General features: G+C 46.2%; 1 protein-coding gene across 3 annotated transcripts; it reads left to right on the top strand.

The window, feature by feature from the left end:
- The first annotated feature begins 11,221 nt into the window (after positions 1 to 11,221).
- LOC119401796 (uncharacterized) lies at positions 11,222 to 58,015 on the top strand. 3 transcript variants are annotated; one of them, XM_037668772.2, is made up of 8 exons: positions 11,222 to 11,306; positions 30,238 to 30,395; positions 32,642 to 32,704; positions 40,940 to 41,067; positions 43,857 to 43,912; positions 48,525 to 48,639; positions 49,058 to 49,126; positions 57,897 to 58,015. In XM_037668772.2, exons 1-8 carry the CDS (start codon positions 11,237 to 11,239, stop codon positions 57,943 to 57,945), a joined length of 708 nt encoding a protein of 235 aa, XP_037524700.1. In that variant the 5' UTR covers positions 11,222 to 11,236; the 3' UTR covers positions 57,946 to 58,015. The 3 variants fall into 3 exon arrangements, with proteins under 3 accessions (XP_037524700.1, XP_037524699.1, XP_037524702.1); XM_037668771.2 differs by lacking the exon at positions 11,222 to 11,306 and adding an exon at positions 28,103 to 28,225; XM_037668774.2 differs by lacking the exons at positions 11,222 to 11,306; positions 30,238 to 30,395 and adding an exon at positions 28,108 to 28,225.
- The last annotated feature ends 14,074 nt before the right edge of the window (positions 58,016 to 72,089 follow it).

Genomic DNA, 72,089 nt, shown 5'->3' on the forward strand with positions numbered 1-72,089 from the left:
TCCATGTTACCTCTGTGTCGTATGGTAATAGCTTTGCTGGTCATGCACGTTCACAGAGTGAGATGGCTCACAGTTTTTTTAAAAGTCGAGCTCTTTAAGCTTTTTGTTGCGCCAGGAGGTGCGAACAGAAACTATCATCATCATGACTCGGCGCGCGCTCTCTTCGTCCTCTTCTTCCTCTGAGTCCTCTTCATCTGCTTTGCTCCCAAAACAAGTGCGCCGATTCCTCCGGCGCGGGATGGAATAACTCTGGTGGGTGAGAGAACGACTACACAGAGAGAGAAAGATAAAGAAAAAAGAGAGAGAGAGAGAGCGAAAGAAAGACAGAAATTTTTGTCGCCAAAAATTTCTTGGCGAGGCCGGATTCGAACTCGCGTATCCCCGATCCGAAGACGAACGTCCTAACAACTCGGCTACGCAGGCACGCCAGCAAGGCACAGGAGAGCCTTGTATAGTATAGTATGGTATAGTAGTATAGTATAGTATAGTATAGTATAGTATAGTATAGTATAGTATAGTATAGTATAGTATAGAAAGGTGGCAAGAATAGAAAGTGAGGGTGAGAAGGAGGAAAAGGCAAAGGGGAGAAAATAAGTTATAGCATATAAAGAGAGAGCAATATATAGAAAGAAACGGAAGAAAGAAAGCGAAAGTAAAAGAGAGAAAGAAGGGCTAGAAAGAGAAACGTTTAAAGAGCGAGAAAGACGAAGAAATAGATAGAGAAAAAAATAGAAATAAATGGAGACAAAAGAGGCATAGGGAAAAAAGATCAGAGAAAAAGAAGAAGAAAATGAAGAGATACATAAAAGGCTGCCCAGTTGCGCACTTCCTTCAGGCTTGGCACCCCTACTGCTAAGCTGCCTTTTTTATTAAATGTATACACGGAGAGGCTGGTGCCAATGCGTGGCGCCGGCTACTCCTCTTCTCTTGCGCAATGGTTGGCGCGAAGTAGAAAATTAACAGATGGCTATAGAAAGACACATAGTACAGCCCTCACACTGTACTATGTGTCTTCAATAGAAGTTCTTCAATAGAATGTTATGTCCACTCAACACAAAAGTTGAAAAAACAGAAGTATTCACGCGAGTGAAATGTGCACGCAAAACATAACAGTTCACTAAAATGTTGCCATAGCCGATCATTTCATTTGTGAATTGCCTCTGAAATGCCGCAGTGTAACTGCCACAATGAGGTTTTCACAAAGAATTCTCTACTAAAACAAAAAATACAAGAATATTGTGTCCAAGGATACCGATTAACAATACTGCGAACATAATTTTATCATATTTAGTACTCTTGTGATATTTCCGATTCTTCCAAAAATTGAACTACTGCGCGCGCAATAATGTTTTGAGAATTTCCTGTTAGCCATGGGCTCAAATTTTTTGTTATTGATACGGGCCGTTTATCCAAACAATTTAGTTTTGTAAAGGTTTCCTTCGGGGAGCATCATGATTTTTACAGGGTAGAAGAAGGTGCTCAATGTCTTCTTCAGCTTCTCCACATGAGAATGTAGCACTGTCAGATTTTCTTATTCTATACAGGAAGGTATTTGTACAGGCCGTGCCAAGCCGGAGCCTGTGAATGACTGTTTCTACTGATCGGCTAACCTTTATCGGATTATTACATTCTACGCCTGGATCAATGCTACACAACTTAGAGTTATGTGCACCATTCGTGAACCAAGTTTCTTTAGACAATCGACAGCACAGCTTATTCAGTATACATCGCACATCACTCATCTGTATAGGTAGTAGTGATAAATTATTCTCCTGATGTTCCACATGTGCCATGTGATCAGCTGTGTCGTTTCCTGTTATTTCACAGTGACTTCGAGCCCAGTGGGAAATTATGCTGTGGTTTGAATCTCTCGCTATGGCGTATGTCTTCTGTATTTCGTACGTCAGCATGCTCTCTTTGTTTCCTAAGCTGATTCCTTTTAGACAGACTAATGAGGCTTACGAGTCACTGAGAACTACCCAGCGAAGAGGACCTGGCTGTGGACATATGAAACGCAAAGAGCAGAGTATTGCATAAAGTTGTGCTGTTGTGGATGTTGTAAAGCAGCCCAGCTAAAAAGCTTTTTCTCTCTTTGTTGCAGGTATAAAGAATGCTGACGTTGCACTTTGATTCCAACATTATCCATCGGTGTAGACGTTAATGGGGTCTACATATTTAGTATAAGTATATGTGATAAGGGTAATTGTTTTATTGAAATTATGGGCCCCTCACTCTTACTAGCTGATCCAGCCATTGAAGTTACAATTCCCGGAATTCAAAGCCGCCAAGGGGGATTGAGATGCACATGAAGACCAGTAGTCGCGCGTAGGCAGTAATTTTTACATCGTGCTATATATTCATGTATCCCTGCGGCGGTTCTCTCCTGAATAGCTTGCTATAGAGTAAGGTTTGCGTGTTGAACTGCCAAACGAAAATGATGTCGACAAGTTTCTGTGCATCTCAGGGCATGGAAAGTTGGCTGACGAGACTCGGCAATTACCAAAGCACTAGCGCACGCTCTTGGTACCTCAAGCCTTCTCCAAGACGAAAGCTTCTGGCTAACAATATTTGGATCCTTTCCTATAAGTGACGGGATCCGATGTATAGAGTAAGCTTTTTTTTCCCGACTGATTGTCGAGTGTATGCGCAATAAAGAACATGAACTACCCCATCTAAGAATATAATTGGAGAGTTCACTTTCTCCTCTGATGATTTTACCTGCGGAACCCAAGACAGCCGTTTATCTAAGATGACCCCTGAAAATTTGTGCTGTCGCACAAGTTGTAAACGTTGAGAGTCTATCTCGAGCTTGAATCTTTTGAGGCATTTTCTTGTGAAAGGGAGTATGGTTGTTTTCTCGTGGGAAAGAATCATGCCTCTGCTCTTCAAAAACTAAATAATTATTGTTAGGCCAGCTTGGAGCTTCTGCTGAAGTGCCTGGGGACTCGAGTCCGATGCCCATATGCACAGGTCATCTGCATATAGTGAATAATTCAAAGTGGCAGGTATGATATGAGATAATTTAGCCATGACGCAATTAAATAAAACTGCACTGAATACACTACCCTGCGCAACTCCTTGACTAACTTCATGCTCTTTGGTTTTGCCGTGAGCAGTCTCAATGAAGATTTTCCGATCTCTTAAGAATTTTGCAATCCATCTCAGTGTTCGTACAACTATGCCCAACTGAATCAAGCCATGTAGTACAAGAATGTGGCTGGTTGTGTCAAATGCACGCTTTAATCTAGAAATACTACAATAACGATTCTTCCACAGCTCCTCTCATGACCCACATAGTGACAAGATCTAAAATGGCATCCATCGTGCACCGAAGCCTGCGGAAGCCTGCCATATTTTCTGGGAGTACATTCGTGCATTCCGTCCGCCACTGAAGCCTAGCGTCAATGATCTTTTCTATAAGTTTACACAGACAGCTAGTCAGGCTGACTGGATGGAAAGAATCTATGGATAAAAGTGTTTTACCGGGTTTTAGAATTGGGACCACTCGCGCAATTTTCCAGGAGGGAGGAAGGCATTCTGATGTCCATGCATCATTCAGTAACTTTAATGAAGTATTTGTGGCCATTGGACCCAGGTTTTTCAGCGCTGCATATGTTATCCCATCCGGACCAGCTGCTGTACTCTGGCGGCACGATGGAAGTGCGTTATTTATTTCTTCTAATGAAAACGTATAATCTAGATCATCACGATGGCGATTGATAGAAAAGTTAATCAATGTTTTCTAGAGAAGAATTGGAACGTTGTATTGGGCCGTCCTCTCCAGCGCCTTCTAGTGGGTCGCCCTCTTCTCGGAGAGCACGCCCCTCGTGCTCGTGCTCGTGAGAGGCTGATGACGCTCGACCGAAGACCGCCTTTGTCACGCCCGACGGCTTGTACGAATTCAACGTCATGCCGTTTGGGCTGTGTAATGCGCCCGCCACCTTTGAGCGCATGATGGATACCGTTCTGCGCAACCTGAAATGGCACACATGCTTGTGCTACCTCGACGACGTCGTTGTTTTCGCTCCGGACTTCTCCACACATCTTCAACGCCTGCGGCATGTTTTGACGCGTTTGAGCGACGCCGGTCTACAACTGAATCTAAAGAAGTGCCGATTTGCAGCACGGCAGCTGACAATACTCGGTTACGTCGTGTCCAAGGACGGTATTCTTCTCGATCCAGCCAAGCTTCGGGCCGTGACCGAGTTCCCCAAACCTACGTCCGTCAAAGAACTGCGCAGTTTCGTAGGACTGTGTTCCTACTTTCGGCGCTTCATTCGAAACTTCGCGACCGTCATATCGCCGCTGACGAAGCTCCTCGGAAGTAACGGGTCCCTCAATTCATGGTCGTCAGAGTGCGACGACGCTTTCGCGAAGCTCCGTCGTCTGTTGACGTCGCCTCCCATACTACGCCACTACGACCCTACGGCCCCTACAGAGGTACACACAGACGCCAGCGGTGTTGGCCTTGGCGCTGTCCTTGCGCAGCGCAAACCAGGGTTCCCTGAATATGTCGTGGCGTATGCAAGTCGTACGCTCACCAAAGCCGAGACCAATTACACCGTCACCGAAAAGGAATGCCTAGCGATCATCTGGGCTCTTACGAAGTTCCGACCTTATTTGTATGGTCGCCCATTTGATGTCATCACCGACCACCATGCCCTCTGCTGGTTGTCATCATTGAAGGATCCATCAGGCCGCCTCGCCCGCTGGGCACTTCGCCTACAGGACTACGATATCCGCGTGCTGTACCGCAACGGACGCCAGCATGCTGACGCCGACGCACTCTCGCGCTCCCCCTTGCCTGACGACAACACCCACAGCTCAATGTCTCACAATGCCGTTTCTTCCATCGACGTTCACACTATCGCTACCGAACAGCGCAAGGATCAACGGATCGCTTCACTGCTAGACTTGCTCACTGATCCTTCGGCAACACCATCCACTCGCGCGTTGCGTCGTCAAGCCCACCATTTCGCCATTCGCGACGACCTCCTGCACCGACGCAATTACAACGCCGACGGCCGCATGTGGCTACTAGTAATACCCCGCAGTCTGCGTTCTGAAATATGCGAATCGTTCCACGCTGATCCGCAGTGTGCGCACTCTGGGGTATCGAAAACATACCACCGCATTCGCCAACGGTACTTTTGGCGAGGCATGTACCGCTACGTGCAGAAGTTCGTTCGCTCCTGCATCGATTGTGAGCGCCGCAAGACTTCAACGCACCAGTCACCAGCAGGTCTGCAACCTTTACCTTGCCCTGATCGGCCATTTGGGCGCGTTGGCATCGATTTGTATGGGCCACTCCATCTACTTCGGCTGCTAACCGCTGGGCCATCGTCGCTGTAGACCACCTTACGCGATACGCCGAAACTGCCGCCCTCCCAGCGGCTACAGCGCGCGATGTAGCCTCCTTTCTGCTCCGCCGGTTCATGCTGCGCCACGGTCCACCCCAGGAGCTGCTCAGCGATCGAGGCCGTGTCTTCCTGTCGGAAGTCGTCGAAGCCATCCTCAAAGAGTGCAACGTTGTTCACCGCAAAACTACTGCTTACCACCCGCAGACGAATGGGCTCACGGAACGCTTTAACCGCACGCTCGGCGACATGCTCTCGATGTATGTCGCCGCCGATCACACAAATTGGGATTCCATTCTACCTTTCGTCACCTACGCCTACAATACCGCCCCTCAAAGCACCACTGGTTTCTCACCATTTTTCCTATTGTACGGCAGGCACCCGTCGCACACAATCGACACACTCCTTCCATACAAGCCGGATCGATCTGAGTGTGCGCCTATTTCTGCCACAGCCAGACTTGCTGAGGAGTGTCGCGAGCTTGCGAAGACCTTTACTACGCAGGACCAAGAGCGGCAGAAAAGCATCCGCGGTGAGACCAACACTTCTGCACCCACGTTCCTACCCGGAGCACTCGTATGGCTCTCGATCCCTACCACTGCAATTGGCCTCTCTTCCAAACTGCTGCCCAAATACGAAGGCCCCTACCGTGTCGTCGAACGCACATCCCCGGTCAACTACCTGATTGAACCCATCGACCCATCTTCCGACATGCGCCGTCGAGGGCGCGACATTGTCAACGTGGAGCGCCTCAAGCCCTACCATGACCCGCTCGTAGTGACCAGCTGCTAGGTCGCCAGACCGCTCCCTTTTCGTACCCGGGGTAATTGTAGAGAAGAATTGGAACGTTGTAATGGGCCGTCCTCTCCAGCGCCTTCTAGTGGGTCGCCCTCTTCTCGGAGAGCACGCCCCTCGTGCTCGTGCTCGTGAGAGTCTGCGAGTCTGCGCTCTGTCGTTGTGCATCGTCGCCGTCAATCCCGCCGTCAATAAACGCCTTAACAGTTTTAACTTCCTCAACAGACTTAATGTATTCAGGCGTGTTCCCTGCTGCCTTAATTTTTTTACCTACGTCTTCATTTTCAATTCCATTTCTGTTTGTGTGAGCTCTGAGCTTCCTAATTACATCACTCTAGATTATATTCGTATCGTGTGCTTGTTAAATTATCGTTTCGTTAGCACTAACCTTTTCTGAGGCGCCGCTATTTCGTTCTGTTTTATTACATTTACTTTCCCTGCAGAATACTCCCTCAACCTATCCAGAACCTTCATACGTATTACCATTCCGGTCTTCTCGTGTTTACAGGCAGCTGTTAACAAACCAACAGACTGAAAATGAAAACGAAATAAATTTATCTTCTCTGCCATAAAGCACCAAACCGCGTGTTTATATCGCACTTGATGAGGTCCCTTCGTAGTGAGGTGACCAAATGCAGGTTGACCACAATAAATAACTGCCTAGCTAGGCAATTCCATGAGCAGCCCATGCTCTCGTTGGGTTTTGTATGCTTATACAAGAAATAATAAGTTTTCATAGGAAATTTATTGCAATCTTTCTTTTTCGTGTCGATTGCACGAATATTTTTTGTCAATTTTTTTGTGCACAATTATTTTTGCACGAATACTTTTGGCAGTAGTTTGAAATATTTTATACTTTTGGCAAATAAGCCAAACGAAATCTTTTCAAAGCAAATGCGGAAAACTGATGCCTATCTAGAAGATTACCGCTTGAAAAACGTTATATTTTGCACATTATAGATATGATTGACTCCTAGGACACACACGCACCGACTGCCACCAATTCATAAAATTAAACAATAATTATTCTTTTTACTTTACCTCTCAAGATATGCCACAGAGTTCAAATTTATTGAGGCATTCCATCGGCCTCACTAATTACCGGTGTATAACTGCCATAAGCAAATAGACTTGCTGTGTCTTCACTAACAACGTGGAAAATGAATGTTATGCATTTAATGTTCCACAAGATTCTTGTGCAAAGTTGCAGGACAAAAAATCGCTCACTGGGTACTGTTTTCAGAGGCATCTGCAAGCAGCTGCAGTGAATTTGCATGAATTTTTCTTTTAAGGGGAGATGCCGGGCTAAATGTGAACTTCTGAACTGCGGCACAATTTTGATGAAATTTCTTCTCGATATTAGCACATATTCCAATTTTCAGCACCCTAGCTTGAATGCAAAAAAACTACAGCTGTTATAACGATCAATCATGTATGCTAACTTAGGAAAACTTTCATCTGAAAAACAGTGAATACGTGCTAGTTAATTAGTATTTTAAGTCATCTAGAAGGTTTCTAGTAGAAGATAAAGTGAGTGACGTATTTTGCAGGTGTAATGAATGGACAGTTTGCAGGTGTAATGAACGTCTGTCGAAACGCCCTCTCGGTTGAACATCTCATTTAATGACGTACAGTTTCACGATATATTCCAGCATAACTGCGCAAAGCAAGTTCCACACAAAAAAAAGACAATAACAGCGCACTGCCTGCTTCTATGCGCTTCTTCAAGCATGGACACATTCCAAACATCCATCACCAAAATGCATGAAAGAAACGTCATATTTTGATGCCGCCGTGGCTGTAGGTATGTCACTCAAACTTGTGCCCCATGTAATCGATCTACAGCTAATAATTTGTTGTGCTAGGCATCCATTATTATAAAACTCGCACTTTAGTCCTCCCATGTTATGGTTAAGTACATGAACTGGGTGCTATGCATGATTGCCCGAGCTTCTCGGGAACACGAGTTTGCTCCGAGCTTGCATTACGGCGGTCATGATAGGAAGACAGTGCGGAGCACGCGATAGCAGCGTTGATGAAAACGGCTACAAGAACGATCATCGGGTCACAAGCACATGCGCGGTATTTGCGGTGGTTTTGAAAGGAGCACCGCGTGCGAACGCGCCAGCGCCGCCGCTCAGTCAACATTTCAACAGTGCTGCGACGTCAGCGTGATTGTCGCACTGCCTTTTTTGCCAACTGGACATCGCCCCTCCCACAGCCATGTTCGTGGGCATTCGTCTTATTTCGGGAAAATTCTTTCGTTCCACCTGAAGCACGGAAAGTTCCACTCTCGAAGGCAACAAAGGCGCACACGCAGCACTCTCGTGCAGCTCGCTTCGCTTCTCTCGAATATTACAGATAAATAAATGGACATGTTACTGCTGCTTACATTAGGTCTGAAGATTTTTGTGCAGTAACGAATCAGTAGCAACAATGTCTCCGCAAACAAGTAAATATTAACATTTCTCGCCGCAGATGCTACCAGGGGTGCTTGCTTCATGGCTGTGAGTGGTGCGTCCTGAGCGCGGTGAAATTGAATGCGAGACATCGTAGCCACGTGCGGATATAACCTTTCGGTCTTCGTGCGTGTGTTCGTAGGCTGTGCACTTGGCTCATAGATGAATTGTGCCACTCGCTGGCGTTGCGGCAAGCGCAACTGCTCATCGGCAAGAGCAAACACGGTGGGCGGACCCGATCTTCACCGTGGGCGTCTGTCAATCAAACTGACTGACGCGCGAAGTCGGATACAAAATTGTTGATTCTAAAACGGCCCCAGTTCAACTCAGGACTGTCATAGTACCGGTGTGCCTCTCAAGCGTTTCATGCGGTGGATGCTAGGCAGCAGACTCTTTGCTTATCAAAAAAATTGGTCAGCTTGCACTACTCATGCTAGGCTGGACCCATCGGAGGAGCTTGTGATCACCTAGCTTCTCCCAGCTTTTGACGTGACTCGTCAGACGTCAGAATATTGCAGAAGGTGCTTTGCAGTAGTACCGCTGATTTCATTACCTGAGCAGTTACAAATTAAAAAAAGCAATTCTGTTCGCTGGCGTCATAAATTTATCAACTTTTCTTCTGGATTTGCTTTAAAATGACGTGGCATTCATAGGATATCTACCTATACGCGTTCTGCTCCTCCAGTTAAGCTTCGATTTGGCTTATATTTCGACACGTGTACACGAACGCGCGCGTATCTGCAGTATCAAAAGTAATTTCAAAATGTAAGCCTCGAGGACATTACAAGGTCTTCATAACGGTGTTTCATGCTCTTTGAAATGCCCCAAAAGTGCGTTGGTGCGTTTAACGTCAAGAATGGGGCATCATGTTTCCAAGAAACCTCTCTAGCCAGGGAATGCAACGAGTACTATTCCTAAATGTTCTGAACCTTCAGTATTATATTTCCTTGGCCGAGCAAGAATGTTAATCTCAGCTCTGAACTTTCACATATATTATAGACAACACTTTTCCGCCGTTTGCAGAACAATATCGATAAAAATTTGTGTATGTGCTCTCCAAGCCTTTTTTATTGTGAAATTGAGTATCCTTCTGCACCTACTTTTCCTGGGTGTTTCTTCTAAAAATAGAACCATTACGAATAAAATGCAATGTCTAAAACTCAACTATCAGGAATAGTTGACGCCAGAAAAGGGTGTATTAGTTCCTAATTACATAGCTAAACACGCTGATTCACAGATTTAATCACCGTAGCTGCGAGGCATGTGACAACGGAAAGTTGGTAAGTAGTGCAGTGGTTGTACTAGATCAGTTTTTCCTGTGCACCTCCTTTTCTCTGTGCACCTTGCAGCACGAAAAATTCTTTCAATTTACCGCTGTAATACTAAAGCCCAGCCCTTGAGAAGTGTAGGAGCAGCGCCTACAAGGAACGTCAGTTGCTGGCGTGTACTCGCTTCTGTCAGTTTGTTCACGTATGTAAACCATGTTCCTTTGACCAAGTAGTTAAGTTCACTTTTCATTGATAACAGCGCTAAAGGAACGACGACGAAGTACGAAGAAGGTGACGACACAAACGACACGAAAGGGACAACTTCTTACTTCGTGCTTTTCCCTTTAGTGCTGTGAACTATGGGAAATGAACCATCAACAACTAGCCCAGATTGCTTTTCTTGTGAAGTGGTCAATACCTACGACGTGTTTTGCGACACTTTCATCAGCACGCCAAAAGAAGCTTTTCGTCGTTTCTCACAGGCTTGACGAAAGATGTGCTTGGTGGGGCATGGCATCATGACGTTTTTGTCAGGTAAAACATCAAGAGTCACTTGGTATCGAGTGTGGTCTAGCTTGGTGGTTTTCTTCCGCACTTGTCCCCCGCTCCTGACTAACTTACCATCGTGCCATTTGTGACCGTTTATTTTCACACGTAGCTTTCACGTCATCCGCTGGAGTGTCTGTCGTAGCATCTACGAAAAATGTCTGACGTTGCCGATTTGACATTTGCAAACAAGATAGGAGTTCAAGAGAAGTCACAGGTTTGAAGTTCTGGGAAACTGCTGAAGTAAATGGGCTGGAGTAAATGTTTCGACAAGACGTTCATCAGAGCAGCGAATGCATTCCAAAGCAGCATTCTTATGCTGGCCTTGCTTTGCCTCGCCCCAAAACAAATGAAGATCCGAAGAGCATGTAGTTACGCACTCGTGCGAAAATTACATAAAAACATGCTTTTTCCTCCTCAGCCTTTGTGGTCGATGTAGAGTGAGCGAGGCAAATATATAGACGACGCTAATTAAAGCAGTTGATTCCATGACAAAGACTAGTCCTGCTGTAGAAATGTCCGTTCCAAGGGCATTACCCGCTGAGCAATCTTCGCTCTTGAAACCTTTCTATATCTATTGTCCTAGTCATTCACGCTCCGATGCATGTTCAGCACTTGGTCAAAACAATTCCGACGCTTAAAAATATGTTCATTGCTAGCTTTTCTTTGGCAGGATTGGACGACGGCAATGCTGCCGTCATCATTTAGGATGACTTGTCCTAGATAAATGCATATATACGCCCCCCCCCCTCCTAGAAGCGGTTCTCGTGTTAAATGCTAATGCCATTTCAACTACCACACGCAGAGTACTATGCCTCGAGAGTACCTTTTTTTTCTGGCCATATTCCATATGGAGTATAATATTGGTAGCGCAAATGAACGTAAGTTTTACGTGTTCATTCGCTTCATAGCAGCGTTTTTCTTCGTCAAAATAAAAATCATTCTGTCTTTTTTTTTTGAGGCGCTCAGGCTTACATAATACAGGTATTGATGAGGCAAAGTTTCTGACCGGGCTACTCGGAATTCTATAGCTACGTGAACAGCGCGGGAGTCGCAAAGCCAAGGGGCCGTCGAGGATACAGCGCCACTCCTCCTCGCTCCCTTGTCATTGCGTCTCTCTCTCTCTCTGTTTATGTAACTATCGGTGAGGCTCCTTGCCCGACTATCTCGGCTAGGAATGTTATGTACTCATATCATACACATATAACCAACTGGTTCTAACGTAACTGCAGAGAACTGCCAAAAAAGACTAATGTATTACCTCCTCCGTAGCGGCTCACCCGAGCTGAGCATATTGCACTGTGAGAGTTACAAACTGAAATCTACGTCCTACTTCCTTTCAACATGGGCTGAATGTCTGTCACTCGAAAATCGGCCTGCAGTTTGAAGAACTGTTGCACGTGTAAATCCATTACTCCATAAAGCTCTACTTATAGTTCTCTTAGAACTCGTACAACTGGAAGCACAGCAGAAGTTCAATAAGGGATTAGTGCGTGCGAATGCCCTAAGGTAAGCTAGACGATCATCGTGATAGGTCCTTCAAAGCTTTTTTTTTATTAATAAAACCCCGATGTCGGAAGCGTACATCAACTTTTCTGTGTCTTGTACTATGTATATGTAATGAAAAAACTTGGCGGAGACATTTTTTCTAACCCTGAACTAGTTTTCTCGCTATCCATTACCTTGTTGTAATTATTTGTTTATCGACATTCCTAGCACCAGTGGGCACTGACAACAATATATGCGTTGTAAAAAATTTCAGCACTTCAATACCGTCTCCTCTGGTTTCCTTCTCATCGTTATCTGTTCCGTACACAATGTTACGATGAATGAAAAAAACAAAGTCGACGACTTAGAAGACACCAAAACTAGAGCCTAGCCTCGCTCCCGGCTGTCTCCGTCAACCATCTCTACATTTAACTGCGGAGCTGTTTAAGCCAAGCGTAATCTGCTTATCGAAGACAAAAATTCCGTGGAGCGATGACGTCACCCACGTTGCCTAGCAACCACCGGCGCGAGCGTTTCGCCCGACACTGACACGGCTCCACCGCGCTACTGGCAGCTGTGCACTGCCGAGTGTGCGCCGTGACATTATCCGGGGCGCCTGCGCTCCACGCTCTTACACTGTGCATAGCTTTCGCCCTGTAATGAAGGCACTGGACACGGGGCTCGAGCAGTGGACTCGGGGTAGTGGACACGTGGCTTGAGCAAGAGACAAGAGGAAGACGACGTACTGTGATCGGTGGCCTGATCGGCGGCCTGCTTTCTATTAAACAACATTAATTTAACCTACTTAAGAATCACGTATTATGATTAATTTTAAATAACTTGAAAAATCCTATCATTTTTTCTTCACTTTTTTTCTTTTGAAATTTTACTGCGTATAAAAAATTCCATATTTCATTTTTTTATCACTTTTCCTTTTACCCTGTATAGGCCTTATTTTTTCATTTACAATAACCGCCGGCTGCTTGGCCAGTCCCCCATAGTGGTTAAGAGCCAGTACAGAGATGCAAGCAAGCAAGCAAGCAAGGCCTGCATCGTGTTAGCCCTTGGGCAGAGTAAACCGCTGCTTCGTCTGGTCAACTCGTATATTCCTAATTCTCCCAATTTTCCTGCGACTCCTTCACCAGCTGCGCCTTCACCAGCTGCGACTCCTTCACCAGCTGCGACTCCTTCACCGGCTCCTTCACCAGACAGTATGTGCAGCTGGTGTAAGGTCAGCATAGTCGTCGCTTAGCAACCGTGTCTACTACATAGTTCGGAATCCAGAATCCACTTTATTTCCAACACACTTGCTGGGGGTCCCCCAGGCAAAAAGCTGTGCAATACAGCTCGACAGGACCTGGGGGCTTACAGGGCAGCGCATGCAGTGGATTTCACACAGATGTACACTTGTGAGCAAAACAAGCAGCATAATACAAATAAAATATAAAAATCACTATATATACAATGAACATCAGCACACTCTTTCTGTACGACGCACAGAACATGAAATGTTATTTAGTTTTGAACAAAGAAAAATATTTATGGCTTCATCAAATGATCACGCAAATTATTGGAACTCATGGAATGGGGCACTAAAATTAATATGGGTTTTTATGGAGTTGTAAAGTGCTGGTATGCAATATTCAAGTCTTGCTCTATAGTAGTTTGTGCGAGTATGTGGTACTGGTATTTGCCCGTGACGTATGCTGTAGTCATGACGGGTATGTTCTTCGTCTTTTGGAAACTTGTTTTTATACATATAAAGAGCCAGTTTATAGTCGTGTAGCTTGGAAGCTTTTAGAACATTATGTTTAATGAATAGGGGGCTCGGCCGTGTCTAAATGCTTAGCGCGCTCGGCCGTGTCTAAGCATTTGGAAGCCGTGAGTCGGCCGAGGAAGAGGCCACTTACCTCAAAGCTCGGCGTGCCGTGGACCGAGAACGTAACTGTAAACGGCGCTTGAACCCCGACTACGCTCGATTTGAGCGTGAACTAACAACTTTGACAATTGTTAAGTCTATGTGCTTGAGCAACGCGCTGCAAGTTTCGGCAATGTAGAATCAGACGCTCTTAGATATTTCTTTTTCATTTAAACTGTGGCGCGTGGAGTGACCATGCGTCTCCAGCCACACGGGGGTGTCTGATTCAAGGTGCGCCTCGTGTTCTTTGTTTTTTTTCCTTCCACATCACCAGTGGATACAGAAAAAGGCCACTTTGTCGTGCGCGTCTCAAGGGCAGTTTTCAAATTGAAAGGGAATTAGGAGCGATAGAAAATACGCTCACGCTCCTCCGCGATTTGCGTACCACAGCATTATATGGTGTATATAAATAGCTCGCCGTTATTTCGTCGGCGTATACATGGCGTGTGCTTGAGTTGTCTAACGCAGCGCGCTGGGGAGCGAGGGGTTTCTCGTTCAAATCCGCTGTCCAGTACTGCAGAATATTTTGAAATGCGAAGCATTTCTTAGCGAACTTCTGCGACTTTGAGAGTATCTATCTATCTATCTATCTATCTATCTATCTATCTATCTATCTATCTATCTATCTATCTATCTATCTATCTATCTATCTATCTATCTATCTAGCCGCCTACGACTTTGTGCTCTCCTGGTCGCTTGGTTAATCAAATGTACACCAAAATTGGTATGGCGTAACATGACTGTATGACGAACATAAATGACAAGTCATAACATAAAAATCATGACACGCATGTCATGTACAGCATGATTTACATGCCACGTTCATGGTGCGCTGGCGGCCGTTTCGCTAGCTTGATATACACCAAAATTGGTATCTTGCGACGTGACTGTATGACGAACATAAATAACACGAGTTAACATGAAAATAATGACACGCATGTCATTTACAGCATGACTTACGTGCCACGCTCATGGTGCGCTGGCGGCCGTTTCGCTAGCTTGATCTAGCCCGAAATTGGCATCTTGCGACGTGACTGTGTGACGAACATAAATAACACGAGTTGACATGAAAATCATGACACGCATGTCATGTACAGCATGACTTACGTGCAACGCTCATGGGGCGATGGCGGCCGTTCGCTAGCTTGATCTACCCCGAAATTGGTATCTTGCGACGTGACTGTGTGACGAACATAAATACCGCGAGTTAACATGAAAATCGTGTCACCGATGTCATGTACAGCATGACTTACGTGCCACGCTCATGGTGCGCTGGCGGCCGTTTCGCTAGCTTGATCTACCCCGAAATTGGTATTGAGCGACGTGACTGTGTGACGAACATAAATAATAGGAGTTAACATGAAAACCAGTGACACACATTTATGACATACTAGAAGATGTATGCAGCTCTTTGCTGGCTGCTTCGCATTACATCGATTCCCACAATGCGTGAGATCTGCCGGCTTTTCTTCGTGCCTTTTTATATATATGTACATACATATACATATCCAGGGCATGACCATGACGGCGACGGCGACGGCAACAATCAGCCGAGTGTGTCCTTATAATTGCTATTGCAATAAAATTGTCCTACTTACTCCAGCGTCTCATCATCATTGTCCTTCACACGTTTGCATAGGTCGGCAAACTCACTCATGAGTCGACTCACTCAGACTCACTCAGACTCATATCGAGACGTGAGTCTGAGTCTGAGTGAGTCCGGGTGAGTAAAGATTTTGTGAGTCTGAGTCCGAGTGTGTTCGGTTGGGAAATATTTTGGTGAGTCTGAGTCCGAGTGAGTCCGGTTGAGGAAAGTTTTGGTGAGTCTGAGTCGGAGTGAGCCCTAAGGGCAAAATATATTGCATGAGTGAGTCTGAGTGAGCTCCACAATTTTTGCCGACCTATGGTCCTATCTACTGAATTTTAGCATTACTATCAGCCCTATGTCAGCTGACGTGTATACTCCCGCATACTTCTACGCGCTACCGTTCATACGTCAGCTCAATATTTATTGATCAGAGGCGTGATTTGAGGAGTGAGAGGGGAGGAGCTGCCTTGACCTCCCCTCACAAACTTTTTCACGGGAAGTTACTGATAAAACTATCTCGTGTGAGTCATGACTTCCAATAAAAAGGTCCTTACTGAACTGCAAACTCAGATAACTCGTATTTGAAGATACGAGATCAAAAGGTACTAAGTAGCGCACCGATTATGCGAGATATTGGCGTTAAAGAGCATTGACATTGCGGTAGAAAAAGGAGAATTTAATGCTAACGGACTCACGAGTTGACTCACTCAGACTCAGATTGAGCCGTGAGTCTGAGTCCGAGTGAGTCCGGTTGAGAAAAATTATAGTGAGTCTGAGTCCGAGTGAGTCCGGATGAGGAAAAGTTTGGTGAGTCTGAGTCCGAGTGAGCCCTAAGGGCAAAATATATTGCATGAATGAGTCTGAGTGAGCTCCACAATTTTTGCCGACCTATGCACGTTTGTATAAAAAAATTGGCCGCGTATCTGCGTGCTCCGCTGCAAATGCTGTCTGAAGACGATAGAGGAGGCGCTGCGTGAGATATGGACGCCATCTGGCAATACGTCGGGAAACATGAGCTTCTACAGAGGGTTTCCTTCCTCCGTGGCAGAGGGCGTTCGTCAGCGCGCATAGCATGGCATTTTCAGCGCAGCCGCATTTTCAGCGCAGCTTAAGAAACTAGGGTCTTTAGAATTACGTATCTATGTATTTTCTATTAAAGGAACACACCACCTAATACATACCTAGTGATGTTGCGCCTCAGATATGCGTAATATTTACTTTTTGATCGACAACGTTCACAAGTATGAAGAGCCGTACTAGTTCAAGATGGGTGGGCGGTGAGCAAGTGGTTCAACTTTGGCCGGGTGGCTGAATCGGGTGACAGTCAGATAAATAGAAAGACAGGCAGATAGACAGACAGACAGACCAAAATTTCTGTGTTTAAGTTCCCCAAGAAAGACTATCGTCTTTAAAAAGATACAATGCAAATCCACACGTATTTCGGAAAAAAGCTGGATGCTCCGAATGCTTATATGAGAGGATTTTTTTTTCTTCTTTATGAAACAATACTCCACCTTGCAAAAGTGAAGCTTTATATGCCTTTTTGTGCGACTTTCAGGGCGCTGCTGCTGTGCTCTAGCCGCACGCGCCACTGGGTTTTACGCGGTACCTCCATAGAGCAATCACCTTCGCGCATTCGCGCCGGTGGCGACGGTGCCGGCCGGGCAGGAGAAATAAAAATGGCTGTCTCGTCCCCGGCAGCCTTGCCACTGCCTTCTTTTTCTACTCCTCTCACGAAGAGGTTCGGCCACTCTCCCTAAACAAACGTCACTCCTCTCCTCATAGATCTGTTAAAGGGACACTAAAGGCAAAATACAACTCGGTGTGGACTTCTGAAGTACCATTCCAGAAACCTCGTAGTGCTCGTTTCGTGCCTAGGAAATCACGCTTTAATGGTCCGCATACTGTTAGCTGAATTCAACCTGCGCTCCTCTCAAGGCCTCGTGACAAAGCCCTCCCCAAAGAGGACGCTTTAGCAAACGCTACGCCAGCACCCTCTGATATCTGTCAACAGCGCGCCTCCACCTGGAGCGGACACTAGAATACTTATTGTTTTGCATGCCACTGCTACTTTATTTTTTATTTATTTTTTGTCATAAACTAATGGTTGTATTTTGGTGAAAATCGCTTCACATTATATCTAATCACGTCGTTTCTGTATTCCGCAGGCATATTATATCATGTGAACAATTTAGATGAATCCGCAAAGGGTTATAGTAATGGATGATGAACAAATTTTCAATAGGGTAAGCAAAAATGCGTTAGAGCTGTAGGAAAATATCACCGTGGCTTAGGCTGCATATCCTTCACTTCTGTTTACGTTGATCACGCGTAGTTAAGAATGCCGCAGTGTTTTGTTCACGTTCAGTGTTCTCGAACGCACACTGTTTTCGTGCTACACGATCACCGTTTAACCTTTCCGCAAGAGCAACCGCATTCGTGTACTCGTGCACACGTAGTACCCGGTCGCTCCATCGCCCGTACACTACGGGCAGCCTAGAGTTCTGCCTCTCCACAAACTCATATACTCTCCGATTTTAACAAAACTTAATAAATCGTCGCATGTCTGAACTCTATTGTGCCAACGTAATTAGCTCTGCGCTCAGTGAGCGACGGCGCCAATGAACTATAAGATGCGCTTTTTTATTCTATCTCTGTTTACTACAGAGCAGAGTATGAGCACTTTCGCGCGTCAACGACGATTTCGTCCCATTATTGCCCTTTGTTCTTTTTATGCCTCCTCCTTTCCGCTGACCTTTCGAGATCTCTAGAGCTAAAGAAAGTCTTGCGGCGTGCGACACTCTCTGCAACACCTGAAGGCGAAAGTGTGTTTAACACCTGGCAACGCCTGAAGCTATAAAATCGGGCACCAGACTTCTTCCAAGACATAACAAGCCGCAGTGCGAGAGACAAGTATTAAATTATCCGGATGTTCTCAGTCGATTGCATTGACGCTCCCTCCTCCCTCTCTTTCAATCTTTCAGCACCTCCTTACCGTTGCACTGAAGGCTCATTGGCACATGAGACTAGATCGCGCGACCAAGAGTCGCGAAGCAACTGGTCGCAAATGGCCCCTTTGATAGCAAAGCAACTGACTTGACTCAGCCACTTGATGCTCGATTTTTCAGTCGCGCGACTGTGGTCCTAAACATCTGAACCAATCCCATGCGCAGGAAAAGGGTCAGTTTACTTTACGGGGCAATGGCAATGCAAGCCATATGCTAGCATACGTGAATTCTGTGTGGCAGTGGGTATAAGTCGCTCGCAGGTGTGAACATCGGTCGTCTTGAGTGGCTTTTCGCTCACCAGTCGCAAATGGTCGCGCGACGGGCTCTAGTCGCAAGTGTGATTAGAGCGATAACTCCGGGATCGGCTGACATTTCACCAAGTGACGGCATGTACTGATGACGGCATGTGTTGATGGCATCATATGACGTCGTATGATGACGCCATGATGGCGCGTTAAATTAGGAAATCGCTTCGCGCGTTGGCGTGATTCATCACGTAGCTACCTAGGTTTCATTCGATGCCGTGGTTCGCTCCAGAGGCCGCGCAACGAGACATTTAGAGCTTTTGCCTTAATAGATATTCAAGCTCATGTTCGTTTTCTCGAGCCGTTTATTGTGCATCATGCCGCTGGTTGGAACATGGTAGCCGTTCAATGCTGCGTACTATTCAGATAGAGCAAGCGTGTTCTCGCTGTGAGGGAAATGTGCAGTTGTTCGACGGAGTGGATCCATACGCTCTGCGATCCGGAACGGGCATATTCATTTAGTTGACGGAATTCAGCAGCAAATTATTTTCTCTCGCCCTATCTCTCGAATTACTCGTCTTCCTTCCCGCTTTGACATCGCTGAGGTCGACAAGCTAATGGAGCGTCCTTAAACTCTACTGCGCCCGCTGGACTTCTACTGCTCGGGCACTGAACATTGCCACCCCTACTTTCTTCATGTCATCCCTTCAATGTCGACTACTGACCAGAAGGTCGCGGGATCGAATCCCGACTGCGGCGGCTGCATTTTCGATGGAGGGGAAAACGTTTGAGGCCCTTGTACTAAGGTTTAGGTCACGTTAATGAACCCCAGGTGGTCGAAATTTTCGGAGCCCTCCACTACGGCGTCTCTCATAATCATATCGTGGTTTTGGGGCGTTAAATCCCAGATGTTATTATTATTATCTCTTCTATTCTAATTTAAAGCGGTTAAGGTGTATTCAACCAGCAAAAGGTTACCGCGTGAACTTTACCGTTCTTTCTGTCTCACTTTACCAAGGGTAAATCGCATGTTATTCTGTCCTGTCTCCAACTCCCGTCCTTTTACTTGCTATTTCTATGCACGTAGAGTAAACCTTTTGCCAAATGCCAACTTTCAGATTGCTAATTGGATTATCTTGGCGGCGTACGGCTTAGTGTTAAAATGCCGTTTTGAACACGGATAGTGAACACGCAGCTTTTTCATAGCGCTAAAACCAACAAAGCAGAATTAACGCTCGCCAGTGGTTTCTCGGTGGAATGTCGACTGAGTCGATTGAAAACTGTGCAGAAAGCTAGCACACTTATCTCAGGGCAAGCTGTGTGTACAAAACGTGCAGCACACGGTAACATGTATTATTCCTCCACCCCCCCCCCCCCCCGTTTCGTCCCCCATATTGCTGAAGCTGCCTCTGACTGCATTCCATGAACAAACGGAGCAACACACGCGTTCTTTGGTGGAACTATGCGTGCAGAAAAGTTTACAAGAAGTAGAGCAAATAATGTGACTCGCTACAACGAGTTAGTAGTCGTTCAGTGTGGTTTTTCTTGCAGTGTACATATTCTTGATTTTTCGTGAAGGAGGCAAAGCGGGAATAAACAGTAACCAGTCGGAAGTCAGCGCTCCTTCCTATCGTCTGTACTTGAACCTTCCAAAAGATGCGCGACCAACAACACAACCATGGAACAAAGCAGAACATACAGCCTGCTTCCCGACATTCCAACTGTGTAAACGTAATCAATTTCAAGCAAGCGAGTGTGCAGGCAAAAGAAGACTCGTCGCCAGTATAGAAGAGAAAGTTGGCGCTATTACACTTGCGAAATGTACAGCTGACAGGAATCTGTGGAACAGGTGTGACATCGGGGTAGTATTTTGGCCCCAAGCAAATTAAACAAGTTATGTTGCCCAATTGACAGAGAACTGTCTAAAAACACAAAAGTTCCAAAACGACGAGGATTCGGCGTGAACCACAGGCCAATCCTATGCAGAGTGTGCAACAGGTGTTGTGTACCTAATACCGTTGTCTTGTGGCCATATTTACATAGGTCAGACAGGAAGATGTACCAATACCTGGTTGCAAGAGCAGAAGATCATTAGCCCTTTCAGACGCCACCTGTGAAAAACTGTCTGTAAATGCGTAATATCAGTGCAATGTTATTTCAAGGCACTCGATATTATATTGCAACAAAAATAACATCGTAATATGTTCATTTATGTGTGTTATAGTAATCATTCCTGATTACATTGTAATTAAATATCTATTTATTCTGAAGTCATTCATGCTCTGTTTTTGCATAAGTAGAATGAAATTTCAGGCTAGAAATATAATGCAAATTCGTTTTCGGTTATCTCCATGTTGAACGAAGGAAAATTATACTTTCGACGTCGGTCGCGGGAAGCGCCACGTCAAACGACTCGTCAAATATGGTAGTGCCTTCAGCAAGGTGGTCATATGCAACAGTACACTGCAAAATGAAGTTAATTAAAGACAGACCTATTATTCCACCAACATGCAGCACCAGGTCTAAAAACCTTAAGCAACCGTCACTGCGGAGTTCCATGGTTAACGTGAATGCGTTGAGAATGGCCGCGAACACGCCAAATAGTTGCTTAAGGTTTTTAGACCTAGTGCTGCATGTTGGTGGACGGCACACTTGCTGGGAATACGCGCCGAGGTCACAGAAGGGCCTTCTTCCGTTCAGCTCGGCGCATACTAAGCTTGTGAAGCGCGGAGTTGCCTTGGGTGTTCTCAGAGGTGCTCTGAAGAGGTCCTGCCCTCACCAAGTGCAAAGCACCTTTAGCGCCCAGGTCGAGCGACTGAAACGCGCCGGCTACCCGACTGAATTACTCAGTGCCTTGGCGGCAATTATACTGAGCGAGCTTTCGAAACGTGGCTCGAGGACACGCCCAACACAGGAGACACAGAAAATTTCTGTCATCCCTTACGTACACGGTGTGAGCCATGCGCTCAAGAAGATTGTTGGCAAGGCAGGCGTGAGACTCGTTTTCTCGGCTCCTCGTAAACTCGGCCGCCTTTGCACTCAAAGTGAACGATGACAATACCAAGGAGCATGCGTGCGTCAAGAAACACAGGACGCAGTACGTCGAGTGTGTAAGCAACGTAGTGTACGACATTCCATTGTCCTGTGGTCTGTCCTATACTGGACAAACCGGTCGCTGTTTGAACGACCGCCTGAGAGAGCACGCAAATAATCTCAGGACTTCAACGAGCAGCACATTGGCAGCCCATTGCTCCTTGTGCGGCTGCGCCCCGCTCTTTCATGAATGCAAGATACTCTCGAGATATCGTACCAAGACAGAGCGCGAAATTAACGAGGCTTTTCATATCAAGACGAAAGGGGACATGAGCGTTAGTGAGCCTTCACTCGCCCTCCTGGAAAAAGAGACAATGTTTTTGAGCAGTTAACTTATACATTTTGACTCGTGACAGATTCGTTTTTGCCTTTCACTCTGATGTGCACGTGATGGTTGTTGTTTTCTGTTTTCAGCTATATATTTCCAGGTGTAATAAATTTACACACAGTTGTTCGTCAGCGCTTGTGTCGTGTATTCAATCTTTCTCCGTCCCGTTTTTTGCGCTGTCCCCCTCAGCATCATGTACCAACTGGCCCTTCAAGAAACCCTTCTGTGTACATAGCGTCTCAAAGGGTTAGAACCGAAGGACTGTTCACACACGTGACTTTGTAGCTCATGCGGCTGCACTCCCATTTCTTGTGATGCCACTATTTCATCAAAACACTCTGATCAGACTACCAGAGAACTGATAGAGGCCTTTCACATTTGTAGATGTGGAGATAAATGTGTAAGCGTCCCCTCCATCACATTAACAGAACTATAATTTCCTTCTCTCATCAGCACTCTGAGGGTGTGAACTTAGGCACTTGTTCTCTAGCCCCTTGCCTATCTTTTTATGTTCCCTTTTTCACTCTGCCCAGGGCGAAAGCAGCCAGATCATGTGACACTTGTCAGGTTTATATGTAAGCTTTCCTTTGGAATAAATTGTAGATGCCAGTCAGCGCCTGTGTTGTTTGCGTCTTTCTTCTAGTGTCCGTGTTCGCGTGCGCCCCTTATCCTACCAAAATGAACACGCTTAAAAGCTCAGCAGCCCAACTATCTGCCATTGCACAGAGAAATCGCCTGAACGATAGCCAATACCGCCAGCGTGCATTTTGTGCATACTGCCACGTGCGCTTATTTCTTTCTTGTAGGACCGGCCTTTATCCACAAGAACTATTACCACCCCTCGGCAGAAGCCGCGCCTATTCCTTGGGCAACTTCTCGATTGTTTTAACCTATTCTAATAAGGTTGCGTGTACGACACGAGTAGTCGATTTTAATCGCGAGCGAACGCTAGTCCCAGAGATAGCGCTGGAATTTTACATCCTTCAGTACAAAGACGACGCCTTCCGCCGACGATCACTTGATCTATGACCGATGTTTGTGATCGCCGTTATCGTAGCAGTTTGAGTGTTACATCTCCCTCTCGCTCTCTTTACGTCTTTCATTCTTTTGCGCACGAGTGAGCCCAAAAAAAGTTTCATCTTTAATGGCGTGAATTTTGCGTCCTTCATCGTCACAACCACGTGACATTATTTCCAGTTCACCTAGGAGTTAATATTCATTCCTCACCATCAAACGACGAGAAGAGCAGCTAATGGAATGAAAACGTAGACCAAGTAAGAGAAAAAATCTTCTCTTTACCCGAGCGGATCTCCGTCTCTCCCTCAACCGTTATAACAAATATAATGCGCGATCCCACAGATTGAGTATAAATAACAGTGGACTTCCGTTGTAAAAAAAGACACTTCCAGGTTTCCAGCGAAGCTGTCTTAGTCGACCCTGCCCCGTTGACGTCTTTGGCATGTCGCTCATCGCGTGACCTGAGGGGCGAGTGTGAGGCTCGGCGGAAAGGGGGAACAACTGTGCCTAACCGGGAGGGGTAGGTAAGGGAGTATAAAGTATCGGTAGAACTGGCAGTACTTCTTACTTTAATTTCTCATTTACGTAATTGGTGCGAGGGACGCACAAATAGAATACCGCCAGTTCCACGCTGTGAAGAGTATTTTTTTTATTCCGAAAGATATCGTCTACCGAGCACATATATCAAATAAGCCTAGAAGCCCGCTATTATCACCCCGATATATAAGGAATGTAGGGATCGCTCTTTCACCAATAGTTACAAGCCTATAGCTTTCATGAGCAAGGCTCGTACACTGTTCGAGAGAACAAACTGGCGCCTGCTGCATTATCTAGAGGCCACAATAATTCTCCACAAACAACAATGTGTCTTTAGGCACGACAGGCGAACAATCCAACAATGTGTTTCTAGGCACGACAGGTGAACAATCTTCTTTGTCCGCTTTGAAACACCCACCATTGAAGCCGCCAAGCTAAGGCGCAAAACACACGAAAGACTTTTTGTAACCCGTGCGGCTCCCGAAACGTCACTCGTGTGTTCTCAGCTTGACTTGGTCACAGACCCCAACTTCAAAAATAATTCCTTTGTTCTATCTCTTTTAAGATTTAATCTCATTGATCCAGCTCTTAATTTTGATTTGGCACCTACGCGGTAGCTGTCTTGTTAGTTCAATGCTCACTTTTTATTGTTGCTGCGTATGAGAAACGTAGATTCTTGGAACCGTAGTCTTAATCATCATTTTCGTTGCTCTACGCGTCATCGCCGTCGAAGTTTTTGCTTTATTTTTGCGTTGCAATGCGAACAAACCATCATACATTTACGTGTACGGTGAACTTCATTGGTTTGTCCAAATGAGTTACAATGAATAAAAGACGGCCACACAAGTAGTTAGGCTGCCCTTAATTTGCAGAAATGCCAGTATCCAAAGGTCGATAGATCGGATCCAGAGAAGCGAAAACTTGCGAATAATCATAATGCCTAGATATACCCACTCGCGTGCAATGTTGGTCAGCTGTTTCACCAGTCAGTGTGTGTAGAACCATTGTGCTATCGTATGAACCTACAGGCTTTAGTTAACGTCAAATAAAGTATAATCTCGTGTTCACGAGGCAATATGCGCGCGGACGATGTTCGTGTAGTGATCCATAAAGCTGATGGCAGCGTCAGTTATAATTTTTCTACAATATTTATTACAAATTTGGTCCCTAGGTCTGCAAAACCTCCACATGTGAAAGACACTTGCAATGTAGTGCTTGATGAATACAGGCACCAAACTTTCGTACAGAGCCGAGGTGATCTATTTTAAGCGGCAACTACTAACGTAGGTATTCTTTCGCAGAACGGAGTAATTTTCACGGAATTTACACCTAAGCATTATCATAATGTATTACGCAAGTAGATGTTTACGTCAAGGTATTTTGACCACAGCAGGTCACGCTAGGACAATTGAACAATACGGTCTTGTTACGAGTGTGACGGATGTGCTTACATTGCGAAAGGCGCATACAGTCGAGAAAATATCTGACATGGTCTGAACGTGCTAATCATCAATACCACGAGTCCGTGCTACTTCGTCTTCTCCCGCCGTCCTCCTGCCTCTTTTCACACTCTCCTGGGGAACTGACGAAGCTAACCGAGCAATACAGTGTGCTCATGGGTTGTACTTCTTTGATTGTGCAAGATCTGCAACTTGATTGCGAGAATTCATTCTAATAACTGTTGCGGTTTGACGTCAAGAAACCAGGATATGATTATGAAAATGGCGTAGCGGAGGGCTCTGGAAATTTCGACCATATGGGGTTCTTTAACGTGCACCTAAATCTAACCTCACGCCCGGGTGTGCCCGGGATGAGCCGATATGATCAGGAAAACTCGCAGGGATGCCGGAATTGCGGTCACGAATGTTGCAGTTTAGAATACATGCTCTGGCAGTACCTAGCGTTAGAGGCATCTTCGCTTCAAACCAAGGACTCCTGGGAATCCGCCCTCAAGAGTCTGGGACATGTACAGGAACCCCAGGCTGCTCATATATCTCATTATGTTGCGGTGGGTCTAGGACTATCGATTCTCGCACCATCTGCGCCTTTTGCTACCTCGCGCAGATTTCACGCCTCTGCTGCGTTTAAAAAGCTCCCACTGAGCTAACTCTCGGAACTCGTTGGTGTCATGCTGGAGTCGTGTTAGGTAAGGTAAGGCTGCTCGAATTGCTGGAATCTCCTCTCGTCTTCGTCCTTGTTCTAATAATAATGATAATATCTGGGGTTTAACGTCCCAAAACCACGATATGATTATGAGAGACGCCGTAGTGGAGGGCTCCGGAAATTTCGACCATCTGGTGTTCTTTAACGTGCACCTAAATCTAGGTACACGGGCCTCTACCATTTCGCCTCCATCGAAATGCGACCGCCGCGGCCGGGATCGAACCCGCGACCTTCGGGTCAGCAGCCGAGCACCGTAACCGCTATACCACCGCGGCGGACGTCCTTGTTCTAGCACTGTTTCTTCGTTCAAAATGCTGGAATTGAACTTCTCATAGCGACTCAAGCTATGAGAAACACCGTTGTGTAGGGCCCCAGATAATTTTGAGTGGCTTGCGTTCGTTAACGAGAACTGACATCGCACAGCCCGCGGGTCTATACCATTTCGCCTTCATCGCTATTTTACTGATTTCATCGGAATTGAACCACCGTCTTTCTTGTCAGCAGCCGAGTATCATAATCTCTGAGCCAACACGGTTGCTTCATGATGCAGTCAGTCGCTTCATCGCTCATGCATGGCAGCATCATCCCTCTAAGCAGCGAATGAAAAGGACAGTTTCAGGAGGCACCTATAAAAGAAATCCATTTTTGTCGCAAGGGTGAAGCAATAAACGCAAAAGCAACAAATTGGAATGCTATAAGAAATAATGTTTGCACCTAATTCCTTGAGCATCGTACCTGGCGTAACTCACCGAAACACTGGCATAAGAAAATGTGGCAGCTGAAGCGAGTGAAGCAACCTTGGCGATGTCTACCACTTTAACGCAAACAAAGTATGATAGATGTGCTGACGCCTGTCAAGACTGGATGGTCACTCAAAGTACGCAGTTCTTGTGAGAGCCACACAGCGCCCCCCTCCCCACTTTCTTGCGAGACTCCACATGGCGAGGTAGGTTCCAGCCTACTACTTGGACGACGAAAGAGCGACATACGGCGCACCGCTAGACTAGCAACTGAACGTTTATTGAGCGTTTTCATCCCATTTAGAGCAGTTGTTAGCGGATAGATTGCTCACTGATTATCAGATTTTTTTTAATTCTGACCATGAATCTTTTTTTCTCTCTTTTCTTTAGTAGTATGGATGGTATACTGATGCATGATTGCCCACTTTCGTCGATGGCCATCGCTTCTAAAATTTCGTGCGTCAGCTTCTGTTTATATCTTAAAGCAAATAGGCGCACTATGGGAACAAGGACAAAAGGAAGGAACCGACGACACAAAGCGCACACTCGCAACTGAAGGTTTATTGAAAGAGTACACATAAATACGTTACAAAAAAAGGGGCACGTGGTGCAATTTTCCTCGCCTGTTTCTTCTGTTTACTTTTTGCTAAACTGCTGATGTCGTGCAGTTTGACAGTGCATCGATGGTGGCGATTGTGGAAGGCGAGATTACCAGCGGGGGTTCTTTCTGACGATGCCGCATACTCTCTTGTCCGGTCATTTGGCAAATGATTGTGTCGACATGGGTATTTCACGCCACATGGGTCTTACACGCGATGGAAGACGGACAGCGCGTTTCCTCTCCGCTTTAGCAGGGAATGTCGGCTACCCTCGCACGCTCTTCCTCGCAATAGGACTTCATACTGCACCTCACGGCGGCACCAACGGTGGCAGGGACGGCAAATATGCGCATAGAGTGTGCACGCAATTGCTATCGCAATAAAAACCCACATTTAATGCTTGCGCTGAGAAGAACAGGTGTCGGTACTGCAGGTATTCGAGTCCCGGATCGGGTTCCTTGACTGAAGTCTTCTTTCTATGTTTCATTGTGACCTATTCTGGTGCCATTTTAGCGACATTAGTCCCTTGACGTAATTGGTGTGAATTCTTGGTGAAGGCTGGTATAAGGAACTTTACTGTTGAATATTCAAACAAGAGAACAGTTTACAAGAAAATGGAGGTTTCAAGTGATAAGAAATTGATTAATTTAAATGCCGCTAGAACCAACGTTTCAAAACCTTTTAGCGAAATGTTGCCTCCGGCGTCACTACATGCTTAGCCATCTTTTTTTTTTTTTTAAACGGCCCTTTCACTAGAAAGGCAGAGATAGAAATGTCCAATCAGCGACGACGCGTATTGGCTTTTACTGAAAACAATTCCGAAGCTAAAAAAAAGATTTTCATATTTTAACTCTCATTCATTCCCGTACTTGAAGCATGTCAATATCACTGCTGCCGTCATCATTCGAGTTCACTGGCCCTGGACATATGCATTTATACGGTGCCCCCGAGATGCAGCGCTCGTGTTAGATGTCAGTGCTATTTGAACCGTCGCAAGCCTTCTACGATGCTTCGAAAGTGCCTCCTTTTTCTGGCCATTTTCCTGATGGATTATTCTATTTGTAGCTCAAATACACGTAAGTTTTCCTGTACGTTTTTTTTTTCTTTCGTAGCAACGTAACTTGTCACTTAATCATTTATTCATTCGCTTTCTTTTTTATCTAGAGGAACAGATTAGAGTTGTTGTTGAGACTCCTTCCGTGTCTGTCTTGGTTGAGCGTGTTATTTAAGGACATTCGATATTCCCAACGCGTTCTAACGTGTCTTCACAAGACTGCCGAAATCGAAAGAAAAAAAATTAGGCAGCTTCGCAGTATTGGTGCCAAGCCTGAAGGAAGAGCGGAGCTGGATTGACTGCTTTATTTCTCTTTAGTTTTCGGTTTCTTTATTCCACTCTTTCTTTCTCTGTCTCTCTTCTCTCTGTTTTTTCTTTGTCTTTTTTGTCTCTGTTTATTTCTATTTCTTTCCTTCTCCCTCTCTCTCTCTGTCCATTTCTTTCTGTTTCTTTCTTTTCTTCCTCTCTCCCTCTCTCTTCATTTCTCGCTTATTCCTTTCTCTATCTTCTTTCTCTCTCTTACTCTCCTTCTTTCTCGATTTATTTCTGTCTTTCCTTCTCTCTATTCATATAATTCTTATTATCTATATGGTATGCTTCACTCTCCCTCACTTCCGTTTCTCACCCCCTTTCTATACCATATTATGCACGACCATGCTATGCCAGCGGCTACTTGGCATATACTCGCTTTCTGTGACACATACCGGCTTTCTGCTAGTCACGCGAACCGGCGCAATTAAAAGCCTAAACAGCTCCCCTTTGAAAACGTGCATCCAAAATATCAAGAAGCGTAAACTACATTGATCAAGATCATGAAATGGAAAAACTGCCAACAATCCTTTCGTTGAAGACATTGCTACCGGGGAACTAACACGGGTTTTTCAGAAACAAGGATTGTCCGTTGAAAAAGAAACTCTCCTGTTTCAGCATTCCAACCCAGCTGAATGACACATTTTTCTTTTTGAGAATCATTCTTCACAGTGTGGGATCACGCTGTCATTGATCAGGTTAAGTAGGGTATCAATATACAACCACTTCTGTTGCGCATCTCGCTCCGATATCTAGACAAGTAAATGGGTAAAAGTGTGTGTGATATTACAGGGACGGTAAATGCTGAATGGCGGCAAAAGGTTGCGAGAAAATTTTCTTCACTTACAGAGTGAGCATTACCGCGACATCTGCATTCGTAATTTGCTGATTTCATTATGTCATACTTACATACAGGTTTTATTATAAATATGCTGCTGCTTGGGACGCTACGAAGCTACTTCTGAACTAAAAATCAGAACTAAATATTAGAGCACTTGAATAAAAGCCACGAATGATGTCCAACGCTTTGCTCGTCTTCATTATCCGATGCCTTCTTATCGCATTACACCCGGATCCGGGTCCCGCGATCAGTTCCTCGTATTGATAAGCTCCCTCTTGCTGTTACAGATATATTTCGAACTAGGATTGACAGTTGGGATAGCTAGTAATAGCTGGGTTAGTTGGTGATTTGTTCTCTTTCAAAATGTTCAATATCTTTTGAAGTGTCTAATTAGGAGCCTCGTAGTCCCCCGTGGCGCTCCGTTGAATGGATTCTTTTTGAAGTCGAATAAGGTACGAGTGCAGTCAAATCACTGCAACTTCGATGATCATCAGGAATAGTCTTTCTCAGTTTTATTTTGATTAAGAGCATTAAGCCGAAAGGGTATGCAAACTTTTCTGCGACATGTGCTAGGTTAAAGAAAAATTTTGCAGACACTTTTCTGTATCGCTGAACTTGTTCAATGATTGAATCGGTCGGTTGGCCGATCTGTCCGGCCAACCATCGGGTTGCGGACGATCAATTGCCGACCATCGGGTCCGCACTTGAGCACCACAACCACCAACCACTAGACCATCGCGGCGGGTGACATAACTTAAAGAGAGTAATTGTGACTAAAGAGTTCTATGGCACTTTACCCTTAACTTTAACAGTATGGGAGCTACGAGAATAGGAGAATTTAGAGTATAAGCGATGTGAAATAACTGTTTAAAGAAATCTTTCAGGTCCTCCAGAAGAGAAGATTGGCGAAAATGTTACTGCCAGTATATATGTCTACTATAATTCAACATACCTACCGCAAAGGATTGTAAACTCCAGATCCGAGGACGGTCCTCCCCGTACAGGAGAAATACCGGCTACATTTCTAAATCTGTTTAAGAAGGTAAACTTATACGCCTGCAAGTACACAGTTACTATATATGCAAATTTGCTGCACTGCATTATGATGCATCGGCATTTTCTGCAGCTCGTTTCGAGATAATATTGGCAGTCAAATGTTAGCATAGAGAGGCCTAATAAGACAAAGCTTTTTGTTTACATATTCCTGATGAATACATTTCTCAATGTTTCCTTTTTGTTCCACGCACTGTGACAGGAAATGTGTGACAAATATGATATTTCTCGGCAGAGCAGGGTACTCTTGAGGAGCTCAAGCCGAACACGCTGCCGCAATTTCCACTATGAGGTATTTTAGACAAGAATCAAGCTCAGTGCAAACAACAATTTGACGCACTCAGTTCCGTTTACCTATCAATCAGTGTTTTCCAAGAAACGTGCGACGTAGTTAGCAGTGAAATGAAACTTATTCCCAAGTCAAAGTGCTACCATAGACAGCAACTAAAACAACTGGAATGGTGCTGGAAGACGGGGCATACAGGGTGTTCAAAATTAAGCTTTATGGTTTTCTTAAAATTCTGGGAGGTACGTGAACACCACCTTTGCAGATAAGTTGTTTATCCAAGGGGACACAAAGTGAGATACTAATTATCGCCGTCAGCCACCCAATTAACAAAGATTGAATAATTAACGTTTTAATGAGCGAAGCAAGCGGGCACGTTTGCACTGAAATGTTGGAGACTGTCGCGTTTCCACACAGTTCCACTTGGAAGAATTATTCTAGCAGGTACGTGCCCCGAGATATTGTGCTGCAAAAATTATTTGCGGTTTGAATTATTACGCATGCAAGACGGCGAGCACTGGCGCAAAGCTCCTCCCCGATGTGTACCGGCAGTTGCGTGCGGCGTTTAATCTGACAACAGGTCGAAGACATAGGCAAAGATGATAACCGTTACCCTTTTGCAACCGGCTGGCTAAAGCAAGCAATGACTGTTCGTCACCTCAGAGAGGACCATTACGCCGATCCTCACCGTCTTGCATGCGTAATCATGCATACCGCAATTAAACTTTGCAGCGGGATATTTCGGGGCACAGACATGCTAGAAGAATTCTTCCAAGTGGAACTGTATAGAAATGTGACGGCCTCCAACTTTTCAATACAAACATGCCCGCTTGCTGCAATCATTAAGAAGTTATTTATTCAATCTTAGTTGATTGGGCGGCTGACAGCGATAATTACTGTTTCACTTTGTGTCTCCCTGGAAACATAACGTAACTGCAAAGGTGGTTTTCACGTTCTTCCCAGTGCTGAATTTTAACAAATCCAGTGAATAAGTTAGTGAGAACTTTATTGTGGTCCAAAAGTAGCAAAAGCTGAACACGACTGGTGGTCCCGCTAGCTCAGCCAGGTGGCTCTACCCACGAAGGTGCCGGAAGCTGGAGCCTCTCGGCGCTGTCCCGGGCCCTCTGGACTGGCAGGAGTTGGTTGTTGAGTTCCATGCTGCGCATAGCAGGATCTTCCCCCCTCCACACCCTATATTGAATAAAGTGCAAGCGGTCACACTACGACAACTACAGACAAAAACGTACATCACTCCAGCCGTGCTAAACAGAATCGATCCAGACTTTTCACCTCACTGTCAGAACTGTAATCACGTGCACTGCAATTTCGAACATATGCTCTGGCTGTGCCCCTTTAATTCGAGGCCAGGATTATCAGACAAATCCATAAAGCTTAACTTTGAACACCCGGTATATGTGAATATAGAAGGGGGTTAGGTAGAGCCTGAGGATTCGAAATAAAGTGGTGATTCAAAGAGCCATGAGGTGAACACACAGATAACTGTAGGTTATTTTGCTTGTTTTCTCTGAACTGCACTAACGTAGATCCAGCGTAACCGTAGTGATACCTGATAGTAACATCGATACTATTTTAAAAATTGCTATGAGCATTTATGTCGAACGTGGCTGCAAGATTACAAGCTAGATATATTTTGCAATATACAGTGAAAAATTTAGGATATTGACACAAAATAAGAGAACACTACGCAGCTCCCTGAATTCAACAGCAATCCACTAATGAAACATAGTGTAATGCATGGCGATGTTTCAGTATGTACATCTGTGCTGCAAGTAGGCACAGAAAGACTTAATATTTCGTTAGTTCGACACACACAAGAAATGTGTCAACTCAGTTCTGATGAAATCGATCCACTTATTTACAGTATTCTTCTTTTACTAGCGTTCGCATTGCAAGACCGACCTATTTGCATATTTATTTCATTTTTTCAGGTGGGAGAATACTTTCATAATAGGTCAGTAATGATAAATTTCACTGTGATAGACGCGGAAACGGTAAGTTGCCTCAACAGTTAGGTAATTGTCACCGTACAGTAGCAGTAGTAAGAGGACAACAACTATATGAGACGCTCACTGGTGCACGGACCTCGTACTCACTTAACTTAACGTCAATTTAACTTTTCAATGCGACACCCGTAACATATATTATAACCGAATTTCGAAATTTATTTTAAATCAGATGCTACATCCGTCTGCCTGTTACTTTTCTGCTCTTTATTTTTCTGCATTGTTTCATTTATTATTTTCATTTTCCCAACTCAACGGAGGGTACCCAACAGAGTCGATGCATGGCTCCCTCTCTGCATTTAACGTTCATGCATTTAACGCTCATTTATTGTTTAATGCATGGCTCCATCTGCATTTTTGCAAGCAAATGTTCTTACAACCTACATTTTTAATCAACACTTCAACATAAAAGCGAGTGAGAAGGTTGTGTCGTACACCCCTTGAGGACTAATGAGGCCAAAATAACCATTCCTTCATCTTAAGGCTAACAGCATCTCGTAAAGAAGTTAGTCCCCTGTTAGTTGCTCCTCAACAAACTAACTTTTAGTACACAAAGTTGCACCTTACTAGTGATCATCGTCACCATTCAGATTTGCATCTTACCCGGATTGTATTAGCCCCACAATTGCACTTAACCACATAAATCTGAGGATTATCGGTTTATCACTAGCGCAGATGACCTTTTAAGCCCTAGGAATGATCTTCGGTCACCCTTCGCAAGACTAAATATTTGTTCGCGTTTCTTTCTTTTTTTTTCTTCCTGAGGCGTTGAACAGTACGAGCGAAAAAACAAGGAAAACAATTCCGTACGTTTTACTGCTTTCGCAGGCACTGCAACAAGTGGCGTAGAATGGCAATAAAGACGCTAACAAAGCCACCATTATTCTACATACATGTGAAATTCCTGCATGTTTCTATGTCCGAATTTGACTATTTACCACCATGTTTAGTAAGTCCAGTTGACGGCTCCTGACTGTTCATCATAATCTAGAATTTCTCGGCTGCAGTCTTCTGCCCGAGAAGCTTTTCTTCGAATTAGGAAAGACCATCTGGTGAAAGAAAGCGACACACGTTCCGTCCATGTCATCGACAAGGAGCTACCAATTAGTAGAGTTTCAATGACGAGGAATGTAAACTTTGTGAAAGCAGGGAAAACCACCGTTTAAGAGTAAACATTTACTGTCGAACAACTTCTCAACGAAGTAGTATCAGGACCATAATTTAGTTCGCTATACCCGATATTCGTTGTTACACTATAAATAAAAAGAGGCTCTAAAAATTGGCAGCCTGGCTCGCGCAAAGATCCCAGATACAAAAACGTATTATTCTATGCTTAAAACCCGCTAAAACGAGGTAATCATCACTTGTCTCCTTGTGAATGAAGGAAGGGAATTTTTCGAAGGCTCCTTTCTTTGTTTGTCATAACCTTAATGAAAACGAGCAGATAATGAAGCCAAGGAAGGTTGTCTCCTTGGTATTTCAAACACAATAGACCAGAAAAAATGGGATTGTTAACTGTCTTTGAACATATAACTTATTTTCTACGCTCCTTCGCGAGTTTTGAGCCTCGTGCGAACCAAATATTTCTTCTTTATAGCCGATGTCTTGGCGGCTCTCGCATTTTCGGTTTCTTTATATAAAGGAATAAATTTCACGTAAATAAACCGTGACGAGACAAAGTATGTATTTAGTTCACTATAACCGATAATTCGCTATATCATTGTTCGTTATAGCCTGGCTCAGCTGTATCTAATATTCTTAATGTAGTCGTAGTTGATGCAGATGTGCCCGACATGGGATCATTTGTGTATGCTAAACAAAAATTGGGGGACGCTTAAGCTTCTCCTTTAAGAGTTGAACGCGATAGCGAAATCCGGCCCCAGTGCGCACTTCAACCACTAAGTGCATACTTATTAATGTGTATTGTTACACACACACACGCACGCACGCACGCGAATTGTACAGGCTTTCGATCTAAAGCAAGAGTCGCATGGCCTCCAAGATATACGCCGTGCGCCCGCCCTCTCGTATTCCATGAAAAGTCGAGACATATTTCTCACAATGCCTCACAGATGGCAGCACATTATCTAGCGTTTGCTGCGTTGGCTTGATATGTTTTCCGCTAGGTGGACATAGTTGTTCATTTTTAGAGCTGTTTGAAAGTTCGCGTGTGTATTTAGCGGCGATGGCTGCACTATCCCGGCGTTTTTCGACGTAGTTTCATGGCCTCGCGATTGCGCCTACAAATCGCCGTATGGGCTCGTTTTCGTCGTGACACCTGCCGAACGAAATGCGTTGAGACTCCTTTCACTACATGACATTTATGTAGTGTTTTTTTCTGAAGCAGCTGCAAGTAACATCGTGGCTTTGTGGTAAGGCACCTGCTTGCCACGCGAACGGCCTGGGTTCGATCCTCATTGGGACCGAAGATTTTATCGTTTATTTTATTTGCTACTTTCTCGATTTTTCGCTCACGGATGATTTTTCGCTCACAACCAACGGTGCCGACGCCGACACCGGAATTTCTGCGACACGAGCTCTCTAACGCTATCGCGTTGATACACTCTTTACTTAGGAGTGTCACTCCAGTTACTCACAGAATTAGAACAGTTCTCCACATTCACCAATAGGGTGCCGAATGTATCAGATAGTCATTAATTCAGCTGACGGGAAAAAGTTACAATACCTTCCCAGTTGCTTGTGGGTAATTTCCCCTGATGCATATTTAGTGCCTTTTTTGTGCGTATGACCGTGCGGTACGTCGTAACGTACCGCCTGTATACTGGTTTTTGGCATGCGACCGCATTCTTCTGACTTTAGATGCATTTTCTCATTTTGGCGTCATCTAAATAATGTGTCTCTTGTATATGCTTCCCAATTCGCATTTGTGCTGAAGGTCTACATTTAGTGCAGAGTCTGTAGCTAGCTCCCAGCTTTGAGATTACTGCCGGCAGTTTAATGCGAAAGCTGTAATAGCAATCGCATGTAGCCTAAAGACAACAGAGTATATAAAAAAGCATATCTGGCATTCTTCGAAAAGGTTAGTGCCAGTCACTCAGTAAAAGAGTCAGTAGCACTTTCAATGAAAGGGTCAGTATCCAGCCATTCAATAAAAATGTTAAGAAGTTACAATTTCAGTATGTGAAAAATGGTCCCGAGCGTTCGTGTGGCCGTGTTCAGCACCACGACATTGAGTGGCATACTGTACTACGGGACGGGACCCGACCAATCCATCCCAATATGCGGAAGACATGGCGGTAACACGAAAGGTAATAATAATAATATCTGGGGTTTAACATCCCAAAACCACCATATGATTATGAGAGACGCCGTAGTGGAGGGCTCCGGAAATTTCGACCACCTGGGGTTCTTTAACGTGCACCTAAATCTAAGTACACGGGCCTCGAACATTTTCGCCTCCACCGAAAATGCCGCCGCCGCGGCCGGGACTCGATCCCGCGACCTTCGGGTCAGCAGTTGAGCGCCATAACCACTAGACCACCGCGGCGGGGCGGTAACACCAAAGTTGTAGCGCCTTTTAGTGCCGATGAGGCCTACACTAAGGAACATAAGCTGTGTGGTACACAAGTAGCGACGTCAGCAGTAACTTAGAAAGCAGGCAACCAGATTTTAGCGATCGTGTGCAGACGTCCTAAGAACTAAAATATTATTAGGATCTAAAAACAAAACCGTGCACTTATATATGATGGTTACATGTCACTGTTAGTATTAAAAATTAGCCTGAGGCGCCGCCTGAAGTTTCTCGGGGGGTTGATTCCAACCGCCCATCCTCCACCCGCCCCCGTTTATGTAGGTTCGCACGCTGTTTGTAGGTGTGTGCTTATACTGAACTTATAATGAACTGTTTTACATGGCCTCAAATCTAAAACCTGTTTATGTTATCTAGACGGCATCGTTATTTTCACTTACATTTTCCCTCACCACCTTGAGCGTTTGGATGAAGTTTTAACATGCATTTCGAACGCTGGACTTCCCCTCAATACAAATTTGTGCCACTTCGCCAGCAAAAGCATCAAAGTGTTAGGCCACCTTGTCAGCAAAGACGGCGTTCCACCAGACTTGGACAAGATTCCTCCCGTGACTCGTTTCCTTCACCCAGAAATTAAAAAAAAACATTTGCCAAGTTTCCTTGGCCTGGCGTCTTACTTCCGCCGCTTCATGACTAACTTTGCTGCCACTGCGGGGCCATAACACACGCTTCTATCGCCGGGAATGGCCTTCACTTGCACTGATGACTGCGAGTGTGCATTCCAAGCTCTTAAACGTGCATTACATCAAACCCCATCCCCCAACACTTGGTTGAGAACGCAGCCACTTTTCTGCACACAGATGCAAGCGGCCATGGTACCGGTGCTGCCCTCCTTCAGCGATGCGACACTTGACGAGAGAGAGAGAGAGAGTCGTTGAGTATTCTAGTCGTTGCGTGTCCTAGTAATACTTGCGGAGCAGAACTACTCAATAACAGGGAAGGAATGTCTCGTTGTAGATTGGGGCATAAAAAAAAGTGTCAGGCATATCTTTATGGACGCCACTTCACTGTGATTACCGACCACCACGCTTTCTGCTGGTTGCCCACACTAAAAAGCTTGTCTGGAAGCCTCGGTCGCTGGGTACTTCGTTTGCAAGAGTACATTTTTGACATTGTGTACAAGTCTGACAAAAAGCATCAAGATGCCGACGCTCTCTCTCTCTCGCTACCCTCTGCCACTTTCATCTCCGACCAAGCAACCTCCTTGCTGTCCGTATGATCATATGGCTTCATCGCCACTCACGTTATCACCACTGGCAGTTGCTGAGTCGCATCTTCCAACCACCGCACTCAGTTCGCCTCCTGTCAACATGATGATCCCTACTATGGGAGACCCTGCTGCGCTCGACGGACCCGGCCAAGCAGAAGATCGCCACTGACCGGGCCGCCCACGTCATGGAACTGCATGAACTCATGAACGCATAGCGCAGTGGGGTCGTGCGGGGACCCTGGGACGTACGTGCCCAAATCCCTTGGTCAAATAAAGTTTTACCTCTTCCCTACTGTAAGCACATCATAGGATACCTAAGTGGAACGTCTTCTCCGCCTAGTGCCAGACTACGTCATCAGCTAAGGGAGTTCAAGCTGGAAGACAGTATGCCGCATCGCTATACTTACAATACCGATGGGCATCGGTGGGTGCCGCATTAGGAGCCGTTTCTTCTGGCCTGGCCTTTCTATCTTTGTGGCCAAGTATGTCGCTTCTTGCACACTTTGTCAACGCCGGAATAGACCAACTTCAGCTCCTGCTGGCTTCTTACAACCCCTCCTATGTCCCGAGAGACCATTTGTCATTGTCGGAATAGACCTAGTCGGACCACTTCCCTTAACGCCAGCAGGTCCTCCGTGGATCGTGACAGCTGTCGATGATCGCACATGGTACGCAGAGACCACTCCTTTACGCACTAATCCTGCATCAGATGTTGCCGCCTTCTTCTTGGAAGCCATTGTGTTTCGGCGTGGTGCACATCACGTCTTGTTGAGTGATTGCGGCAAGACCTTTTTGTTCATAATTCTTAAAGGAGGGCTAAAAACTTGTGGCACAGTGCATAAGACGTCAGCCTACCACTCTCAAACAAACGTCTTAACAGAGCGATTCCATCGGACACTAACCTACATGATATCGGTGCACTTCAGACCGAAGCAGGATAACTGGGACACATTCTTGGCATTCTTGACGTGTGCGCACAACACAGCTCTCCAACAAACTACCGGATATTCACCTTTCTACCTCGTCTATGGTCGCGCGGCGACATTTACCATCGAAGCCTTTTTTTTATGTATAAACAAAAACCTCTACAACTATACCAGAACATTTCATCTCTGGGCTTGAAGAACGTCGATAACGTACTCGCCTCAAGACAGATGTCAGTCAACAAGAACGCAAGCAGCGTTATGAAAGCTGTCATCGCGACGTCACCTTTCATCCTGGAAATGAAGCACTTCTTTGGACGCCTGTTCGTAGTCTCGGACTCTGTGAGAAGTTTCAATCTCCCTTCCTTGGAACTTATGTTTTTCACGAACAAACATCACCAGTGAACTATCCCGTCAACCCTGTGGAGGTTTCTTCAGATCGTTGTTACCGTGCTTCAGAGATATTTCACATTCCGCGTCTCGAGACGTTCATTCAGGGCATCTTTCCCGCCGGAGTTGCGGCCGGGCCGGCCACTCGCGCGCACGGATAAAATTAGTGTGAGCATCATTTATGCGCTTAATCTTCTCATATGTACATACTCATCATCACCGCTTGAGTTTAGGCTGTGGGGATTATACTGGAGGCAATAAACAAGTCTTGAGGGTTCTAAACGTTGCTTCACAATATATACATATACAAAATGTAAAGATTGCGCTTTGCGCAATGTCTGCCGGCCAGCTGGTTTGCAGAAAATGACACCGCCTCAGTAATGACATCTCCTTGATACAAATGATTTCTTAAATCACTAAATATATTTTAAAAGCAGGGCTTGACTATAACTGATCACCGATAGCTCAGCATTTGTGCTATGAGGTAACGACAGATACCAGTACAAAAAAATTCAGGCAGCTTCGCACTAGTTGTGCCAAGCCTAAGGAAGCGAGCAGTTGGGCGGCCTCTTTTGTTTCTCTTGATTCCTCTCTTTCTTTCTCTTTCTCTCATGCCTCTGTTTTCACCAGTGCAGCTGTTTAAGCTAGCCGCAATTTGTGCGGCCCATCACAAAACTATCATCATCATGAACGGGTATGTGCCACGGAAAGTGGGCGATTCGTACTGCTCGCCACTGGGTAACTAAGAGAAGGCGACAGCTATAGAAAGAGAGAAAAAGTGAGAGAAATAGTGGATAAAAACATAAAAAGACAGAAATACAGAGAAAGATATAGAAAGGGAAAGAAAGTAAAGCACATAAACAGAGAAAGAAGCAGAGAGAGAAACAGATGTGAAGCAGTAGAAAGTTCGAAAGATAAATAAAGAGAGAGAGGCAAAAACAGCAATAAATAAAGGGTCGTTCAATGAGAGATCTGAACGCTCGGTTCTGGAGTTTGTACATCCGTGTCGAGACTAACCTAGCTCAGACCTAGCAACAACCTAGGAGCAACCAGACTAGTACTTAGAATCGTCCTTTTTTCGCTCTTTCAAGCCTTGCGCGACGTAATGCAAGCTTCGCCAATTTTTTATGTGTTTTGTGTCTGTTTATTTCTATTTCTGTATTTCTCTCTTTGTGTAATTCTTTCTATTTCTAGCACTTTCTATCTTTCTTTCCCTTTCTTATATTTCTTTTTCTCTTTCTCTATTTCTTGCTTCTCTTTCTTTCTATCTCTATCTATATTTCTTTTTCTATTTCTTTGATTCTTTCTGTTTCTGACTTTCTTCCCTCTCTTTCTCTCTGTTTCTCTGTATATCTTTCTTTCTGTGTTATGATTTACGTTCCTCCTCCTTTCCCTCCTGCTCACCTTGACATCTCTCCTCCTCACTTACTTTTCCCACCCTCTTGCTAGCCTATACTATACAAAGGCATCCTATCCTAGTGCCTGGAAAGCCGAGTGGTTACGACGCTCACCTTTCGAACCCAATACGTGGGTTCGAATCCCGCCTCGACAAGAATTGCTATCTTTCTCGTTCTTTCGAACTCTGTCTTTCTCTCTCGCTTTCTTTACCCGTTCCCTCGCCCATAACTGTTATTGCATCGCACACAGGACAAATCGGCACACGTGTTCTGGGAGTAAAGCAGAAGATCAATAAGGGGACGTATTCATTCTAAAAAGACAGGGCGTGCAAACACGGACACAAGAAAGAAGGACACCACAAACGCCAGCGTTTTTAGTGTCCTGACTTCTTTCTTGTGTCCGTGTGTGCACGCCCTGTCTTTTTAGAATGAATACGTACCAACTAGCTCAGCTCTCTGTTATTCTAAGAGGACGAAGAGAGCGCGTGGCGATTTATATTGATAATACTTTTCTATTCGCTCTGCGCGGACTAACGGCATCTTAAGCGGCTCCATGTTAATAATGGAAAATGTCACGGCTACTCACAACAACGAAGGTAACAGCGAAGCCACTTTGGCCCACCGATCTCACATACGGTTGTGAGGTGAAACTGATGTTCTCGCTACAGTCGCGACCTTATCATTTGGGAGTAAAACTTGCATCATAGAATGTGCGACGAAACGTGAATCCTCTAAAGAATATTTTTTCCACAGGACGACTCCATTGAAGTTTTCTACAAAGAGTTCAAAGAGCTTAATGCCTCTGGCACACTGGCAAAGTTGATCATGGAAAAACCTAATCAAACTCTGCCACCTACAAATATTGCATTTTACTATACCAAGTGAGTACAAATATTCTCATTGCTGAAAAAGGAGTACATGTAAATAAAAAAAACAATTCTGTAGTTTGTTGTTATGTTCATGTTTCACGTACAAACACTATTGGTATAGGTGTGGTTATAATAATCAATAAACAAACAAATGACCGTAATTGGAGACAAGCGCCATCATTGTAGAGTAAAATGTGACAAATTTTTGTATGCGTAAGCCAAATCACTGAGCTTTAGCAACCTTGCAAAGAAATGGTACACTCTTCCTTGCGTGACATTAAAATTGAAAAGTGCTGCCATCCTTTATTCCAAATTAAAACTTTGCTCAACATCGAGCGAATTAAATCCTCAAGTAGAACAGAAAACATTCGTCTTTGTGGCCAGTATCCGAATGTTTCTAGAAAGACATTTGCACTTATGAAGGAATTATCAGGTATACGTTGTATAAATGCATCTGTGAGGACACTTCAGTGGAGAGCGCGCCTTTAGTAAGTCATATTAACGGGGCTAAAATGCTGCTCAGGAGAGCAGAGGCGTATGGTTCTCAATTGCCCGGAGGGGAGGACGGAGAGACACAACCGGCGTTAACAGGGCCGGATAGTAAAAGCGTGCTAACTGCGCTTTCAGTGGGAAGAACGCAACATAAGTCTGGAATTGTACTGATGTGAATTTGGAAGCATATGAGCGAGCTTCATTGCACTGTTATTCTGCATGTATGCACGAAAATGCAGCCACCAAGTTCTGCTGCTAAGGTATGTGAACCGGAAAGCGAAGCGGGGTTCCTGCGGACTAGCCTGGGGGGTGGTGCCCCCTTTCCCCGTCGTAACTTATGACTCTGAAGTAGAACAGTAGACGTTCGAAGCTAGAAAGAGATGCTGCGGCGCAGCCCTCCCTACTTTTGTTTCAGGGGCTATCACATAAAAAACAGTTCGTGTGTACGACTTCCTCTTTCTCAAGCTGTCAATTTTCAATCCGTGTGGCCAGGTAAGGAAATACGCTACCATCCTTAACTTTGTTGACGTGATATGAACGTATGGTTGCAAGCGAGAGTCAAACTGCCCCTTTACACTTTGAAGGAATAAATTTATTTACGTTTCCGAATGCTACGCCCAGGACTCGTCTCTTTGCGAGAACCAGGATCGCCTCGAAAATATTTTCCAACGTTAATTCTTTAGTTGGCGTTAGTAACATTAAGTGCGAGATCCACTAGCCACAGTCCATAAAAAACTTCCTTAAAGCACACGAAAAACAACACATCCTCTTTGAGTTATGCATATTAACAGCTGCGCTGTTTAAGCTTGAGCTTCGTCTGTCTGCAGTTCGCCTAAAACAACTCGGACGTCTATGCTCCACAGGAATTGGGCAAGCCCAACTACAGTGTACAGGCAAAGGCGTTAAAGGGAAGGCAAAGGCGTTAAAGGCAGAAATCGGAGCAAAGGGCAGTGATGGAGGGCGCTGGAAAAGGAGGTGAGAGCCTTGGGTGGGAGAGAGTAAAGCCTCGTAAGAGGAAGAGTGTTTAGGCAAGGAGACGAGACGGAGGAGGGAGGCGAGCTTTTGGCGAAATCTGTGCCCTTTGAAGTGAGGAGGAGGAACGAAAAGAGGGGGAAAGATGAGAAAGGGCGAAGAGGAGGATACTAAATAAATAAAACGAAATAAATCTGCTTGGCGAGGCGAGATTCTAACCCGGGTACCCACGGTCCTAGGCCAACATCTCAACCACTAGGTTATGCAGGCACGGTAGCAGAGCAAGGATGTATGGGAGCCATATGAAAGATCAAATCAGATCAGATTTCTTTCAGATCAATCAAAGAAAGAAAGCAAAACAGAGAAAGAGAAAGAGAGAGAGGAAGAGGCCCGTACTCCGGTGGTAGACCTTGTTGCCTACGGCTAGATCGCTGGTCGTAGCTGGCTTCGATGTCTTCTCCGCGACGTGGGCTCGGTTCACGTACTGACGGGGGCGTCCGGAAGATGGACGAACAGCACCTCCACCAGATGTCACGTGCTCGTGACATCGACGGAGGCAGCAGTCAGCGCGTCAGAGATGAAACTCTCTATTTGGCCGAACTTGTGGCCGGGAAACTGAAAGTCAAACTACAGCAATACACTGATAGCGGCGAACAGAGCGTCGACCGTCGATCAACTGACAAGCGGTGAAGCGCGTCAGCATTTAAGCATGGGCGGTCGAATATTCCAGCGTTATCGCTGGCTGTCGCGCAAATCCTAGAATAAGCTCGAGTGTGCACGTCTTGCGCGCAATCTTAACGAAACGATCTACAATGATCGCGAAACTTCTCGAAAAATGAGGCGTGGTTCGCGCTGAGCGTTGCTGACAGTCTTTGTGGGCGAAAACCGAATACAGCAAAAGTGATAATAAGAAATGCACGTGGCAATATCATAGCCATGTATAATATAGCATAGGAAGGCGTTAGGAAAGGGAACAGAAGACGGTGAGGAGAGAAAGGAGGAGGGTAGAGGGTAAAACATAGCAGAGCCATGTTTACTACAATATGGCAAAGAGTGGGAGAGGGAAATAAAGGTCACAGAAGAGAAAGGAGGAGAGGAAGCCGACAGCTCCGCTCTTTCGACTGTTTTCGCACCATTTGTGCGCAGATGCCCCAATTTTCTTATCATTCTCGAGGATATAATATTCTCACTGTCATAATTGACTTAAGGGCTAATATTCCAAACTAAGGAAGTTTGCAAGCAATCAAGCAATCACACGAAATGCTTCATATGCAAATCAGTGTGCATTTGCTGTATCATGCCTTGTTTACGATAACATGTGGTCTGTTTCGTTGCAGTGCAACCTTGATGGAGTACGATGGTCGCGGGGATCAAAAGAAGCGCAGTCTACAATGTACGTCCACTGAAATCTGTTTTCACGCCAAGAAGTGCTTTTTGCAAACCTCACAAAAACATCGAAAGCAAGTGTAGAATATATTACACCTAAATTTGCCATACGACGCTCAGTTTAGAGTAACGAAATATTTGTGGCGTAACTGAAACAAGAAAAGCGATAGAGTACAGGATAGGGCGCCAGACCTTCAACTAGTTTACTTTTAGCAAATCACCCACATATATTTAGTTCCAGATACGCGCACCAAGAGAGAGCGCAGCGCAAGCAAAATATCGCATAGCAGAATAAAGGAAAACTATCGCACAGCGCTACCTAAAAGTAAGCATTCACTCTTGTAGAAAGAAATCGAAGGGACACTGACGCCTCATCCCCCTTCTTCTGCGTGTGGTACACGATGGTCGAAGCACTTCACGTGACAACGTTTCCCTGCTTCTTGCTATCAGACGCGCTTCTCTGAAGAGTGGTGCGCAGCCGCACGAAGCGAAATCGAACCACAGGTGTGAACCTACACCATTCGTAATCGATAATATATGCTCCATAAGGCGATCACTAACGCTGCGGCCGGTTTGGCATGTGTAGGACTTGCCCCAGCTCAACGAAATTTGATAAACAACGTCCACCACGCAACGCAGAATTTGCAGGGCGTGCTTCTTTTCGCATGAAAGCTTGGCTTCTTGCGAAGAAATGCCGGCAAGAAGCTTCGAGAGCTTGTTGGGTGCCGAGAAAACTACTGGAACGTCATAGTTCTTTGCAACTTTATTTTTTTTCGAATTGTGGGCAATCTTGTGCATGTAAGGCAGAACCAATGGTATTTTTTTTCTGCACGGCCTCGGGCTGCCTGCGGTATAAGCAATCACATGAAATGCAATCACACGAAATGCTTCATATGCAAATCAGGTATATGTTGAACTTCAGGACCAAAGATTCGCACACACCTTTTAAGGCCGTCGAAGGCAAGCCGGCTGCAGCGAGCCTTGAAACCTGTACGTCAAAACTGTCGTCCATGGTGTGCTCGCACGACTTCGTGACAATGTGTCTCCGGTCTGCGTTGTTTAAGTCGTGCGAGTACCACCATGGAGGACAGTTTTCAGTCACAAATTTCAGGTACAAGGCTACGATAGAAGAGCCCGTTATCACAGGTAACAGAAGCTTTAAAGTTGTTATATTTTCATAAATTTCAGTGAGATATTTCCGTAATTTATTTTTTTATTCCTCTTATGCATGCTGCGTTCAGTGGAGTGAGTAAAAACTTTATTGAACATGTCCGGCGTCATTGAGCGGTGTGGGGATACAAGCACCCCGGCCTAGGTGACGGCCTCGAGTCCTTGGACCCGGGCGGCATCCTGGGGGTGCCGGACGGCCCACAGTTGATCGGCAAGGTCGTGGCTGAGCACAGCCGCCTCCCATCGCGCTTCGCGGTTCGAGACTGCCATGTCTACCGGGTTCGTAGGGGACTGCTGCTCGCGTTAAGTGGAGTATATATTTATTTGAAGGCAAACACCATGTACGGTTGAATTGAATTATTCAAGCAAGCACTAATATCTGCGGCACCAGGGTCATGACATGACAGGTAAATGTAGTCATTTACTCAGGGCGGAAAACTTCTCATTGTCACAACTACTTTGACTACTGGTGAATATTGTCAGTGCAGTGCAAGCTCGTATGCCCCATCCGCCATTGTTCTTACGCTTAGAAAACCTTCAATATTTCTTTCCATATTACTCACTCTTTTACGCCACAAGTTTTAAAGTTTATATAGGTACAGCGAGTGCGCAAGCTGTATATCAGTATATCACAGAAGACATGACCAATCAGTTTAATTATAAAATACATCGCGTGGGAACGAAAGCTATTATGCTAAATGCCTACAGCTGCCGCAAGCGTTCTGTTCTATGTGATATCAGTACTGCTCTACAATCTTCATTATCGTGATGCACAAAGCCAAATCGCTTTGCTGAATTCGACCATGTATGGTACTACAAATATAACGTGGAAACAATATAACAAATTGTAATTTTGACATATTAGGCAAAGAACACCCCAGGCATGCGCGGAAAGCGCGCAGAGTCACAGCGAAAGCTGGAAGAGTGGCATTTCTAGAGTCCGTTGTAAACTCTCTTGGGGCTACTAATAGAAGTACACTAGCAAGGTAACCACTACGCCATAAATCATAATTTTTGTGAAGTTGAGCAGCACCCACAACACCATTATTCGTCCTTCTGCGGTGAAGCGAAGTACCAGCTACACATCTGTAAGGCATTATGTGCACTTTGTTGATGCGACAGCTGATAACGATGAAGAACTGGCTGATAACCATCCTGTATACTCTCAATCAGCTTCCCATTTGGCCAAATATTTTTCTCGCTATTTTCGCGCTTATCAAAACAGCGCGAGAGAACGAATGAAAACACACGGGCAGTCTTTTCATTTCTTCGTAGATAATATGAGTGGGTATGAATTCATAATGATGAATCTATACCAACTCGCCCAATTGTCCGTCCTACTCCCGATCTCTTTCTCTCAATGTCTCCGGGTCCAGAAATTGTTTGACATGGAGACTTTGCTCTGTGAAGCACGCGGCGAGCGTGAATTTGGCACGTCTTCATGTGACCTAAAAGAGAAAAGAGAAAGAGCAGCAATTACACAGTGCGCTCATGATGATACGCGCGTGCATGCTAAACACTTACCACGACAAAGTTTCATTTCCCCCAAATATTGAGCATATAATAATCTCCAGTCACAGAACTGCTATCACATTTACTCAGGCCAGCAGAACACCAATGTTCCCTTATATGAAGGACACCAAACAGCAAAAATGGTCCTTTTTATAGCATTTCTAATTGAAAAAGCTTGATTACTCAGTAACGACTGTCACTAGGCCGCGTAATGTAACATAAACCAGAGCCTTACAAAAATCCCTCGATTCAATAGAAAACGCTAAATCCTTGAAATAGACAGAAGATCCCTAGATTGAGGGATAAAGCCCTAGGGTTGCCATCACTGACTGTTACTCCAGCGTCCATTATAAACGCCTTTACAAGTGGTGGATAGTGCTACTCTCTAACTTATGCCCGAACTTCGATCCCGTACCATCCACTCAATCATGTCTCAAGACGCATCTCAACAGACGTCCCAGCAGAAGCCTCCTGCCCCATCCGTCGCGTGCTCTGGTCCGCCTGGCCACAAGGACCCTGCTGTCTTCGATGACACAGACGACAACGACGTGCAGTACTGGCTGTCGACGTACGAACAAACAAGCGTTCTGCACAACTGAGAAGATGTCGCGAAGCTGTGCCACGTCCTCATTTACCTCGCTGGCGTGGCCAGCCTCCGGTACGCCAACCACGAGACAGAAATATCGATATGGACCGCATTCAAGGCGTCAGTATTTGCCGTGCTTGGTCGCCTAGCCGTGCGCAAGATGCGAAGAATCGTGCTTGCGGGAACGAGCTCAGGAGCCGGGCAAATCATTCACTAGCTATATTGAAGACGTCGCGGATTTGTGTAAGCGAGCTGCTCTGAGTTCGTGAATCGAGCCGTTGGTTGAAATATCAGTCGGCTCATACGCCAGCATCCGATAAATGCCTTTACAATATAAACCCCCTTTATCAATGTACCTCAGTACTTCTCGCTCAATGACGGCTTTGGTTCTATTTTGTTCCCTTACTTTTCTTATCGCAGAAACGGTAGATTCTGCTAAAAAGAGGACATCACTACTGTATTGCTGATCTATTTGCTGTTTTGTAGGCCGAAGGTTCTCATATTTATTATAATTATTACCTTCTCTGCAGTGCCCCTACTGTTTATTTATTTAACTCTATTATACCTAAAAATGGTACTTATGGCAATCGCACCACCGTCACAACCTGATGCGCTACGTGACATACCAACAGAATATGCCATAACGTAGAAAAAAAATTATATAACTGCTGCAGCACCTGCTTTCCATTCCATTGAAATATTGAATGTGACGATGTGACAGCAGTGAGGATCAGAAGTAAATCGACGTATATGACACCCCCTGTCAAAACACGAGAAAGTGAAGAGGTGAGACCCAATTTAACACTACAACGACCCTTTGTCACAAGTTTATTCAAATGGGTAGGAACAGGAAAACAATGTATTTGAGTACGGCAGGGCGAGCAGCCTATCGCGACATCAGTTTTGGCTTAGATTCAGCCTTAGATGCAACACTTAGATGCAGCCGATAAAGATAACCGATAATTAGTCGTAGAGTGTGAGGCGTGCAAATGTGGCATATACGTTATTCAAGAAACTAGCATGAAATGATTCTTGGTTCATTATTTCTGCATACCCAAGTATTTACTTACAAAGAATCAAACACATCTTCCTGTCATGCTCCATGTTCTCAAGTAAAATGGCTGCACAGAGTTGTCGCGGTTTCATTGCAACTGTTCAGGCAATTTCAGTGTTGCTGCCTAAGGATGCCGCGGCTCATAACAGAAACCTCCAATCTTTCTTATTAAGCGCAAGCTTAGGCAGCAAGTTCTAAAACGGTGTTACTTTTTTTAAATATTTTTAATAACACATGCGCATCGAGAAAGTAACTTGTTTGAAAACTCATTTATACTATTATTCCCATTCCTTTCAGACCTAGCGACAATGAATACTTTTTGTACTTGGCACCCATCTGCCGCGGTTGTAAGTGTCACATATGAGTATCTCATGAGGGATTTTATGCTCACGATCTACGCATTATTCGACATGTAAGTATACGTTTATTCCTATTCTCTTCGGGAAATATGACGGTGACAAAACTTCTGGAGTTGAATCCAACAACCGAAACATAGTGTGATAAATTTGTGATTATTATTTATGCTAATTCGTTAAGAAATATTGCCCTATACGAGTTAGCTCAGGACTGCATACATGTTCAGGTCCAAAAACAACCTAAAAATCTAACACGCTAACATACGAGTTTAAGCTTGTGAAGATGCGTGTGACAGCGTACAGAAATCGTGACATAAAATTAAGTTACTGCTATTAGGATACTCCGTATCGCGTAGAATAACACCGATGACCACCTCCCTTTGAAATATAGATTTGTTAATGTTAACTTCTGGATAAGTAGCTTCAGAACAATTTCTTTGGTAAACTGTTAATGTTTGCGCATTCATTTCACAGCTTCGGCATTATCTTCAACTCTGGAGGAGTTCATCCATCACAAAAGCAAAAGCTAAAGGAACAACTCCTGTAAGTAAAGATGTCCCCGTCATCTTCAAGTGCTCATGCTCTGCTTTCTTTTTAAAATTCTACAGGGCGTGCTTTCAAACACCTTACCGGATATTCAGCATTCCTAAATGGAGGCAGTGTAGTCTATAAAAAATTACGGGAGATCTAACGTGCTCGTCCGAAATTTATAAACAGCAAAGCTTCCCTTCCCGGCATATAGGAGTCATTCTTGCTCGGCGGCTCGAACTGTCAGGTTTTGTCGTGTTTGCATATTGTCACGTGGTCGTGACGTCGACGAAGACAGCAGTCAGCGTTTGCAGGATGAAACTGTTTATTTGGCCGAACTTGTGGCCGGAAAATGAGAACTCGAACTACAGCAATACACGCTGTACAAAGATAGCGGCGAACAGGGCGTCGTCCGTCGATCAACTGACAAGCGGTGAAGCGCGTCGGCATTTAAACATGTGCCGTCGAATATTCCAGCGTTATCGCTGGCTGTCCTGCAAATTCTAGAATAAGCTCGAGTGTGCGCGTCTTGCGCGCAATCTTAACAAAACGATCTACAATGATCGCGAAGGGTCTCGAACAATGAGGCGCGGTTCGCGCTGAGCGTTGCCGACAGTCTTTGTGGCCGAAAACCGAATACAGCAAAAGTGATAAAGAAACGCACGTGGCAATGCCCCCCTCTGAAAAAGCATCGTCCCGATGCTTTAAACAGAACAGGCCAATGCATGCAACAATAAATAACAAGAATAAAGCAACAAAGTAATATAAACAATAAGCACAAGAAAGAAAGCACAATAATAAAGCAAAATGACAGTCCTCAGATTCGCTAACGTGCGTAATATGGTTTGAGGCGCACGACATGGACGACTTCAGGTCGTGCACGGCGCCGCTGAGAGTTCGTAATGCCGTCAGGGACAACCTCGTAGTCGAGTGCGCCGAGGCGTCGAAGTACCCTGTACGGTCCGAAGTATCGTCGAAGAAGCTTCTCACTGAGTCCCCGTCGGCGTATTGGCGTCCATACCCATACACGGTCACCGGGTTGGTATTCCATGTGGCGTCGTCGAAGGTTGTAGCGGCGGCTGTCACTCGTCTGCTGGTTCTTGATCCGTAGGCGGGCGAGCTGTCGTGCTTCTTCGGCGCGCTGTAAGTAAGCGGCGGCGTCGAGATTGTCTTCGTCGGTGACGTTGGGTAGCATGGCGTCGAGCGTCGTCGCCGGGCTTCTTCCGTAGACCAACTTGTACGGCGTCATCTGCGTCGTTTCTTGGACGGCCGTGTTGTAAGCGAAGGTCACGTACGGAAGGACGGCGTCCCACGTCTTGTGCTCAACGTCGACGTACATGGCCAGCATGTCGGCGATGGTCTTATTTAGACGCTCTGTGAGGCCATTGGTCTGTGGGTGGTAGGCGGTGGTGCGGCGGTGGCTCGTCTCGCTGTACTTGAAGATCGCCTGAGTTAGTTCCGCAGTAAAGGCGGTACCTCTGTCTGTTATGAGGACCTCTGGGGCGCCATGACGCAAGACGATGTGCTCCACGAAGAACTTGGCTACCTCGGCGGCACTGCCTTTGGGCAAGGCCTTTGTCTCGGCGTAACGGGTGAGGTAGTCAGTTGCTACGACGATCCACTTGTTGCCGGAAGTCGACGTCGGGAACGGCCCCAGTAGGTCCATCCCGATTTGCTGGAACGGCCGGTGAGGTGGTTCGATTGGCTGCAGAAGTCCCGCTGGCCTAGTCAGCGGTGTCTTCCGTCGCTGGCAATCTCGGCAAGTCTTAACGTAGTGGGCGACGTCGGCAGCAAGGCGTGGCCAGTAGTATTTTTCCTGTATCCTCGCGAGCGTGCGGGAAAAGCCGAGGTGGCCAGCCGTCGGGTCGTCATGCAAGGCCTGCAGAACCTCTGGTCGCAGTGCCGAAGGAACAACGATGAGGTAGTCGGCCCGGGCCGGAGAGAAGTTCTTCTTTACGAGGACGTCGTTTTTCAAGAGAAATGACGCCAATCCCCGCCTGAATACTTTTGGAATAACGGCGGTCCTGCCCTTGAGGTATTCCACAAGGCCCCTGAGTTCCGGGTCGGCTTGCTGTCGTTCAGCGAAGTCGTCGGCACTTATGGTTCCCAAGAAGCAGTCACCATCGTGGTCGTCCTGCGGCGGTGCGTCGACGGGGGCACGAGACAAGCAGTCGGCGTCGGAGTGTTTTCTTCCGGACTTGTAAACGACGGTAATGTCGAATTCTTGAAGTCTTAGGCTCCACCGCGCGAGGCGACCTGAAGGGCCCTTCAAGTTGGCTAGCCAACACAAGGCGTGGTGGTCGCTCACAACTTTGAAGGGTCGGCCGTAGATGTAGGGGCGAAACTTCGATGTAGCCCAGATGATGGCCAGGCACTCCTTTTCTGTTGTGGAATAGTTGATTTCTGCCTTTGATAGCGACCGGCTAGCATAACTGATGACCCTTTCCAATCCGTCGGTCTTCTGCACAAGGACGGCGCCGAGTCCTACGCTGCTTGCGTCGGTGTGGATTTCCGTATCGGCGTGCTCGTCGAAATGCGCAAGTATCGGAGGCGTCTGCAGGCGTCGTTTCAATTCTTGAAATGCCTGGACTTGCGACGTTTCCCACCTGAATTCGACGTCGGCCTTCGTGAGTTGCGTCAGTGGCTCGGCGATCCGTGAAAATTCCTTGACGAAACGTCTGTAATAGGCGCACAAGCCGAGAAAACGGCGTACGGCCTTCTTGTCGGTGGGCGTCGGGAAGTCAGCGATGGCAGCTGTTTTCCGCGGGTCCGGGCGAACACCATCCTTGCTGATCACATGACCCAAGAACAAGAGCTCCTCGTACGCGAAGCGGCACTTTTCAGGCTTCAAAGTGAGTCCGGAGGTCTTGATTGCTTGAAGTACAGCCTCAAGGCGCCGAAGGTGTTCGTCGAAGTTTGAGGAAAACACAACGACGTCGTCCAAGTACACGAGACATGTCTGCCACTTCAAGCCGGCCAGTACTGTATCCATAACCCGTTGAAAATTCGCAGGTGCCGAGCAAAGACCAAAAGGCATGACCTTGAACTCAAACAGGCCGTCTGGCGTTATAAAGGCAGTCTTTTCTCGGTCTCTCTCGTCGACTTCTATTTGCCAGTAACCGGTCTTGAGGTCCATCGACGAAAAGTACTTCGCGTTGTGTAATCGATCCAGGGTGTCGTCTATCCGGGGAAGGGGATACACGTCCTTCTTCGTGACTTTGTTCAGGCGACGATAATCGACGCAAAAACGGAGAGTCCCATCCTTCTTCTTCACTAGCACCACGGGGGATGCCCACGGACTCTTCGACGGCTGGATGATGTCGTCGCGTAGCATTTCGTCCACCTGTTTCTTCACGGCCTCCCGTTCCCGTGTCGAAACCCGGTAGGGACTCTGACGGAGTGGTCGAGCATTTTCTTCTGTTATAATGCGGTGCTTAGTAAGGGGCGTTTGTCGGACCCGCGATGACGACGAGAAACAGTCCTTGTTTTTCTGCAGAAGGCATCGAAGCTGTTGCTGTTGGCGAGCGGGAAGACTTGGGTTTACGTCGAAGGGTGGCTCAGGTGTTGGGGTAGTCGTCGTAGCTTCGTCATGGTCTGAAAAGGCAAACGCATCGCTGACGGCCAAGATTTCTTCGATGTATGCAATCGTCGTGCCCCTGCTCAGGTGTCTGTATTCTTGGCTGAAGTTCGTTAGCATCACGCTTCCTTTTCCTTCATGCAACCGAGCAATGCCCCTTGCAACGCAAATGTCGCGGTCTAGTAGCAAACGCTGATCGCTCTCGATGACACCTTCGATGTCTTCAGCTTTTTCGGTGCTGACGGGAATTATAATGCTGGAGCGAGGCGGGATGGTAACTTGATCCTCGAGCACGTTCAGGGCATGGTGACATGGATTCGTATCCGGCGGTGTCGTTTTGTCCGACGATAGGGTTATCGACTTGGTTCTTAAGTCAATGACGGCGCCATGATGGTTTAAGAAATCCATGCCAAGTATGACGTCCCTGGAGCAGTGTTGCAAGATTACGAAACTCGCAGGATACGTGCGATTATTGATTGTAACTCTTGCTGTGCAGACTCCAGACGCCGTTATTAGATGGCCTCCAGCGGTACGGATTTCGGGGCCTTCCCAAGCAGTCTTAACTTTCTTCAACTTCGTGGCGAAAGGCCCACTGATGACGCAATAGTCGGCTCCAGTGTCGACGAGAGCGGTGACGTTGTGGCCGTCAATGAGAACGTCGAGGTCGTTAGTTCGTCGTCTTGCGTTGCAATTGGGTCGCGGCGTCGGGTCACGGCTGCGTCGGTTTGTTCCGCTGCTTCGACGTGGCGTCGTCAGTTCTTCCTCAGGCCGTGAAGTTTCGACGTCAGGGCTTCGTTCGTCTTGCGGCGTGTTCTTTAGATTTCGTTGCGGCGTCGTCGTCGGCGGCGGAGGATCTTCGGTAGTTCGTCGTACAGCAACCGCACCTCCATCGGTTGCTGCCCTTAGTTTTCCGGATACGGGCTAGGTGACCGGCCCCGGTTTGGGCCAGTGTACTGCCGGCGGTGCGGAGACATGTAGCGGCCGGGCGACGGCGAGCGGGAAGGTCGTCGTTCTTGCCAGTGTGTTCCGGTGAGGTAGTCGTCGATGTCCCGAGGCCGTTCGCCTGGCTGCGGGCGCGGCGCGTTGACGGCGAATCCTCGAAGCCCCATCTGTCGGTACTGGCAGCGGCGGTATGTGTGGCCGGCTTCCCCGCAATGATAGCAGAGCGGTCGGTTGTCAGGGGCACGCCAAACGTCGGTCTTTCGAGGGGCGCATGGTTGTCCTGTCGGCGGGCGGTATGGCGTCGGTGGTGGTGGCGGCGGTGCCTGACGTCGGAACTGCTGCGGCGGCGCGGCGTCTTGACGCGGGCGAGGAGGGGCGGCGTTGCGTCGGGCTGCAGCAGCATAACTCATGGCTTGCGGCTGAGGCAGTGGCGGTTCAAGGTTGCCCAGGGACTGCTGGATTTCTGATCGAACGACATCTGCGATCAAGTCCACTTGAGGCTGCGCCGAAGGTAAGAGCTTGCGAAGCTCCTCCCGCACGATCGCTCTGATCGTTTCACGCAGGTCGTCGGAGCCGAGGGCATGAACAGCTGGGCTGTCTTGAATCAATCGGCGATTATATTGACTTTTACGCATTTCCAGCGTCTTCTCAATCGTGGTTGCCTCTGAGACGAATTCTTGGACCGTCGAGGGTGGGTTCCGTATCAGCCCAGCGAAGAGCTCTTGCCTTACCCCTCGCATGAGGAAGCGGACTTTCTTGTCCTCGGGCATGGCAGCGTCAGCGTGGCGAAACAGTCGGGTCATTTCCTCTGCGAAGATGGCCACGCTTTCGTTTGGTAGTTGCACCCGTGTCTCCAGCAAGGCTGCGGCCCTTTCTTTTCTGACGACGCTTGCAAACGTCTGCAGGAAAGCGCTCCGAAAGGCGTCCCAAGTTCGAAGAGTGGACTCCCGGTTCTCGAACCAGGTCCTTGCTGCGTCTTCAAGGTAAAAGTAAACGTGCCGCAGCTTGTCCTCGGAGTCCCAGTTGTTAAATTTTGAGACCCTTTCGAAAGTCTCGAGCCAGGTGTCCGGGTCTTCGAATGACGACCCGCGGAAGGTTGGCGGCTCCTTCGGCTGCCGGAGTAGGATCGGCGCAGGCTGCACGGGGTCGGTCATCGTCGCTGCGGTGGGTGTTGGGACCTTGGGCTGCCTGGTTTGTTCGGGAAGGAGCCCGTGCTCTGGCTGCAGTCCCTTCTGCCTGCGGCTTGTTCGACGATCCGGGTTTTCTTTGCTGTCGTCCTCCTCGCGGCTTGGGCTTGGGTCAGCGCTTCGCGGGGGCGTCCGGATCATGGAAGAAGCAGCACCTCCACCAGATGTCACGTGGTCGTGACGTCGACGAAGACAGCAGTCAGCGTTTGCAGGATGAAACTGTTTATTTGGCCGAACTTGTGGCCGGAAAATGAGAACTCGAACTACAGCAATACACGCTGTACAAAGATAGCGGCGAACAGGGCGTCGTCCGTCGATCAACTGACAAGCGGTGAAGCGCGTCGGCATTTAAACATGTGCCGTCGAATATTCCAGCGTTATCGCTGGCTGTCCTGCAAATTCTAGAATAAGCTCGAGTGTGCGCGTCTTGCGCGCAATCTTAACAAAACGATCTACAATGATCGCGAAGGGTCTCGAACAATGAGGCGCGGTTCGCGCTGAGCGTTGCCGACAGTCTTTGTGGCCGAAAACCGAATACAGCAAAAGTGATAAAGAAACGCACGTGGCAATATACTATCACGCGCCTTTGCGAGCAAGTCACCTTGTTTGTGTTCGCAAAGCCAAGCTAGGAACCAGCACCATTTGTTTGGGGTGTCCATACTTGCGTTTCAGGCGTAGATATGAGCACCCATGTGGCTTCCGACTCCCGGCAGCCGAAACCATGCGCAACGCGGCACCACATCCTCCAGGTGAATATATTGCGTGTCAGCTCGGCCGATATACCGCTGTTGTGATCCGCCGCACTCTCCATCAGTGGTCAGCGTCCCACCTGTGCATTCGCAGGTTGGCTTTTTCCCATTCGCCTAGGGCAGTTGCGGGCGATCCCTGACCAATTCCTGCGGTTGGTTGCGATCGGCCTAAAACCTATACGGTGGCGTCAGCAACGAAAGATTCGCTTTAAAGACCGTAGCAGACGCAATTTAACGACAAATGTCGTTAAAAGAAGGCGAAACGCATCGATTGTGAGCATTAATACTCACAATTCATGTGTTCCGCTTTTTTGCGAGTGAATGGTTTATTTTTGAATGTGTGCTTCAACATTCAATTCATTAACGAATCAGCGAGACTTCGTCAGAGTCGCAAAAACGTCACGAGCTTCTGAACTCGCCGGCTTGCAAAGAGGCAATACTCTAGGAAATCAGCACTTTTGTTTAAAACATGCCAGTTGTAACAATTTGTGCCCATGCTTCCGTGCGAGACATTCTTAAACACGTTCTGTACTACCTGACGAGGCATGCACCTGCGGCGTAGTGGTTATACCATTAGGCTTCCGCACTAGAGCCACCAGGTTAAGTCACTCTCTCTCAGAACATTTTTGACTTTTTCGTGTATATTAAGGTTACGGCGGATGCCTAAGATGTCTCATGAGAAGCGAAAAGTGACCGTCGGCGTCAACACGAAGGATTCAAAATCAATACGTGATCACTCAGTATTCCATCCTAGTTATTGCGTGATTACAGATTACGTCATAGTTACGTCATCTGTGATGACAGCACGACGTTTAGAAAATCAATACGATCGACTGAGAAGATAATGAAGACGATAAAGAGCAATAACAAAAAGAACATGGATTTATTTTTGGGGTCGTCCTAAGCGAATGCCTAAGGTACCCTATGACTTATCTTATGCACAGTAGTGAGCAACTGAGCTGGAAGACTTAGATTACGTTTCAAAATACATGCGACTAAACGCAGTTCACAAGTGTATAGTTGTTCATTAATGCAATTCATTACGTCACATGAATGCAATTCATTGCGATTACATTACATTAATGTCATTTGCGTTGCATGAATCCAATCCAAAGGTGCAATTCATTACAGTGTACTACGAGCGCGAAGACACCAGGACGAGAGGGAAGACGACATCCAGCGCAGTGTGTCGTCCTCTCTCTCGTCCTGATGTCTTCGCGCCGGTAGTACACTGTCATGAACAACCAACAAGCCCAAGCCACCCTTGTGAAATCAATTGATTACGTCACATTCACATCCGTGCATTACAAGCAGTCTTTGATGTTTTCGTTCAATGTGTTTGAGGAGAGGTTGCTACCTAGGTATGGATCCGGCTAATTCTACGTAATAATTTGCATCATGACGCTGTCAATAACCATGAGCAATGTTTAACAGCAAGATGTTTATTAAACACGAATTCGTTGTACCGTCTGGTTTCGCTCAAGATTTTACATATACAATGCGCTCACGTGCGCACGCATGCGCGCATGTCTGTATTGTCAACCGCCGTCAGCTCTTTTATACGCCGGTAGGTCAGTGACTGCGTGGTAGCTGAAGAATTGCTAATCACGTTTAGTATCGTGCGAGTGTTTAATGTAGAGGGCCTATAGAAATATAGACGTCGCTTCAAGTCAGTCGAAGTTCGCCTGCCACTGCACTTACGAATTTCACCCGCCATGGTATCTCAGAACTCAATGTGTCGCGTAGCTAAGCTGGAGAACCAGCGCCGTAGCCAGGAATTTTTTTTCGGGGAAGGGGGTGGGGGAGAAGGGCCATGCGAATAACCTTGACTGCTTGAGAAAAACACTTATTTCTATTATTTATTTTTGGTAGAAACACCTACTTGACCAAAATTTGGGGGGGGGCGGGGCCCTAGCCCCCCCCCCCCCTGGCTATACGGGCCTGTAGAGAAGGCATGGTCTATTCTGTCTAGGGACGAGCGTACTTGGATAGGGGCGAAATGCGAAAAAACAAGCACCTGTTTACTGAGTTATACCTGCGCGGAAAAGAACTCCGGGTAATCAAAATTAATCTGCACTCCTGGCCTACGAAGCACATCTTAATTATATAGTTGTTCAGGTACATAAAAGTTCGTCATTCTTATTACGGTAAAAATGGTATTGTTGCAAACCTTTAGCTCCACTTTAGAATGAGCAGGCGTGCACTTTGGTGACGAGTATGCGGAATGTGTTGCTAAGCGCTGCAGTACTTGCTGTGCACCATAAAACATCCATGACTACCTGCAGCAGGAAAATGGTCAACGCCTTCATTTCTGCTTTCTTTTCTTTCAGGAACTGCACTGCGACGTCTGAAGGCCTACTTTCTGCACAAGCAATATAATATGCAAGCGGGAAACTTAAGTCCAAAGTTAAATAAAGAGTGCCGAAAATTATTTGTCGGCTCAAGTATAGCTGGGGTCCAACATTTATATTCCCCCCAAATGTTGGGCGAAGTACGTAATATCATAGTCTTATGGGAACAATGTTCATATAAAATAGCAATGCCGGACAGCATCATATATCTTACCCAGGTTCATCAGAAAACTTACAATGCAAGCCCAAAGCGCTTCATATTCTTTTCCGCATTGTTTCGTCTCATCAACAACATCTTTAATTTGCCATTCACTTGCGGCATGTTGTAGCAGGCGTCATTATATGGCTGTGATAAGCACACTGTAGGGGCTTTGACAATACTGTCTTTGGTGCGAGACTGTAATGTCTGAAAAGTCCAATCATTTTGTAGCGATTCTAAATCAGCCAGGCTGTTTTAAGTTGTGGCTGTATGCCACATGGTATTGCGTTGTAGCACAAATAACCCCATTTATTTGCATACTGTCTTTTTTTCACGACAAAACTAACATATCGGCCAATCCCGGTGCTATATAGCCTTACAACAAGTGAAACATTCAGCTGATCCCAGGCGTTGTGGGAATCGGTTTCATGGCTTTGAGCCAAGCGTTACGAGGTAGATCGACGTGTTTTTGTATGTATAGTACCTATGTGCACATCGTGGGCTTACCAGGCACGTCGACAACACCGGCATTTAAAGGGTAACTTATGGTTAGACGAAACTTGAGCCCTCACGTTCGGGTACATACGTCAGTATTGTCGAAATGAAGTCCACTTTATGGTCCATTCATGCTAATATCACGCGTAACTTTCGTTAATGTATTCCACTGTGGTCGAGCAATGCTTCAATGCAGCTTGTTGAGTCCGGTAGGAGCAAAATGTAATGTTTATTAGACTGCTATAAAAGTGGAGCCAACACTGGAACCACAGACGCTAATCTGATATGACGCCTGTATCGCAGGAGTACACATGCAGTGTTTATTGCTTTCCTGCAAAATTAGATAGCCATCACCCCAACCACAATTGACGTTGCACCGACATTACGTCTGCATAGGCTGTTTTTTCAAACGGTTTACAGACCTGGTGTGGCTCTGCGGTAGAATACCTGAGTGCCACGCAGAATGCTTGGGTTCGATTCCTGCTGGGATCCTGGTTTTCATTCTTCAATTCGTCGGGTCAACGCTGCTTATGTCGCTTTTTCTTTAAACTCTCTCATTTCAATTAACAATGTCTGTTCTCATCATTTCTGAGTCGATATAAACTGTCAATCACCTGTGGCGCATACCCATACACCGTGGCCCGGGGTAAACGGGTATGTGCCACACGTGTCTGGAGGAAAGGGTTCGACGACGTACGCGAGAGGCGTTTCACGTTATTCATGTCATGACCCGACAGTCATATTCGTCAAGTCCTCTTACCCTCCCATTCCATTCTCGGCCTACACCAAGTTAAGGAGGCGATCATGAGAGCACCCAGACGTAGGCGGCTAGATAGATAGATAGATAGATAGATAGAAACTCTCAAAGTGCCAAAGGTTCCCTAAGAAATGCCTCGCATTTAATAATAACTGTGTGTGTGTGTGGGGGGGGGGGGGGGCTTAGTCACAAAACCACGATATGATTATGAAAGACGCCCTAGCGGAGGGCTGTCACTATTTCGACCATCTGGGGTTCTTTAACGTGCACATAAATCTAAGCACACGGGCCCCTACCATTTCGCCTCCATCGAAATGCCGCCGCCGCGGCCGGGATTCGACCCTGCGACCTTCGTGTCAGCAATCAAGCACCATAACCGCTGGACAAACGCTCGGGTCTCTCAAATTAGTCGTCTTCCTTCCCGCTTTGACTTCATTGATGTCAACAACCTAATGAAGAGCCTTTCAAACGTATCGGGTGCGCTGCACTTTTAAGTGCGGAGCACTTTAGTGCCCGGGCTGTCGTAAGCTGTGATCGTATGCTGTCGTCGTTGGTTAGCGTAACGCAGGCGAAGTGTGGCTATCTGAGCGCGCACTCGCGCCAAATAGAAGCCTTCTTCTTCTTGTTCTTCGGGCGCCTTAATGATGATATTAGCGCACGCAAAACCACGTATAGGCTTCCCAAGCAACGCTTAGCGGCGCTGCTGCTCTTGACAGGCAGCGCCATCTCTGGCAGAAAAAGAGAAACTGGGGTGTTAGCAGCGCGCGTTTTCCCTTCTCTCCACAGCGTTGCCGCTCGCTTTGCACGTGCAGAGCTCTCGCGGTGCACTTGCGCCGCCTCACAATGTACCGCTTGCAGTGCGGCTACAAAATGATTTTCAAGCTTGACTGGCACTTCCGAAAAGCGAACTTGATAAAATGAGAAAGGCTCGTCAATCACGTTAACGGTGAAGAGCAGACGATCGACGACAACGACGCCCGACTCAAAGCGAAATGCATTTCCCAAGTCGCGATTACACCGTGTAGGACGTATACCTCGAGGTAAGTCTCATTCTGTCATGTTAAAGATGAATAATGGTCCACATGCACTCCGAAATGAAGCCGTACACGCTATCGATGTTCTGCGGCGTGGACTACGAATCATATGATTGTTGTTTTGATATGGCATGCTTACAGTAGCAGCCGTGTACTTTCGTGAACAAACGTTTGCGGCGTGCGAAAAAAAGATTATACGGCCATGGCGCTGCTTCCTGAGAAGGTTATAGTCAAGTCCTCCGTGCCGCTGGAGAATCACCCGCCGATTAAGACGCGAGGCAGCTAGCTGAGCTTTAACCACTGTGAAGCAAGATGAACTGCTCGCCTCGTTTTTTCGGCTCTCGCGTCATGCTTGCAGTCTCTTTTTATGATATCGACTTAACAGGCGTATAAAACCTGCTGCGTGAACGCGGCTAGAAAATCGTACAAAGTCAGAAGGTGGTTACTTCAAGGTTGCAATTGCAAAGCATGTATTAAGTGCCAGTTATATTTAGCGGCTTAAATATATATCACCCTAATAAAGTGACAAAAACAAAGCAAACCTGCAGAACGATGTCAAAGCTTGCTGCAAATGCACAGACGTCCGTTCCGGCATGATAAAGCAGCCTTCCCGACGCGTGAAATGCAGGCGCCGAACTTCTGACGATGTGCCGAGTTCAGTTGAATTCAACCAACCGCGCAATGCTAACGGTATAACGCGAATGTGAACGTTCAACAACGACTGGTAGGTCTCACGAACACGGGGAATCAAAACACAAAGTTGCTTCACCTACAAACGTAACTGGACTTTAACAATACGAGAAGACAGCGAGTAATCATTAATGTAGTCGCTGCGTGCATGCGCCGCGTTACTTACCGATTCAGGTAGTCGGAACGAACGAAAGCGATTAACTCGGACAGCCAAAATAGAAGGCGAGACAGCGCTGTCAGCTATCTACGCTTGCCGCCTTTATTTCTCGCACGACACGCCCGGGAAACGATTCAGTTTAACACGTGAATCGCGTGGCTTGGTGTTGTCTGCACTGTTGTGGCTGGCCGCTAAACCGCAATGCTTCGGACCACGCTTGCGCTTCCGCAGGGTCGCTTCTGCCATCGCTGAAATGCGCAGCTTCGCACAGCAAGCCTCTCGGTTCAACGTACCCAGCTGACGGCCCCCCAGTTACCCGCACCGAAAGAAGAACGCGTGCGCACGTGCGCTACCGCTACTACCGCTACCGTGAAAGGGGCTGAGTCGGCCGCGCCGAAGGTTCAGAGCTTTCCGACAGAGCCGCAGCGCGGCTGGCGCGGCGCTGTCGTCGCGCCGCGAACTTGAGCTTGGGTTCCCTATAGCATAGGCAACTGTAGCATATCTAGCACGCGCTCGCGCCAAAGAGAAATCTCCTTTCTCTTCTTCTTCGAGCGCAGGCAAAACCACGTATAAAAATTGAAAAAGAAGAAGCAAGCGAGAAATAGAAAGAGAGGGAAAGAAATGAAAAATATAGAAAGAAAGATATATAATGAAATAGAAATGAAGTGGATAAAACGCAAAAAACTGCAAAAGAGAACAAGAAAGAAGGAGAGGAGGAAAAAGAAAATCGAAGAGAAACGAAGAAGGCGGCCCAGCTCCGCACGTCCCTCAGGCTTGGCACCCCAAGTGCGAAGGTGCCTTAATTTTTCTGGTGTCCGTGCCCTGAACATTGCTACCCCTACTTTATCCATATCATCCATTCCAATCTGGCTTATAGCTGCTATGGTTTACACAACCGGCAAAAAAGCTACCATGCACACTTTAGCCTCCTTTCTCTCCCACTTTACCAAGAGTCATTCAAATATTATTCGGCCCTGTATCCAACTCACTTCCTTTTCCTTCCTATTTGCATGCGCGGTTAGTTAACTTTTACCGAGCAGCGAGCCTTTACCTAGCTAATTGTATTATTGTGGTGGCGTATTGCTCACCATTGAAACGCCGTTTGGCGCACGGGTAGTGATGCACAGCTCTCTCATAGTGTTAAAACCAACAAAACAGAATCAATGCTTGCCCGTGGCTTCTCGGTTGAATTTTGACTCAGCCGATTGAAAGCTGTTCACAATAACAATAATTGTTGGGGTGAAACTCCCCAAACCATGATAAGATTAGTAGAGACGCCGTAGTAGAGGACTCAGGAAATTTTGACAAACTTGGGTACACTAACGTGCACCTAAATGTGAACACAAGACCTCTAACATTTTGTCTGCATTTAAATGCAGCCTCGCGGACGTGATCTGATCCCGCGACTTCCGGGCGAGCGGTCAAATATCGCCACTAGTTCACCGCGGCGGATGAAGCTGGTCAGAAAATTGACACATTATTCTGAGGACAAGTCATGCATGTGCTCAGCGTGTACAACGCACGGTAACGTACTTTGTCATTCTCGTTGTTGAAGCTGCAGCTGACTGCATTCCACGACCAAACAGACTTTATATCACTCGGCGCGTTCTGTGTTGGGTCTATGAGTGCAGAAAAATTGCTAGAAGCAGAGCAAGTGAAGTTGCAAGTCGGAGCGAGTTGATAGTAGTTCACTGTGGATTTTCTTGCAGTGCAGAAATCCTCAATTACTGGTAAAAGAGGTACATTGGGAAGAAACTGTGACCGGTTGGAAGTTCTCATTCTTCCCTATCCTCTGCGCTTGTTTCCAAACGACACACATTAGTGCTCCGCAAACAACAGCGCCATGTAGCAAAACAAAGCTTAGAGCCTTCTTCCCGACATTGCAACTGGTGTAAGCTGAATGTTGAAGCAAGTGAATATGCCGCGAAGAAAACGGCGTCGCCAACATAGGACAGAAAGGTGGCACTATTACGTATGCACATTTTAAAGATGATAGTGACATGTGGAACAAGGTCGATGCAGCAGCGAAACTCTCAACCATTACTGAGAAATAACCTTAGCGACAAGACGAAACCCTGAGCGTGCATTTCGGGCATAATTCCAGTTCATAGATTTGTTAGCTTCCTTTGCTACAAATAAACATTCCATAGCGTCAAACGACAAGCAGAACAACTAAGGAAGTGAAAAACTGCTCAAAGTAAAAAAAATAAACGCCTATTTGCCTCAGAAGAGCTCAAGCCTTCGCTAAACGCCTATAAGAAACATACTGCGCAATCCGACATGACGCTTCATAATAATAGAGGGCTTATATTGTGAAAGAAAAAAAATACACTTATGTTATTTCTCCGCACCATATGGTCTACCAATTACATCCAATTTGACTAGAAAGAAGGAATTACCATCACGATACAGAAGGAATGTATAGATCTGTATTTAACCAGTATGGAGGCGCTGACGGATGTGGGCTGGCCGAAGAAGTTGATGACGACAATTTCGTTAACAATGGTTTCGTCCTGGAGCGAGATGACAACGCGAGTGGCACATCAAGGACGTGCTCGTCAGCAGCGAGACCAACGAGAAGCAAGTGCAGAATGAAGACACACCAAGCGACGGGAAAGGGACGGATGACAAGGACGACAAGAACGCCGAGGATCCTGCAACCGTGGTGGAGTCCGTGACGGAGTGCTCGACGTGCGCGAGTCGGCTCTATGTGGCCTGCTGGGGCCAAGGCAAGTGGTACACGGCATCCATCGCTTCCGGGAGTAGACGGCCCAACTCATTTCTACACTCACCCCTGTCTTGAGAAGGGGAGGGGATAGTGTGGGGGCGTTGGCGGCTTGTTCAATTTCTCAGTACTGTAACACGTCAGAGGACCAGTAATCTCACTGTGACCTGCAAATATGTATACATATATCATAAATCGTGTTCTCCAATTAACCACTAAAGCAGCATATTGACCAGTTTCACTGAATGCTACATCTTAGTTTTGCATCCTGAAAATAAGAGCCCCCTTCAAATTTCATCCTTCTTTAGCAAAGAACCAAGTGAAACAAAAACTGTACAGTACAACACAACCAGGTAGTGTCACGACGCACCAGCACAGCCTAAACCATTTGGGATAAGAGGCTTTTGCAATGGTGCTACTTCACTGTTGAAAGAATTTGTATTAGAACATGTGTGGTCCATGAAGGAAAGAAAATATTAAATGACAAGACAAATATCTGACCCAATTTTTCTCAGACACAAACACGGCAACACGCAGAGCATGTACTTGCTTAATAAGCTTAATTGAAGTGACACTAATTGTCAAGAACTTGTGAACTACTTTTTATTTACCGACTTGAGTGCAGCTATTTATATTAGAATGTTGTGTTGGATCAAAATTTATTGCACACCAAGTTTTGCTTGAAATGTCGTCGCTTCCTTGTCACGTGTAGCTCAGAGACGCCACGTTTCCTACGCCCCGGGCGCTCCCAGTTTCGACATCGACCTTAAAACTCGAAGTTGAATATGTCGGTTTATCGTAACTTCAAAAAAGAAGAAAAAATCGGCATGCAATAAATGGCATGCACTATATCTTTCTAATATTATCTACTTGCCTCAGTAAATATTAAGTGGATGAACGAGTTGTTGATTATTCGCGCCAGTGTAGTTTTGCTTGGGGCAAAGTATTTCCGCCTCCACTTAGAGTAGATGCGCGAAAATGACAGGAGCCTGACTGTCACACAACGTTTATGAAAACACAACGGTTATGAAAACTACTGGCGCGCATACAAACACACGCATGAACATGCATGAAACCACCTCCACCGCCCCGGAAAAAATTTCTGGCTATGCCGCTGACGCACACCATAGGACAATTTGCGATATTTATAACCATGCCCACACGCTCAACCAATCCTCCATTTTCAGTCGTAGCGGGAGTTACAGGTTTCACAAGAAAGGATCAGTCGAGAAGAGAGAACCACGAAGATTGTTTACAAACGAAACGTGGAGTTTTAAAGGTAAGGGTGCGAGGGAGTTCCGTAGGTCCGGTGCACATATGATTGGAGAAGCCTTAGGAATATATACCAACTAGAGCCAAGAGAAGTTTTATCTAAGTGACCAGAATCGACGCCCTCAAAGAACGCGAGCCGAGGCTTCGCGTGCCACTGCCAAGCGTCTTCTTTATTTTCTTCTCTGGAGGTCGCGCGCACTGCGGTTTTGTTCGCCGCCAAAAGGAAGGCGCTGCAGGGTCTTGGGACAACGCGAGCGCAAGAGTCCGAGAGTGGCTTGCGTTCTGCGCATGCGTCCTGGCGGCTCGCAAATTTCTTGGGTCCCCAATTCTAAAATGGTCTAGTGTTTCGCCGGAGTTGGGATGTGCACCTTCGAATTATACTTTCACACACAGGGCGTGGTCGGCCGTGCTCGCGCGATTATCTCTTGAAGGGAAGTTTTGTACATCTTGCGCTTTCACCGCAAAGATTGCGTTGAAGCTATACACCACACGAAGGTCACTTTGCTCTCTGCAGCGGCCGCGTTTGCGACAGGAGTGATCTGCTAGCTAGAAGAGCCAAAGTAGGGGCTAGCTGAAGTAACAACTGTGATAGTTCACGCTCGCCCTATGTATACCTGTGCGTTCTTTTCGTGCCTCCTTCTTTGCGTTAGAGCAGCGCGCTGCTAGCCTCGAGTTGTCACAGTTGTTAATTCGCACTCGCCTTGTGCGATTTCTTTTCCTGCGTCCTTTGTACCTCAGCAGCCAGCAGCAAGTTTCCAGCTGCTTGCCGTTCTTCGTGTGACATTCCAATTTCTTGCTATCGCATTCATTTCTTAGCCCTTGAGGCGAAACTCTGACTTTTCTTTAGTATGGATGAGTGCTATAAGCGAGGCTCGGGCTAAAGCCGCCACCTCGCGGTGTAAAGCGTTGGCAAAATTACACTTCTGTTGGAGACGTGCCGAATAGGACGGCCGTAGCAACGATGGAATGGCGCGTTGCCGGAGCTTATGGTGAAGCCGCGCATTACTTCACTCTGCCGCTCGCAGACGGCGACACCACCCCGCGAACCAAGAGCACTGTGAGAGGGAAGTGTGAGATATAAAAGGCGCGTTCGTGAAGCGTCCTGCATGTGTGGCCGTGGCGCGGCAATAAAGCAAAAGAAAAAGTGGCCGTCGCGCAGTGGTTAAAGCGTCTGTCCGCTATCGTCGTGGATTGAGGGATCGTGGGTTCGCCTCCCGATTACGGAACTTCTCTAGTTTTTTTTTTCATTGCCATGTGACCGTGTGCATTTCGCTGACGTATTTCCGTGACGGAGCCCCACCGCGGTGGTCTAGTGATTATGGTGCTCGACTGCTGACCGAAGATCGCGTTGTCGAATCCTGGCCACGGCGGCTGCATTTTCGATTGAGACGAAAATGTTAGAGGCCCGTGTACCTAGATTCAAGTGCACGTTAAAGAACCCAAGGTGGGCGAAATTTCCGGAGCCCTCCACTACGGCGCCTCTCATAATCCCATCGTGGTTTTGGGACGTTAAACCTCAGGTATTATTATTATTATTCGTGACTGATATACGTCATAAAATTGATGGTGGGCCCCGGCAGAAAACACTTTCGTGTTAAAGTGGGAGCATATTGGACGTATTTAGATTGTCCGTATATTTTTAAAGTTACCGTATTACCACTCTACATGTTTTACCGAAGTTTTAGCTCGCGATAAGTAAACCTTTACGTTTACGTTTGCGCAAACCACTAATCGATAACTGCATTTAAACAATATTGATATACGATTCCATCACCTGTACAGGAAAATCGTAATAGAGGTTTTAGCGTGTACGGTATTCCTGTACACGCAAAGGGGTGTAGGCAGTAGAAGAATACTGGGTTACCAGACGATGGTATCGACATCTCGTGGCGCTTCGCGCAACCGTAATTGTAGACATGTTTGTTTTCATCGAGTGTTCTTGAGGGAAAAGATATTAAAAAGGCAGGTCAGTCGGAGTTACGCCGCTGCAAGCAAAATACACCAGCAGAGAACTACACTGCACCATTTCTACAATAACAATTTTGTGCTTGCCTCGTTCATCTCAGCGCCGCCAGATGGCACCTCCTATCTGGCGTCTCACGCTTACGGCTACGGTAACACGGCTCAAGCAACGTGGTCGCAAGTGGCACTCGCATGTCGGCTTACTATGAGCTTGAGTCTCCCTGAAGCAAATCTCGCCGGTAGCTACAAACGACGTTCGTGAATTCCTGAGATGAGGCTGTGCACGTAAACCGTATCCGAAGAGCAGTTTACGTTCCGTGAAAGCGAGTCTACGTTCTGTAAAGGCTTGCACATTTTCAGATTCCATCCGTTATTTCGGCAACACGATAACGTGAAAAATGTACGAACAAACTAAAAACTATTATTTTCTATGATCCACTTTACGGCAATCAGATTGTTTCATGAAGATCACCTACGTTCCCTTGCAGATTATTCGCACGTTTTACGTTCTTGGTACAAGTTTAATCACTTGGAACATGTCACCAGCTAATGCTTGTACAAATAACCGTTATTGCATGAAACGGATTACACATACGGCCATTATAGCCGTTCTTTAATATTTACCGGATGATAGGTGGAATGGAATCCGCATAAACCCGGTTCTTCAAACACAAAAGCCCGAACCTTTAACGAATTACACGAAGTGTGAGCGCACACATGAAGGGAACAATTCGCAGCGTTTTAACCTACCGGTGTGAAAAAAATATGTGAGAAAGGTGAGAAAAAATGTTTTTTGGAGAATAATATTGCTAGTATACACATAATTTGACAACGCTTTCGAGAATTCAGCCTATTCATGTTCAAAAATGCCCACAGACGATGGTATCTATGGTATCGATGGTACCTCATAGCGTGCGTATTAGGCATTGATCCCTGATTATTACGTCCGTTTTGGGGATTACATCGTGCATTGAAACGTTGCCGTTGGAATAAACATTATAGAAGGCCAGTTAGAAACCCCCTAAAATACTACTCACTATATCGCCATTATCTTGTGTGAATCTTTTTTCGTATATTTTTTTTTATTTACCTGGTGACTGGCAGCCGAGCTTTTTATCCTGTTTGCTTCACCAACGGAATTGTCAATGTCATTTTCATGGTCCCTTTTCGCTCTGTCAACCAGAGAATTCAGGACGTGAAAAAAATAGAACCAGCTGCGCTAAGACGTCAAACATGGCTTTATGAGCTTCCATGCAGAAGGTGCAGAGAAGGTTTAACAAAAGCTTGATTACAAAGCTAAATGTTGTCTCTCGGATCCTGTTCTGAAAGAACACACGTGTATTTTAGGGCATCAGCTTAATTACGCTCCCTCATATATTTCTTCTTAGGATACTTAATTTGAGGAATAAAAGTAGAGTACATTGTAGTGTGAGGCGGAAAAGATGTGTGTTCTGCTACACAGTGTAGGGTTGTACAAATAGCTCAGTGTCAGGCGTCGCGATGAAGCCTTTTTTTTTATTGTGACAAGGACGAAATATCTCTCCTGGGAATTGCCTCAAAGCCCGTCCCTCATAATTCTATGTTGAAACATTGTTCAAGCTAAACTGAACTTGTGGAAAACACAGTGATATTACATGACAGGAATTCGACATGCAGGTAATCACATAAGCCGAATAAGAAATACCACATTTAGACGGAGGCAAAAGGATAAAGGCCCGCGTGCTTAGATTTAGGTCGACGTTAAAAACCCGAGATGGTCGGAATTTCCGGAGCCCTCCACTGCGGCTTTCCTCATGATCATGTTGAGGTTTTGGGGCGTAAAACCTCACCAGTTACTGTTATTATCTAATACATCGTCAAAATATGACGGTAAATCATAATTTTATAAGTATTGAGGGTACAGATGAGCATGCTACCATTTGGCAATCCAATTTTGTGTACATAGCAATCCCATTTCTAACATATAACTTACAGCTTGATATGTAGCTTCCTGAGAAATCTCGCGAAATTTCGTATTGACGAATCGACCTACGCCGACCGAAGTCGACATATAATATAATTTAACATAATTATTGGGGTTTAACATTCCAAAATTGCGATATAATTATGTGGGATGCTGTAGTAGAGCGCTGCGGAAGTTTCGACCACCTGTGGTTCTTTGACGGGCGCCTAAATCTGTGTACACAGGCTTCAAGCATTTTCACCGCCATGTAAAATGCGGCGCCTCAGCCCCCTGTCCAAAGTCGAACAAGGAAACCTTATCGAATAAAGAGAGCGCAAATAATCACCTCGATTTGTAGAAGATGGCCCTTTTGTAGATCGAGCTTATCTGCTTCGATAAGGACATGAATCAAGCCATTTAATAGATTCTGGAAGGTGTAAAAGTAATCAATCCTTTTTGAAGAGCTTCCGTCGAGAGCTCGTAAGAGCCATCGCCAGGTAGCGCACGTGGGACTGCGGCTTTACCAGCTTCAAGATTGGCACATTCAATTTAATGCATTCTGCAGGTACCTACAGCCCAAGTAAAGTTGATAAGTGCGACAAGAGTTATATGTGTAAGTCAGCTTGCAGTCCATCATGTTTCTGTGGGCAGTGCGCTGTGTCACTGTGCGCTTATCATTGCTGTATAATTCACTCATCCACTTATAGAGAACACAAAAATGTAAAGAAGTTGTCTGCAGCTTTACTAATTCACTTTCACTGCTCCCTACATTAATTGGCCAAACAGTGGCGGAGACTATGTACAGGTTTCAAGCGATTCAATTGTTCACCGTGGAGATCTTTCTGGAGGCGACCCTGACCATTTTATTTGGATGCCTCTATTGAGCTATGTAGTCATTATTCGGGCAGCCTTGGCGGGCCAACTTGTGCTGATGTGTTTACTTCGCGCAATTTAAGCATTAACCCATCCACGTTTGCATAACCTGACATGGCGGAAGGACAGAAAAAGAAGAATAATGATAATAATTGTTGGGGTTAACGTTCCAAAGCAACTGTATGATTATGAGCGACGCCGTAGTGGAAGGCTCCAGAACTTTCGACCACCTGGGGTTCTCTAACATGCACCTAAATCTAAGTGCACGGGCCTTAAGCATTTTCGCCTGCATCGAAAATGCGGCAGCAGCGGCTAGGATTCCATGCCGCGACCTTCGGGTCAGCAGTCGAGCACCATAACCATTAGACCACCGTGGCGGGTTCTAGAAATTGAGTGCACCAGCGCTTCGGAGGAATCGTCTTTTCTGTGTTGTTCTTTCGTATAACAAAATCCAGATCATTCATCTCGTCGAGAAAGCGCACGATCGTAGAATTTCGCAGGCCAAGATTATGAGAGAAGAAAAAAAAATCTTATAGGAGCATGGTAATACATTTTGGCGATTGCCACAAGGAATCCAGTTTCCTGTGACATTAAGGTTTGGCTGAAACGTGCACACTTTTATAAAGTTCCAACGAAAGCAGTTTGCTTTCAGCCATTTTATTTACATTTTTTCTGGCTTCTTCTTCCTCTTTCTCTAGCCTCCTCTTTTCCGTCTTCTCCAACCAGTTCTTTTGGATCACTACATCCTCCCAGGCTCCTGTTTCCATCTCTCCGGAGATGGTATGGAAGTATATTTGAGAGAGACGCCTCTTCGATCTTGCCGCGAGGTCCCTGGTAATATACTGTCTTCAGTATGCCTTGTTGTTTTGCGATCTTCGTGACGAAGTAGGGACCCGTAAACGGAGACTTCGAGTCGAGACCTTTGCGCACAAGGATCATGCTTCCAGGCTGCACATCGGGTATCTCTGATCGATGACGCTTATCGAAGTTCCTTTTCACCGTCTGGCGATATCGTTGTCTCTTTTCCTCTGCCATGGGTTTTTCCTTGAGAACGATCTTGTCAACCAACCCAAGCTCTTCATCAGCAGGCAACCAGCTTGAATTTCCGAAAGCCGCAAAGTTGGGACTGCATCCAAGTCCTGCAGTATAAGAGCGATTGTGATGGGATACAGCCGCCTCCAAAGCACACTTCCACCCGCCTTTGAAGTCTGGGTATAAAGACATAAACATCTTCAAGTCCCTAATCATCCTCTCTGCCAGAGAATTAGCTTCAGGGTGGTATGGTGCTGGGAAACGTAGTTTAATACCTCTTTCTTCCGCCCATCGTCGAAGCTTAAGACTTCGAAAAGCTGGTCCATTGTCGGCAACAATAACTTTAACATCCTTGAAAACATTCCGCTCCAGGAGTGATATTACTGCATTCGCATCTTCCCGGCCGGCCTTAGCAGCAACATATCGTGTGCACTCGTCCACGGCAACCAAAAACGCTTGAGTTTTTCGCACGCCCTCGCCTTTCTTCTTGACTTCCGCAAAGTCGAGGTGAAGTACTTCAAAAGGAACCTTCGAGTACACCGGCATTACCATCTTATTCCCTCGTGGCCTAAACTTTGCTTTGAAGAGCTGGCATTCGTGGCATGTCTTAATGTAGTTAGCGACATCCGCTTTCATGTTCGGCCAAGTGAATCTTGCAGTGAGCTTTCTGTACGTTCTCCAAAATCCATCATGTCCTCCAGATTCTGGACTGTTATGGTACAGCCTCAGAATAGCTTGCACTTCTGTCGCCGGTACGTGTACCTTTCCGTTCTTAAATGTCAACTTTCCTGTACCTTCCCACAGCCTTATGAAGTTGACGTGTTCAGCTTCTGTTTCTTGGGGTATATGCAGTCTGGACAAGGCATCAGCATCCTGGTGATTTTGTCCAGGGCGATGAGCTACCTCGAAGGTGTACTGTTGGATCTCGCTTGTCCATCGTGCAATTCTTCCCTTTGGCTGTGCGAGATGAAGCAGATAAGTCAAGGCCTGGTTGTCGGTGAACAACTTAAAGCATCTGCCTTCCAAGTATGTCC

Source organism: Rhipicephalus sanguineus, chromosome 8, assembly GCF_013339695.2.
Source record: "Rhipicephalus sanguineus isolate Rsan-2018 chromosome 8, BIME_Rsan_1.4, whole genome shotgun sequence".
NCBI classification, from domain to species: Eukaryota; Metazoa; Arthropoda; class Arachnida; order Ixodida; family Ixodidae; genus Rhipicephalus; species Rhipicephalus sanguineus.

Coding starts and splice junctions, on each gene's coding strand:
- LOC119401796 (XM_037668772.2), top strand. CDS start 11,237: ATGCCTCGAGAGTACCTTTTTTTTCTGGCCATATTCCATATGGAGTAT. Junction 11,307..30,237: donor TATTGGTAGCGCAAATGAAC/GTAAGTTTTACG, acceptor GAAATCTTTCAG/GTCCTCCAGAAGAGAAGATT. Junction 49,127..57,896: donor AAGCTAAAGGAACAACTCCT/GTAAGTAAAGAT, acceptor CTTTTCTTTCAG/GAACTGCACTGCGACGTCTG.